Consider the following 72089-nt stretch of genomic DNA (forward strand, 5'->3'; position numbering starts at 1 on the left):
ACTGGGAGTCAAGAGCGCACATCTTCCCCTAAAGGGGGGGAGGCGCTATGCGCAAGTGGTACACCTGGCCAGTTGTCCCGGAACTTACCTGCTCGTGCCTGCCACTACTCGGGACGAGACCAGCTCAGCCCGGAGATTGTAGAACCTCGGAAAAGTGTTGGGTGCTGCCTAGCCCGCTGCTCTGCAGATGTCTGCAAAAGAGGCACTACTGGCCAGGGCCCAGGAGGCCGCCACACTCCTGGTAGAGTGACCCCACAGGGGGTGGCACGTCCTGAGCCTGATATGCCATCGTGATGGCGTCAATGACCCAGTGGGCGATCCTCTGTTTGGAGACAGCACTTCCTTTCCGCTGTACACCAAAGCAAACAAAGAGCTGCTTGGTGCTTCTAAAGCTCTGCGTGTGATCCAAATAGATGCGTAAAGCTCGCACCGGACACAGCAATGCCAAGGCTGGGTCTGCCTCCTCCTGGGGCAGTGCTTGCAGGTTCACCACCTGATCCCTAAAAGGGGTCGTGGGAACCTTGGACACATCGCCCGGTCAGGGTCTAAGGATCACGTGAGAGTAACCCGGACCAAAGTCCAGGCACGATTCGCTGACAGAGAACACCTGCAGGTCCCCTACCTTCTTGATGGAAGTGAGCGCAGTCAAGAGGGCAGTCTTCAAAGAGAGTGCCTTAAGCTCAGCTGACTCCAAGGGCTCAAAGGGAGCTCCCCATAGACCCTGAAGGACTACAGAGAGGTCCCATGGGGGGACGAGGCGCGGTCTAGAGGAGTTCAACTTCCTAGCGCCTCTCAGGAACCTGATGATCAAGTCGTACTTCCCCAAGTACTTACCATCTACCGCATCGTGATGAGCTGAAATATTGGCTACATACAACTTCAAGGTGGAGGGGGACAGCCGCCCCTCCAACCTCTCCTGCAGGAAGGAAAGCACCGATCTGACTGCGCATCACTGGGGGTCTTCACGTCAGGAAGAACACCACTTAGCGAACAGATGCCACTTCAAGGCATACAGGCACCTCGTAAAGGGAGCCCTAGCCTGAGTGATCATGTCTACTACCGCGGGCAGTAGGCCACTTAAGTCCTCCGCATCCCGTCCAAGGGCCAGACGTGGAGATTCCAGAGGTCTGGTCACAGGTGCCAGATGGTGCCCCATCCCTGAGAAAGAAGGTCCTTCCTCAGGGGAATTCTCCGGGGGGGGGGCTCTTGCGAGGAGCGTGAGATCTGAGAACCATGTCTGGGTGGGCCAGTACGGTGCTACTAGGATGACCTGCTCCCTGTCCTCCCTGACCTTGCACAGGGTCTGTGCAAGTAGGCTCACTGGGGGAAATGCATACTTGCGTAGTCCCGGGGGCCAGCTGTTTGCCAACGTGTCTATACCGAGAGGTGCTTCGGTCAGGGCGTACCAAAGCAGGCAGTGGGAGGATTCCCGGGAAGCAAACAGGTCTACCTGTGCTCGACCGAATCGACTCCAAATCAGCTGGACCACCTGAGGGTGGAGTCTCAACTCTCCCCTGAGGGTAACTTGACATGACAGCGCGTCCGCTGCAATGTTGAGGTCGCAAGGGATGTGAGTGGCTCATAGCAACTTGAGGCGCTGCTGACTCCAGAGGAGGAGACAGCAGGCAAGTTGTGACATGCAATGGGAGTATAGACCGCCTTGGCGGTTGATGTATGCTACCGTCACTGTGTTGTCTGTCCGGACCAACACATGCTTGCCCTGGATCAATGGCCGAAACCTCTGCAGGGCGAGCAATACTGCCAACAACTCTAGGCAGTTGATGTGCCAACGCAGCCGCGGGCCAGTCCAAGAGCCGGCGGCTGTGTGCCCATTGCATACAGCACCCAGCCCATCTTGGAGGCATCTGTTGTAACTACAATGTGCCTGGAGACCTGCTCTAGGGGAATTCCTGCCTGTAGAAATGCCAGGTCGATCCAAAGGCTGAAGAGGTGGTGACAGACCAGCGTGATGATCATGCGATGTGTCCCACAGCGCCATGCCCATCTCAGGACTCAAGTCCAAAGCCAGTGCTGAAGCGGTCTCATATGCATCAACACTAGAGGAGTGGCCACCGCTGAGGATGCCATATACCCCAGGAGCCTCTGAATGTGTTTCAGTGGAACCGCTGTTCTCCATCTGAATGCCTTCAGACAGTTCAGCACCAACTGTGCATGCTTGTTCGTGAGGAGCGCTGTCATCGATACTGAGTCCAACTCCAAACCGAGAAAAGAGATGCTCTGAACCGAGGAGAGCTTGCTCTTTTCCCAGTTGACCCAAAGCCCCAGTCGGCTGAGGTGCGGAAGCATGCGGTCCCTGAGTGACTCTCGAGAGTGAGCTAGGATTAGCCAGTCATCGAGATATTTGAGGATGCGGATACCTACTTCCTTTAGCGGGGCAAGGGCTGTCTCTGCGACCTTCGTGAAGATGCGAGGGGACAGGGACAGGCCATAAGGGGAGGACCTTGTACTGGTACACCTGGTCTTTGAAAGCAAACCGCAGGAAGGGTGTGTGTCGAGGTAAGACCGAGACGTGGACGTACGTGTCCTTCAGGTCTACCGCTGCGAACCAATCTTGATGCTGGACACTTGCTAGAATGCGCTTTTGCGTCAGCATCTTGAACAGGAGTCAAAGGCAAAGCCCAGTTCAGTACTCGCAGATCCAGGATTGGTCACAACCCACTGTTTTTCTTTGGTATGATGAAGGGCTGTAGAACCCTTTCTTCATCTCGGCTGGAGGGACAGGCTCTATTTTGCCCTTGTGCAGAAGGGTAGTGATCTCCACACGCAAGGTAGCGGTGTTCTCGCCCTTCACCGAGGTGAAGCGGACACCGCTGAACCTGGGCGGGCACTGGCGAACTGAATCACATAGCCGAAGCGAACGGTCCGGGACAGCCATCGTGACGGGTTGGAAAGCGTGAGCCACGTGCCCAAACTCCGGGCGAGGGGGACCAAGGGAATGATCATGTCGGACGTACTGGCAGGTGGGGCCTCACGGCGGGGCAGAGCTCGAGATGCCACATTGAGGGTATTCGATCCCCGTGGCCATGCTGAGTCCAGGGACATCGAAGCACTTACCTGGCTCCTGCTGCCCACCATAAGATTGGCCGATGGGGGGAGGAGGAACCTCGTCCCCATAGTCCGCCGGAACAACCCTGTGTGGGTGTGTTTGTGCCACAGCTGGGCATACAGGGGTGGGGGGTCCACCGCTGCTGCGCCATACTTGCAAAAGCAGGATGGTGGTCGTGAGGATGGGCGTGTGCACTGGACCTGTGACCCAGGAAACAAAAAAACACTCTTTTGTCAAACTTCTGGGTACCGCAGCCTCTGGGGCGTGCAGCGACAAAAGATTCTCCTCCCGGCCCTCCAACGGAGGATGGAGTGGTCTGTTTGTCAACTCTAGAGAAGTGGGTCTCCTCGCCTCTGGGTCGCCCGTTTCAGGGCACTTCGAAGCCTTTCTCAGGTTCTTAGCAGCCGGTCGCGAGACGGGTGGCATCTGTTTCCTGCAGAGGGCTCAATGCCAGAGCCAGGCCACAGGAGCAGGCTGCGGCAGAGCCGGTGTTATTGCTGCTGCAGGATGATGCCCTTGGCGACAAGCAGACGGGGTTCAGAGTCTTAAAGCGCGCTGGGGCAGGATATGTTGTAAGGCCTCTGTCTACTTTTTCACCACCGAGAACTGCTGGGAAAAGTCCTCAATGGTGTCGCCAAACAGGCCCACCTGGGAAATGGGGGCATCAAGGAACCACGCCTTGTCCGCCTCTCCCATCTCGACCAAGTTGAACCAAAGGTGGTGCTCCTGGACCACCAGGGTAGACATCGCCTGCCCGAGAGACCGCACCATGACCTTCGTCGCCCGGAGAGCGAGATCGGTCACCAAGCACGGTTCCTGCATCAATCCCGGGACAGAACTATTCTCGTGCAGTTCTTTTAGCACCTTGGCTTGGTGTACTTACAGGAGAGCCATGGCGTGCAGGGCGGAGGCGGCTAGTCCAGCGGCACCGTAGGCCTTAGCCGTCAGGGATGACATAAACCTACAGGCCCTGGACGGGAGTTTCGGGCTCCCGTGCCAGGTGGCGGCGCTCTGCAGACATATGTGCACCGCGAGAGACTTATCCACCTGGGGGATCACCGAATACTCCCTGGCCGCTACGCCATCGAGGGTAGCGAGAGCGGGGGAGCTGAAAGATCGAGACCAGGCAGTAAAAGTTGCCTCCCACGATCTTGTCAGCTCCTCATGCACTTCCGGGAAGAAAGGAAGGGGCGGGGCATGGCCATGGGCAGCGCCCTGAGCCCAGGAACCAATCGTTGAGCTGCGAGGCTTTGGGGGGAGTGGAGGGTCCCACACTAGCCCGATGCTCGCGGCCGCCCGGGAAAGCATGTCCATCATTTCCGCGTCGGCCTGGGACTGGGCAACCATCCCCGAAGGGGGAAGCCCAGTCAAAGTCTCTGCGTCCGACAGGATGAGCTCGCTCTCCGATGCTGCGTTCAATAACTCATCTACTTCCCGGGCTCTGAACGAGAGGTCGAACTCGCCCTGAGACGAGCCGGCGATCTCGTCCGAGTGCGCGATCGGGGCGAGCGTGCTGGGGAATGGGAGGTCCGTGGGGGATATCCGGCGGAAGTGGTCCCATTGAGGTCCCCAAATCGCCCCTAGTGCTAACCGATGCAGCCTCAATCCCGTAGGTAGAAGGACCGGTGCGGGGAGACGCTGGGGTGGCTTACTTTCTTACGAATGCAAGCCGCGACCACAATGTTGCCATGGTCATGTTCTCGCAATGAGGACATGATCCATCCACGAATGATGTCTCCGCATGGGCAGTGCCCAGACACGAAAGACAGCGATTGTGGCCATCGGAAGCGGAGAGATAACGACCGCAACCAGGAATAACACACAAGCGGAAAGGCATCTTTAAAAAAATGTTCCGTGTGTGCCGCTCTTTTAGAAAGAAAATATACTCTATTAGAATATACTCTTTTAATATGTTCTGCTGAAGCACCCAGGGGCGTTCTCTGCAAACCACAGATACAGAGGGGGAGAAGCCACTGAAATGAGCCGTAAAATCCAGCAGAGAGAGGTGAATGAACTCACCGGATGAATTCAGCTCAATGAATAGAACCGCTCGGCTCCGAAGAGAAAATCTGAATGAGTGGTTGCATACCAGCTCCTTTTATACCTGTATGTCCGGGGGAGTGGCATGCAAATTCCACTCAAAAATTCTCATTGGCCTTTTAAAAAAAAAAAAAAAGATCAGAGGTGTTTGGGGCTCCCAAGAGTGACCCCTAGTGTCACTACATCGACACAACGTCGAGTGAGTGACAGATAGGGAACAATGCATCTTTTTTTTTTTTTTTTACCAGTTGTCATTTTCTGCAAATAACTAAATTACAATATTTTTATTTGGAATTTGGGAGAAATGTCAGTACTTTATAGAATAAAATAAAAAATTTCATTTTACTCAAATACGTACCTATAAATAGTAAATCCAGGGAAACTGATAATTTTGCAGTGGTCTCTTTTTTTTTTTTTTTTTTTAGAGCTGTGTGTGTATATATATATATATATATATATATATATATATATATATATATATATATATATATGTTCCCAGAGGAACAATTATATACACAAAATGAGTTATAAATTTTAACTAGAGGTACAAAAAAGTTCCCCTTGAGGGTACCATAGCAGTGACAGAATTAAACACTGCCTTTTTTCTGAGAGTGCAGGGGTTAATAACAGCATGAGGGTGAGTAAATTATGACAACATTTTTATTATGGTTGAACTATTCCTTTAAAGGCCACAAATACAAATAATTCAGTTTATCTAAAAAAAAAAACATTTGAACAAGAGCTACTTTATGTACTACTATTTAATAAAGTCAGAGAAGAATGAGAACAGTGAGTCTTGAATTTCTTCATGCAAATTAAACCATCTTCCAAGATTTTCCTTTACTCCATATTTAAATATTGTACTGCAACTTCATTATTTTCCCCAGTTAGTATTACCACAGACATTGCAAAATTTGAGGCAAATTATTTTGTTTGAAATTAACTTGCATAGACAGTATGCTTGATATATTTAGATCTACTAAATATTCATGAGTCACGCATCTTATTTTGCATGTCATTAATTAGAGTTCTTCTCTTACAGCAGTTTGCTCAGGGTGATGGCCAAGGGGCTTTACATCAGTGAGGGAAATTGCAGTTGGCCCAGTTGCTCTTAGCTGTCTCAGCTGGTGTTAGTGTCTATAGTTTACTTACTCCTTAAGTCCTAAATTAAGCAGTACAGGTAGAGTATTCTTTCTGGAGTGGGAGCCTAATCTGTAGTCAGACTGTCATTCTTGATCCTACTTTAGATTTGTCAGTATGATTTTACCCACATGTAATCCACCTTTACTATATCAGACTCTAGACCTCAAAGTGATTCCCATTAGCTGATATGGCAGCTTAGCCTCCAGCTCTCAGCTTTTGCTGTGTCACAAGGGCACTTTCACAGACAACTGTGCTTTAAATTAATCAGACTGGACATTGTGAACAACATTAGACTAAAAGACTGACAAAAGACATAGCATTGTTTTTTTTCAGTGCACCCAGAAATGAAAAATCTGTCATAATTTACTCAACCACAGGTCATTCCATTTATGATTTTGTTTTTATGTGGAACACAAAAGTAGATGGTTTAATTAAGTGCTGTGAATTGATTACAAGAAAGAAAGAAAAAAAAATGCAACAGCATTTTTTTTATTGTTATTATTTCTTAGGTACGTTTTTATTTCAGTGGTTATTAAAATTTTTCAGTATCATTTATCAGTTGTAAATTATTGTTCAGAGGTCCGGAACGCTACCGAAATGATGCTTTCATGTGGTACCTGTTACTTTTATCAGCGCTGGCCAGGATGGGTCAATTACAGTTATTTATTATTACTGGATTAGGATTTTAAAAAGGCTTTTATCGATACTGCCAAGGCAGATTTACATTTACAGGTATGAATCCTTGTAATTATCAAAATGTCTCTAATGAGATATAAAACTGTAACAAAACTTCACAGCAGAAGGGAAGGAGAACACAGGGAAGTGGGTTTTCCAGGCTCAGGTATGACTTTTAATTGGCCACTTCAGTGGCCACTTCCACCTGAGGGGGAGAATGGTGGGGCACTGTTGATGCTGTGGGCGTCGGGAAACCCAGTGCACAGGGAACTGGCTTCGGTGGCGGGACTCCTCACCTCCGCGGGGCAGAAACAGGCTCTGGGGAGAGAGCAGAGTGAGAGAGAAGAGGGGAGGGGGAAGAGATTGGGGAAATCATAGGGGAGGGGGAGAGAGAGTGGGAGGGCTCTTCCGCCCTCTGCTACGCCGCCAAATGGTCCTCCACCAGTCGGACAGGTTCCTCCAGCGACGCCGGGCGGTGGCACTGGACCCACTCCGCCATTCCTCTTGGCAGTCGATGGATTAGCTGCTCCAGCACCACTTGGTCGACAACTCCCGTGACGTCACGATCCCCCGCCAGCAGCCATTTCCGGCAGGCATCTCGGAGCCGTTGGGTGAAAGCAAATGGGCGGCCGGTCTTCTCCAGCTTCATGGACCGGAAGAGCTGCCTGTACTGCTCTGGACTACGGCCAACCTGCTGCAGGATGGACTTCTTCAGGTCTTCGTAGGCCAGAAGCTTAGCCGCCGGCAGATGCTGTGCAGCATGCTGGGCTTCCCCGGACAGCAGTGGGAGGAGCCGGGCCACCCACTGATCTCGCAGCCAGCTCCAGATCTCGGCGGTTCTCTCAAACAAGTCGAGGAAGGCTTCCGGGTCATCTTCCACCCCCATCTTCAGAAGTGTGGGTGGGATGTGGTTGTCTAGTGTCATGGCCGGGGCTCTCTCCTGGCTGAGGAGTCTCCGAATCACATGCCAGTCCTCTGCTTGAGCTTGTAGTATCTCAAAGAACCGGCGGTATTGGTCTTGACGAAGTTCAAGCAGGAATTGTTGGTGCGTCTGGTGTAGGCCGACGAGGGACTTGAGGATCTTGGCCAACTGCAAGGACTCCATGGAGCGTACTTCAGGATCCCGTGTTTCGGCACCAGTGTAACAAACTTCACAGCAGAAAGGAAAGAGAACACAGGGAAGTGGGTTTTCCAGGCTCAGGTAAGACTTTTAATCTGCCACTTCAGTGCTTTACAACTTCACAAACTCATCAGCTTCACAGGCACGTAGTCACTTAAACACATTAGCTTTTACAGGCACGTAGTTACTTAAACACATCAGCTTCACAAATACAACAGAATGAACGCAACAGCTTCAGGAGCACCGTGACCTTCCTTATGCCAGACTCTCTCTCTCTCTCTGCTGGTCACGAGGCTGCTTATATGCCGCCCTCCCCATGCTCACTGGAATTAGAAACAGGTGTTAAACATAATCTAGCTCAGGTGCAAGTGCCCTTACCGCTTTCTCTCTCTCTGGACAGACCACACCCCCGCTGCCACAAAAACGTTCTTAGGTTTTCTGAGCAGTCAAGAGCCCCATGCAGAAAGAAAACTTTGGGGGAAATTCACTAAACATTTGCGCCACTTTTGCACTTATTCTTAACCACCCGCAATATATATTAGCAGGTGCAATCAGTGCTTAAATTGCACTGCCTCTTGAGTATTTAAAGGGATAGTTTGAACAAAAATTATTGGTCAAATAATTATTGAGTTATTTACTCACCCTTATGCCATCCCAGATGTGTATGACTTTATTTCTTCTTCAGAACACAAACAACGATTTCTGAAGTATATCTCAGCTCTGTAGGTCCATACGATGCAAGTGAAAGGTGATCAGACCTTTGTAGCTCCAAATATCACATAAAGGAAACATAAAAGTAATCCATATGACCCCAGTGGTTAAATCCATATCTTCAGAAGATATATGATAGGTGTGGGTGAGAAACAGATCAAAATGTAAGTCCTATTTTACTCCAAATCTCCACTTTCACTTTCAGATGTGAAAGCCGCTGGTAAACCTTCTTCACAACGGCCTAGTGTGGACAGACCATGTGAGTTCCTCAGTGGTGTGGACACCGAGGAACTTGAAGCTGCTGACTCTCTCCACCGGTGCTCCATTTATGGTGATCTCCATCTTTTCTCCTGAAGTCCACCACAAGCTCCTTGGTCTTGCTGACGCTGAGGGAGAGGTTGTGCTCCTGACACCTGCGTGTCAGAGAGTGCACATCCTCTCTGTAGGCTGTTTCATCATTGTCAGTGATCAGACCCACCACCGTCGTATCATAAGCAAACTTAATGATGGCAATGGAGCTATGTGTTGACACACAGTCATGTGTGTATAGGGAATATAGGAGTGGGCTGAGAACATACCCCTGTGGGGCTTCAGTGTTGAGGGTCAGTGATGAGATGTTGCTGCCCATTCTAACCACCTAGCGTCTGCTTGACAGGAAGTCCAGGATCCAGCAAGCTGTTTAAGCCCAAAGCCCGGAGTTTCTCATCAAGCTTAGAGGGCACTATGGTGTTGAGTGCTGAGCTGTAGTCTACAAACAGCATTCTCACATATGTGTTCCTTTTTTCCAGGTGGGAGAGAGCAGTGTGTAGTGTTGATGCAATGGCATCATCAGTGGAGAGGTTGTTGCGGTATGCAAACTGCAGTTAGTCCAGTGAGGCGAGCAGAACAGAGCAGATGTAATCTCTGATTAGTCTCTCAAAGCATTTGCTGATGATGGGGGTCAGAGCAACAAGATGCCAGTCATTTATTCAAATGATTTTGCATTGCTTTGGCACAGGCACAATGGTGGACGTTTTAAAGCATGTGGGGACTACAGACAATGAGAGGGAATGGTTAAAATGTCCGTAAAAACACCAGCCAGTTGGTTCGCACATGCTCTGATGATGAGGCCCGGAATGCCGTCTGGACCTGCGGCTTTACGGATATTCACCCTTCAGAGAGTGAACTAACCTCTTTAGCTTCGGCCGCGAGAGCTCTCTCCACGAAGTTGGTGTTATTTCCCTCTAAATGAGCATCAAAATATTTAGCTCATCTGGAAGAGAGGCAGCGGTGTTCACGGCGGAGTTTTTATTCCCTTTGAAGTCTGTGATGATATTAATTCCCTGCCATATGCTTTTAGAGCCAGTGGTGTTGAACTGTCCTTCAATATTGTCCCTGTACTGGCATTTGGCTGCTCTGATAGTTTTGCGGAGGGCATAATTGGATTGTTTATGCTCCTATGCATTCCCGGAATTAAAAGCGGAGGTCAGTGCATTAAGTGCCGCATGAACATCACTATTAATCCATGGTTTCTTGTTTGGGTAGATCCATATAGTTTTGGTTGGCACTATGTCATCTGTGCACTTCCTGATGAAACACGTTATGGTATCAGCGTAGACCTTGATGTTGTCATTAGAGGCGGACCGGAACATCTCCCAGTCCGCGTGATCAAAACAGTCTTATATCATAGAATCTGACTGATCTGACCAGCACTGGATCGTTCTGAGGGCGGGTGCTTCCTATTTCAGTTTCTGTCTGCACCCTGAAGCAGAGCGGAAGAGTGGTCCAATTTGCCAAATGGTGGGTAGGGGAGGGATTTGTAGCCATCCCGGAAGGGAGAGTAGCAATGGTCCAAAAACGTCGTGGTTACTGGTGTAACCTCCGTTCCCTGATGGAGGGAACGAGACGTTGGTGTCGATGTAGTGACACTAGGGGTCACTCTTGGGAGCCCGAGACACCTCTGGTCTTTGATAAAAGGCCAATGAAAATTGGCGAGTGGTATTTGCATGCCACTCCCCTGAACATACGGGTATAAAAGGAGCTGGTATGCAACCACTCATTCAGGTTTTACGCTAAGGAGCCGATATAAGGTCCGGCCATTTCAGCGGGTAGTTCAGCGTTGTGGCAGGAGGGACCAACGTCTCGTTCCCTCCATCAGGGAACGGAGGTTACACCAGTAACCACGACGTTCCCTATCTGTCACTCACTCGACGTTGGTGTCGATGTAGTGACACTAGGGGTCCCTATACAAAACGCCACAAGGCTGAACTGTGTTACGTGAACTGGCGGTGTGTGGTGGGCAGACTTGCTGTGTGCCTCATAGCCAGCACACCAGGTCGACACGTAACCTCCCCCAACACAGTTATGAGTGTCGAACGGCCCTTTTTGGGGACAAGTCGACTACCCAGAGATAGAGACAGGCTTAACCCAGTCATGGCCTCTTTCCCCTTCTCTTTTTCCACTCCCTAAAAAGAAGGGGGATTATCCGACTGGGCCGCCAGGTCTAGTCGGGGGTGTCCCTCCCAAGGGGAGGACACCGCGGAGACCACACCTCGCCCCAAGAGAGGGGGGGATATTTAAGTGGAAGAATACATCACATGGTCTTTCCAACCATGTGGAGAGCCTTCAAGGTAGATCCTACCCAATGGGGGAGGAGTTACTACAACATGGAGACTGAGGGGCTCTGCCCAAGGAAGACGCAGTTTGCCAGTAGGGAAACGAACTAGGGGAAGATATAGATCGCATGGGGTTAGCCTTACAGGGAACCGCCACATGCGGAGCACCTACCCCAGAACTGGGCTCTTAGTTAGCGCGTGTACTGGGCCGGCAGCGAGTCTCTCCAAAAACTCGACTGCCACAGGGCTTGGAGGAAGTCAACCAGGGAACAACTTTTGTGAACACTACTGGGAATTAACAGCGCACGTCTTCAGCTCAAAAGGAGGTGGAAGGCGCTATGTGCAAGCGATACACCCAGCCGGCTATCCCGGGCTTATCCGCTTGTGTTGCGTGCCACTACCTGGGACCAAACCGGTTCCACCCGGAGGTTGTAGAACCTTGCAAAGGTGTTGGGTGTTGCCCAGCCCGCTGCTCTGCAATGTCTGTTAGAGAGGCACCTCTGGCCAGGGCCCAAGAAGCCGCTACACCACGGGTAGAATGGGCTCGTAGCCCTACCGGGGGCGGCATGTTTTTGGGCGAGACATGCCATAGTTATGGCGTCAATGAGCCAGTGGGCGATCCTCTGCTTGGAGACAGCGCTTCCTTTCCGCTGTGCACCAAAGCAGACAAAGAGCTGCTCAGAGATTCTAAAGCTCTGCGTGCGATCCAAATAGATGTGTAAAGCGCGCACCGGACACAGCAATGACAGGGCTAGGTCTGCCTCCTCCTGGGGCAGCGCTTGCAGGTTCACCACCTGGTCTCTAAAAGGAGTGGTGGGAACCTTGGGCACATAGCCCGGTCGGGGGTCTCAGGATCACGTGAGAATAGCCCGGACCGAACTCCAGGCACGTTTCGCTGACAGAAAACGCTTGCAGGTCACCTACCCTCTTGCAGGAAGGAAAGCACTGATCTGACTGCGCACCTCTGGGGGTCTTTCTGATGGGAAGAACACCACTTAGTGAACAGACACCACTTAAAGGCATACAGGCGCCTCGTAGATGGAGCCCTAGCCTGAGTGAACATGTCTACCACCGCAGGTGGGAGACAGCTTAGGTCTTCCGCGTCCCGTCCAGGGGCCAGACATGGAGATTCCAGAGGTCTGGGCGCGGGTGCCGGATTTCTCCCCTGAGAAAGGCCCTTCTTTCTCAGGGGAATTTGCCCGGGGGGAGCTGTCACGAGGAGCGTGAGGTCTGAGCACCACGTCTGGGCGGGCCAGTAGGGTGCTTACCAGGACGACCTTCTCCTCGTCCTCCCTGACCTTGCACAGGGTCTGTGCAAGCAGGCTCACTGGGGAAAACGCATATTTGCGAATGCCAGGGGACCAGCTGTGTGCCAGCGCGTCTATGCCGAGGAAGGCCTCGGTGAGGGCGTACCAGAGTGGGCAGTGGGAGGATTCTTGGGAGGCGAACAGGTGCACCTGTGCCTGACTGAATCGACTCCAAATCAGCTGGACCACCTGAAGGTGGAGTCTCCACTCTCCCTTGAGGGTAACTTGTTGTTACGGCGCGTCCGCCAAAGTGTTGAGGTTGCCCGGGATGTGAGTGGCTTGCAGCAACTTGGTGCTGCTAACTCCGTTGGAGGAGATGGCGGGCGAGTTATGACATACAGCGGGAGCCTTGGCGGTTGACATATGCTACCGCTGCCGTGCTGTCTGTCCGAACTAGCACGTGCTTGCCCTGGATCAACGGCCGGAACCTCCGCAGGGCGAGCAGAATTGCCAGTAACTCGAGGCAGTTGATGTGCCAACGCAGCTGCGGACCCGTCTAGAGGCCGGCGGCTGTGTGCCCATTACCAACAGCGCCCCAGCCCATTTTGGAGGCATCTGTCGTGACCACGACGCACCTGGAGACCAGTTCTAGCGGAACACCTGCTCGTGGAAACGAGAGGTCGGTCCAAGGGCTGAAAAGACGGTGAAAGACCGACGTAATGGCCACGCGGTGTGTCCCGTGGCGCCATGCCCGTCTCGGGACTCGAGTCTGGAGCCAGTGCTGAAGCGGCCTCATATGCATCAACCCGAGCGGGGTGGCCACCGCCGAGGACGCCATATGCCCCAGGAGCCTCTGAAAATGTTTCAGTGGAACCGCTGTTTTCTGTTTGAACGCCTTCAAACAGGCCAGCACCGACTGGGCGCACTCGTTCATAAGGTGCGCCGTCAAGGAGACTGAGTCCAACTCCAAACCGAGAAAAGAGATGCTCTGAACCGGGAGGAGCTTGCTCTTTTCCCAGCTGACCCGAAGCCCTAGTCGGCTGAGGTGTGAGAGCACCAGGTCCCTGTGTGCGCATAACCCGTCTCGAGAGTGAGCTAGGATTAGCCAGTCGTCGAGATAGTTGAGAATGCGAATGCCCACCTCCCTTAACGGGGCAAGGGCAGCCTCTGCGATCTTCGTAAAGATGCGAGGAGACAGGGACAGGCCGAAAGGGAGGACTTGTACCGATACGCCTGACCCTCGAACGCAAACCGCAGGAAGGGTCTGTGTCGAGGAAGGATCGAGACGTGAAAGTACGCATCCTTCGGGTCTACCGCCACGAACCAATCATGATGCCGGACGCTCGCTAGAATGCGTCTTTGCGTCAGCATCTTGAACGGGAGTCTGTGTAAGGCCCGGTTCAGTACTCGCAGGTCCAAGATTGGCCGCAACCCACCGCCTTTTTTCGGTACAATGAAGTAGGGGCTGTAAAACCCCTTCATCTCGGCTGGAAGGACAGGTTCTATCGCGTCCTTCCGTAGGAGGGTAGCGATCTCCGCGCAAGGTAGCAGCGTTTCCATCTTTCACCAAGGTGAAGTGGACACTGCTGGACCTGGGCGGATGCCCAGCGAAGTGAATCGTGCAGCCGAGTCAGACGGTCCGGACCAGCCCTCGCGACGGACTGGAAAGCGCAAGCCATGCATCCGAGTTCCGTGCAAGGGGGACCAAAGGGACAACGTCATCGGATGTACCGGCGGGTGGGGCCTCGCGGCGGGGCGGAGCTTGAGGTGCCACACCACATCGTGGCCGTGCTGAGTCCGAGGACATCGAAGCACTTACCTGGCTCCTTGTGACCACCCCCGGAACAGACTGGGACGGGGGAGGAAGAGGCCTGTCCTCATGACCCATGGAGACTGTCACATCGGGGGCGGATTTGTGCCACATCTGGGCGCTCAGGGCGGGAGACCGCCGCTGGAGCGCCAACCTGCCAAATGGAGTGGTGGACGGTGGTCGTGATGCCAGCCGTACACACCGAATATGTGACCCAGGGAACAAGGAAACCACTCTTGCGGAGCTCTTGAGTACTGCAGCCACTTGGGCATGCAGCGCAATTAAATGCAAATGGTAACAAAAAGAAGATCTGCTTACCAGCTCCAGAGCAGCGGGTTTCGTTGTCCCTGGGTCGCCCGTCTCAGGGGCGCTTCGAAGACCTCCGTGGGTTCTTCGGTTCCGGCTGTGAGACGGGTGGCGTCGGCTTCCTGCGGTGGGCTCCACGCCGGGGCCGGGCCGGAGGGGCGGGCTGCGGCGGTGCCGGTGCAGTCACAGCAGGGGGACGCCCTCGGCGATGAGTAGATGGGGGGGATCTTGAGCCACGCCGGGGCAGGACAAGCCGGCTAGCATCCATCTACTGCTCTACCATCGAGAACTGCTGGGCAAAGTCCTCGACAGTGTCGCCGAATAGGCCCGCCTGGAAAATGGGGGCAGCAAGGAATCGTGTCCTGTCGGCCTCACCCATCTCGACCAGGTTGAGCCAAAGGTGGCGCTCCTGGACCACTAGTTTGGCCATCGTCCGCCCGGGAGACCGCACCGTGACCTCCGTCGCTCGGAGAGCGAGGTCGGTCGCCGAGCGCAGTTCCTGCATCAATCCCGGGGCGGAACTACCCTCGAACAGTTCCTTAGCGCCTTGGCGGACTTGCAGGAGAGCCATGGCGTGCAGGGCGGAGGCGGCTTGTCCAGCAGCACCGTAGGCTTTGACCGTCAGAGACGTAAACCTACAGGCCTTGGACGGGGGCTTTGGGCACCCACGCCAGGTGGCGGCGCTCTGCGGGCATAGGTGCACCGCGAGCGCCTTTATCCACCGGGGGATTGCCGAATAACCCTTGGCCGCCCCACCATCGAGGGTAGTGAGAGCGGGGAAGCTGAAAAGATCGGGACCGGGCAGTAAAAGGTGCCTCCCGCGACCTTGTCAGCTCTTCATGCACTTCCGGGAAGAAAGGAACGGGACGGGGCGTGGCTTTGAGCGGCGCCGCGAGCCCAGGAACCAATCACAGAGCCGCGAGGGTTCAGGGAAGAGCGGTGAAATCCACTCTAACCGACGCTCGCGGCTGTCCGGGAAAGCATGTCGTCATCTCCGCGTCAGCCTGTGACTGGGCGATCGACCCAGAAGGGAGGAGCCCAGCCGAGGCTTCCGACTGGACGAGCCCGCTCTCCGATGCTGCGCTCGAGAGCTCATCACTTTCGTGGGCTCCGAATAAGAGGTCGAACTCGCCGTGAGACGAGCCGGCGGACTCACCCGGAAGCCCGATCGGGGCAGACGAGCGTGCTGGGGAATGGGAGGTCCACGGGGGGATACCCGGCGGAGGCGGTCCCATTGGGGTCCCCAAATCGCCCCCAGTGCTAGCCGCGCTGGCCTCAAACCCGTGGGTAAAAGGACCGAGGCGGGAGCCTCTGGGGTGGCTCGCATCCTTACGAAGGCGAGCCGCGACCGCAACGTTGCCATGGACACATTCTCGCAATGAGAATGTGACCATCCACGAACGCTGTCTCCGCGTGAGCAGCGCCCAGACACGAAAGACAGTGATCGTGACCGTTAGAAGGCGAGAGATAACGAGCACAACCAGGAATAACACACAATCGGAAAAGCATCTTTAAAAAGACGCGTCTTTAAAAGACGTTCCGTGTGTGCGCTCTTTTAGAGAAATATATACTCTTTTAGAGGGGAAAAATGCTCTTTCAGAAAATATACTCTCTAGTTTTTCTGCCGAAGCGCCCAGGGGCGTTCTCTGCAGTGCACCAGTGCAGAGGAGGGAGAAGCCGCTGAAATGCGCCGTCAGATCCAGCAGGTGAATGAACAGTAGTATTCAGCTCAATGAGCATGACCGTTCGGCTCCGAAGAGAAAATCTGAATGAGTGGTTGCATACCAGCTCCTTTTATACCCGTATGTTCGGGGGAGTGGCATGCAAATACCACTCGCCAATTTTCATTGGCCTTTTATCAAAGACCAGAGGTGTCTCGGGCTCCCAAGAGCGACCCCTAGTGTCACTACATCGACACCAACGTCGAGTGAGTGACAGATAGGGAACCGGCCCCTCATGTGTTGAAACTGATATGTTGGTAGTATTCCGGTGCTATTGACTTGATGTTGGCTTTGTTAAAGTCCCCGGTCACAATGAATGCGCCTCAGGGTGCGCGGTTTCTCGCTCACTTATACTCCCATACAGTTCCTTGAGTGCCCGGTCCGTGTCGGCTTGTGGCAGGATGTACAATGATGAGATAATGACCGCTGTGAATTCCCTCGGTAGCCAGAATGGTTGACACAGAAGCATGATAAATTCCAGATCAGGAGAGCTGAAAGACTTGATAGAATGTACATTCCTCTGATCACACCAGGATTTGTTGATCATAAAACATATACCACCACCTCTGCTTTTACCTGAGAGGTCTTTCACTCTGTCCGCTCGGTGCACAGAGTCAAGTCATTTTTATTTGTATAGCGCCTTTCACAACACACATCGTTTCAAAGCAGCTTTACAGAAGATCATGCATTAACAGAAAATGAAACTGTAATATCTATAATGTCTTAGAGTCATCACTGTGTAATTTGATAAAATATGATTGTGAATTGTGTTAAAAAATTATTAAATAATAATTGTATTTATAACCCCAGTGAGCAAGGCGACTGTGGCAAGGAACACAAAACTCCATAAGATGTTGGTTAATGGAGAAAAATAACCTTGGGAGAAACCAGGCTCACTGTGGGGGCCAGTTCCCCTCTAGCTAACATCATGAATTTAATGCCAATATTACTTATGTATAGTGCAAGTTATGGTTTAAAATTATTAAACAAAGTAAGTGTTAAGGGTCAGTGTTTAAACAAAGATTTTGTATGAACTGTAAGATTAATGACTAATGTCTTTGAAGTCCATCCTGGATTAACTGCAGAAGTTCACATAGATGCAACTGTCCTTGTTAGTTGGCTGATGAAGGGTTTTGTTGGCAATTAATTGATAGTCTATGTATTCCATTTCAAGAGTGTAGCCCACCATTAGACCGAGGTGATGCAGGCAGAGATCAGTTAGGTGCATCGCAGTTCAACCTGGCTGGTAATTTTGGTGAGGTCTATCCTAAGTCCAAGGTTCAGGCGATGGCATATGAAGTATCCCATGTCTTATGGTTGGAGCTGTCATCAGTTCATCACTTCAATCTATTAGTCTATCCGACTTCAGAGGATGTTTATCTGGCACCGGCTGCTATTAGTCATCATCACTCAGCGACACGTAGCAGTGGAGTCCAACACAAAGCAGGAATGGAGCTGGATGCAGACGGTTCTGGTGACCTCAGGACAGAAGTCCCGAGGTTGAGACAGGGAAACAAATATAATAATATTAGCATAGATGCCATCAATTTATTGCAGAGTTATAGATCACGATCAGTGTTTTTGGTGCCTGGTTCTGGCAGACCTAACTAAAGCAGCCTAATTGTGAGTTGAAGGATAAATTAGGTGTATGCCTGGCTAAATAGATGAGTCTTTAGTCTAGACTTAAACTGAGTGAGTGTGTCTGCATCTCAGACAGTGTTAGGGGACTATTCCATAGTTTAGGAGCCAAATATGAAAAGGATCTACTTCCTTTCGTGGATTTTGATATTCTATGAACTATTAACAGGCCAGAATTTTGTGATTGTAATGAACGTGATGGAATATAGTGTGGTAGAAGGTCACTTAAGTACTGCGGAGCTAGACCATTCAAAGCTTTGTACGTAGTTAACAGAATTTTAAAATGAATATGAAATTTAACAGGTAGCCAATGTAACGATGATAAAATGGGGCTAATATGATCATATTTCTTGGTTATAGTCAGCACTCTGGCTGCTGCATTTTGAACCAATTGAAGTTTATTTATTGATCTTGCTGGACATCCTCCCAGTAATGCATTACAATAATCTAGTCTTGAGGTCATGAACACATGAATTAGTTTTTCAGCATCACCAACAGAGAGCATGTGTCGTAATTTAGCAATATTTCTTAGGTGGAAGAATGCTGTTCTACAAACATTGGTCATTAGATTTTCAAAGGACAGACTGATATCAGATATAACACCTAAGTTCTTCACTGCTGAATATGATGTAACAGTACATTCATCGAGAGTCAAATTATATTTTAGTGGCTTGTTTTTAGAGGTTTTTCGTCCAATAATTAGTACCCCTGTTTTGTTGGAATTGAGTAGAAGGAAATTTCTGGCCATCCAATCGTTTATTTAATTGATACACTCTGCTAATTTGGAGAATTGTGAAATCTCATGAGGTTTTGAAGAAATATAAAGTTGGGTATCATCAGCATTACAGTGGAAACTTATTCCATGATTCCTGATAATATCTCCCAGGGGAAGCATATACAAGGAGAAAAGCAGAGGCCCTAAAACTGATCCCTGTGGCACTCCATACTTTTATTTGGTTTGACAATTCCTCATTTACATAGACAAAGTGGTAGTGGTCTGCTAAATAGGACCTAAACCATGCTAATGCAACTCCACAAATGCCAACATAATTCTCTAGCCTATTCAAGATAATGTCGCTATCTATCATGTCGAATGCAGCACTAAGATCTAAAAGCACTAGAAGTGAAATGCAGCCATGATCAGATGATAAGAGCAAGTCAATTATAACTCTGATAAGTGCAGTCTCTGTACTGTGATGAGGCCTAAATCCTGATTGAAATTGTTCATATATACTATTTCTCTATAGAAATGGATATATTTGGGAGGATACTACATTTTCTAGTATTTTCGACATAAACAGGAAATTTGAAATCGGTCTATAATTAGCCAGTTATCCAGGATCAAGTTGAAGCTTCTTAATAACAGTTTGATAACTGCCATTTTAAAGTTTCTTGGGACATGTCCTAAGGATAGCAAGGAGTTATAATATTAAGAATAGGTTCTGAGATTACAGGGAATACCTATTTTAAGAGCTTGGTTGGTATTGGATCTAACATACATGTTGTGGCTTTTGATGTTTCGATAAGTTTTGTTAGCTCTTCATGACCTATGACAGCGAAGGATTGAAGTTGCACGTGAGGAAAATTATGAGACACTGTTTTCTGAGGTACTGTGACAGATGATTGCATAATTCCAATTTTATTTCTGATTATTTCAATTTTATCAGTAAAGAAATTCAAGTCATTCAAGTCATTACTCTTGTGCTGCGATGGAATATCTGGTTCTGTTGAGGCTTTATTCCTAACCAATTTAGCCACAGTACTGAATAAACACCTAGGATTGTCGTGGTTATTTTCTATGAGTTTGCTAAAATATGCTGACCTTGCATCTTTTAGTGCCTGTCTGTATCTACAGACACTATCCTTCCATGCACCGCGAAATACCTCTAATTTTGTATTCTTCCACTTGTGCTCCATTTTCCGAGCTGCTCTCTTGAGAGCATGAGTGTGATCATTGTACCATGGTGCGGGGCTTATTTCTTTAATTTTCTGTAATCGAAGGGTGGCGACACTATCAAGAGTGCTAGAGATGACTGTATTTATATTTTCTGTTATTTCATCAAGTTCTTTTAGGCTTTGGGGTTTACTGAGTGTATGAGATAGATATGGAAGATTATTAGTTAAGCTATCATTAGTGGGCGAAAGAATAGTTCTACCTGAACGATAGCATGGTGTAGATTGAATAACATTAGCTGATCGCAGCATACAAGAGACAAGGTAATGATCCGAGATGTCATCGCTCTGCGGCAGAATTTCTATAGTATCAACATCAAATCCATATGACAGAATTAAATCTAGCGTATGATTATGGCGATGAGTTGGTCCTGTTACATTTTGTCTGACTCCAAGAGAGTTGAGAATATTGATAAATGCTAATCCCAATGTGTCATTTTCATTATCTATGTGAATGTTGAAGTCACCAACAATTACAAGATCTGATAAAAAATTTGCAAATTCACCAAGGACATCAGAATAAGGCCCGGGTGATCTATATACTGTAGCAAGGGTAAAAGACGACAGAGTTTTTTATTTCTATCTGAAGGTGTCACATTAAGTATTATTAGTTCAAAAGACTTACATTTATATCCTGTCCTCTGGGTAACACCAAAATCTTCACTGTAAATTGTAGCAACACCTCCTCCTCGACCCTTCAGACGAGGCTCATGTTTATAACAGTAACCTGGGGGAGTAGATTCATTTAAACTAATATATTCATCTGATTTAAGCCAGGTTTCAGTCAAACAGAGCACATCCAAACTATGATCTGTAATAATTTAATTTACAATTATTGCTTTGGTAGAAAGAAATCTAATGTTTAGTTGCCCTACCTTCATATGATGTTTATCTTTAATTTTTTTGTTTTGTTCAAGTTTGACCGTAATAATTTTTTTTTTGTAAATGACTTAGTGTGAGTTTTGTGTTTGGTAGTTCGGGGAACAGACACAGTCTCTATGTGATATCTAGGTGATACAGTCTCTATGTGTTGTAGTTTATGTGACCTGTGTGATGTCTAAAAGCAGCTAGCAGACGTTCAGATTAACCAGTTTGTCTGCCTCCTGACCTGGGCCCCAGTTATTCAAATACTAGCATTATTAAGACTATGAGCCAAATTACCAGAGCGGAGAGCGGCACCTTCCCTGGATGGATGGAGTCCGTCTCTCTTTAGCAGGTCAGGTCTACCCCAAAAACTCTTCCAATTGTCTATAAACCCTATTCTATTCTCCACATACCACTCAGACATCCAGCCATTCAGTGACACTAATCTACTATAAACCTCATCACCACGACAAGCAGGGAGGGGGCCAGAGCATGTTACACTGTCTGACATAGTTTTTGCAAATTCACACACCTCTTTAACATTATCTCTAGTGATTCCCGACTGGCGAAGCCGGACATCATTAGTGCTGACATGAATAACAATTTTAGAATATCTACGTTTAGCATTAGACAGCACTTGTAAATTTGATCTGATGTCAGATGCTCTGGCACCCGAAATGCATTTAACAATAGTGACTGGAGTCTCTATTACCACGTTCCTTACAATAGAATCACCAGTAACAAGGTCTCTTTCAACATGATTCTCAGTGGGTACATCACTGGGGAGAATCGATTGGAAACCCTAACAGGAACAGGAGAGTGGTGTCGCTTTGCTGAGGGAGTATGCCGCCGAGACATCAACCAAACGCCCTGCTGAGGGGGCTCTACAGCTGGAACCAAAGTGTGTGTGTTGCTCTCTGTACTGCCCGCATCCGAAACGGTATCTACCGGCTTCTCTTTCTCACTGACCTCCACTAGCATTCGGATGCGTGTCTCTAACTCATTAACCTTCTCTGTCAGCCTGACTAATTCCTTACATTTATCACATGTGAATCCCTCACTGCTGATGGAAGAAGCTATTGTAAACATGTGACATGCAATGCAGGAAGAAACAACATGAGCGGATGCCATGACTTACCACAATTTGTTGTTGTTGTTTGTTTTTGCTGAGCAGTGAGGGTTTGAGATCGATGTGAATCCTTCATGGAATTGTTTGTTGTTATGGTTGTAACACGGAGGAGAAAAACAAGTGCGAGCTGTAAAATGCACGCAGTTTAATCGCGATAAGAGAATAATGCGGGGGAAAACCCGATGTACGCTGAAAAATGGCAGATGTTAAGGATTAAAAGCTGAAAAAAGATAGGTAAGCGATGTTTAAAAATCTAGCAGGCTAGAAACACAGACTCAAGCTAGGCGCCAGCAGCAACAGATAAAATACACACAGATGAAACATTAGAAAAGTGGAAAAAACCCAAAACACGTGGTAAAATGACAAAGGATAAAATGACAAATGTATGAGAATAAGAATAAGCAATACTAAGCAGGCTAGCAGGCTACAAACACTTGTGCAACGTGCTGTCAGCAACAGGAACAGCTAGTCCATTGGCATTCTCAGAGAACCCCACGTGTTCGATGGCTGAGTCTGGAATCTCCGCAGACATCCAAGTTTCTGTAAGGCAGATAATACAGCATTCCCTCGTCTCTTTATTTAATATTTGCCAGTAGAATACTGGGTAGCGGGGGTCGATTAGCGTGATGTCTTAGTCTGACAAGAACGCCGGCTCTCCTTCTCCTTTTGGCTGCCCAGACAAAGGGCTCCGCTGTTGTGTTTGTAAACAGCGGGTCAGCATTGAGATATTTAAAGTCCGGTTTTCGGTGTGCTGTTGCAGAACCAATATCCAAAAGTGTTTGTCTATCGTAGGCAATAAGGCACACAACATCCAAGACTTAAAAAAAAAAAAAAAAAAAAAAAAAACATAAGAATTGTAGACAAAACAAACAAAAAAACTGCAACATTGGGTCGGAGCTCGCAACATTGCAGCCATACTCCGCGCCATCTTGAGCATTGTATTTGCGACCGAGCTTTAACTTCCTGGCTGATGTCTTGAGATGTTGCTTCAATGTATCCACATAATTTTCCTTCCTCATGATGCCATCTATTTTGTGAAGTGCACCAGTCCCTCCTGCAGCAAAGCACCCCCACAACATGATGCTGCCACCCCCATGCTTCACGGTTGGTATGGTGTTCTTCGGTTTGCAAGCCTCACCCTTTTTCCTCCATACATAACAATGGTCATTATGGCTGTCATGGTTTTATGTGTTTTTGTTCATGTTTTGTGTTAATGTCTTTTATTTTGGAAGTTTATTTCCTGTTTTATAGTCATGTGTTCCATGTCATGTTATTTCCTGTTTCCCTGCCATGTAATGCCAGCGTCCCACGTCATGGCCGACGAGCCTGCGTTCCACGTCATGGTCGCAGAGCTTGCGCTACCTTCTGCCCCGGATCCTGAGTCTGCTCCATGCCATGTCACAGCCACGCCTGAATCTGCTCCATGCCATGTCACAGCCATGCTGGAGTCTGCTCCATGCCATGTCACAGCCACGCTGGAGTCTGCTCCATGCCATGTCACAGCCACGTCTGAGTCTTCTCCATGCCATGTCACAGCCATGTCTGAGTCTGCTCCATGCCATGTCACGCCTTGGCCTGCTCCATGCCATGTCACAGCCACACCTGAGTCTGCTCCATGCCATGTCACAGCAATACCTGAGTCTGCTCCATGCCATGTCACAGCCACGCCTGAGTCTGCTCCATGTGTGAAGGACTGTGCAATGTTCTTGGGGTGTTGAGGGAGGCTACGTGCAGACCGGATGCACCTGCTATTAGGCATGCAGGGGCTTGCCTGCACCTGCACCGTCAGTCTACGTAACACAGTTCAGCTGGTTGTGGCATTTCGTATAGGGGCCCCTAGTATCACTACATCGATACAACGTCGAGTGAGTGACAGATAGGGAACGTCTTGTTTACTGTTGTAACCTCTGTTCCCTGATGGAGGGAATGAGACGTTGTGTCCCTCTTGCCACAATGCTGTACTACCCGCTGAAATGGCTGGGACCCTGTCTCGGCTCTTCAGCGCAAAACCTGAATGAGTGGTTGCGAGCCAGCTCCTTTTATACCTGTATGTCCGGGGGAGTGGCATGCAAATTCCTCTCGCCAATTCCCATTGGCCTTTTCGCAAAGATCAGATCAGACACAGCGCCGGTCCACACTGCTGAAGAAAACTCACCCTGTATCTCAATCAGCTCCCTAGCTCCATATGTCGTGAATCAGTATATCGTGAACACGAATTTGGGCACTGTTAAGGGTACTGATCCACTGAACATTGGGACACTTATGACTCAATCACCTGCGACAAATTAATGAGCTTGCGCATTGTAGCGCATCTGTTATTAATCAGCACCATTGCTGTATAAATGACACTATCATTCATTTTCGTTGAAGACATTCAAACGTAGTGTTATAGCTATTACATTTGAATGACTTTCCAGTAGAGGAAAAAAATAGAGAGCGGTGGATTAAGAGTAAAATGGGAGAAGATGCCAAATTTGATGTCACTCTCTCAGCAGCTGTAATCGACAACCCCTTGCAGCTGTGGTAATTCGTTTTTTAAAACTAATTCCAGGGTAATATAACACAAAGCATAAAGTTTTACATTTACACTCAATAATTAAAAAATGTATAATATAAAAATAAAATACAAAATAAGGCAGAAACGCGTCATCACAGTCTTTGAAAAAGGTCTATTATAACAGATAAATTGCATAAAGAAATAAAAATATAAAGGAGTGTATTTTAAACCTTCTTTTATCAATTTCAATATTTAAAAAATTGTTTCACTTTCATGGTAATTATGAATGAAAGACATTACAGACAACAGGCTTGTACTTCATAGTTTTACACTGGTGCTCATCATCTAACGACTTTAGAGACTTCAGTAGACACAAGAACGTTTCCAGTAAGGGAACATAGTGAGCAACGAGTTTTTACAGTGCAATGTGGAATTTTTTAGGGAGCAAACATAAACTGTAGTACGAAGTGTGTGTTAAACTTCGTGCTGCTGCTGCAACCCTGGCTGCGAAGCCTTCTCATCCCGAAAAGTCTTCTGCCCCGAAACGAAGCATGTTGCAAGCTTCATTTACCATCTCACATGTGACTTTGACTTATAACTGAACATTCCAATTCGTAGAAAATACAGAGATATCATGTATCACCATTCAGCCTAAAAATACAGAAATATGATTTTTGGTCCATATCACTCAGCCCTAGTATCTTAGTTAATGTCACACAATCTCACAAATAATCATAGTACATTTTACATGAAAATAAACAATAAATATAATAATAAATATATTTACTTTATACTTTGTCTCAAAGAAGTTGCAATAAATTGGTTAGCCATCATTTGTTTTAATTATTTAAATATAAACATGTTAAAATATTCAGTTTATTTGCTATATATACACATAGGTATACATATTTGATACAAGAATATGTATACATGCCATAAAATCAATGGACATGCTGTAATTTAAAGTTTTATCTTTAAGCAAAATCTTTTGTTATTTTCCAGTGGACTTTTTCAATAATAGGATCAAATGGGAAGAATAATTAAATATCAAGCTTTATTGGCAAGATAAACTTAAATTTACATTGGCATGGCATTATTAGACTCTACACATACAGATATAAAAAAAAATTGAATGTTGAAGTTTAATTTGCTGAAGTTTAAAATCTCAAAACTATTATTTTGTCTGGCTACCATACAGTCTATATCGTGTACACGCTGGGTCTATTTTGCACAGTTTTGCTTTTGACACTGGTTCAGATGACAGAAACCGAGCGCTTTCGGGCGATGCGAAGAGAAATTGCACCTTTCACATATTTCTCCCAAATCTGGCTCACTACTTGCGGGTGAAGTCTCTATTTTCCACACAGTAAATCTGTTCCTGTGTTTATTAAGACATGTGTTGCACATAATGATTATTCATCATTCATCATTGCACGTAATGATTATTCATTCGTGCACTGCTCCACACAATCAGTTTCTTTACTAAGCTGTGTAGATGAGTAAATAGTGTACCTCCTGTAAATTCATATATGCCGATTTTATAACAGAATCTGGGGAAAAAAATAGTGAAGTTTCAAAAGTGAAAAAACAAACAAACAAACAGATACTGCAGAGGATAATGTTTTACTTTAAAACGTACAAAGGGACACAAAAGTAGTTCAGGCATATAGTGAGATACAACCCAAAACGTACGTTAGTTTGTAGTGAAAATCTTGGCATCCTTTGCCCATTCACAGTGCCTTTAACTTGTTTAGCACTAAAAACAACACACATTCTGTTAACAAGCTTCTTATTATGTGTAAGTTTTAATCTGAAAAATTTGGGTTGTTTTGCACCAAAACATATTGTATGCTTTCAAAAGACTTGGAATATGATGCACAAATAGCGTACTTTTCAAATCACTACTTTTATGATAATGGAGCCTTTTTTTAAGCTTTAAAAGTTTGTCTATTCACTGCCATTGTGTTGAGGAGATGGACAATATAGTGATATTCATTAAAACATCTCCTTTTGTGTGCCACCATAGCTCACTTTGGAATGTATTCAAACCAGACAGAAGTAACTTTACTTCTGATTACTTTTATCTGTACAGCAAGATTAAAGGTGACAACCAAAAGGTCGGATGCTATCAACAGAAAGATCATGTCCCTCTGAATGTCATTTAGAATTTGTCTCTCAAGAGTAAATGTGACTTGTGGCTGTGGCACTGACTACTAGGGAATTTTAATGGCCTTCCATCCAAGCACTGTCTTCACTTGGTCATTCTGTGTCAACTTTACCTCTGTTGTAAACAAAGCTCAATGTTAAATCTAGACAAAACAGCTGACATGGCATAGCCACAGGTTGTTATGAACGTGAAAATAAAATTAATTCAAAGCAATGAGATGTCCTTTGGCTCTCCCATCCAGGCAATGCTATCCTTAAGCATTCCAACGCATGTCTCATTTGTCATGTTCTTTCTTCCAGCCAAATTAAAAAATCAAGTTTGCATATCATTAATAGATCGCTCTAACAAAACAAGTTCATGTACATGCAGTTCTCTGAAGTCACCTCTAGATACCTCTCGAAGTTATTACTGTGGGGTCGCGTGTCATAATCAACTGTCTGCCGGTAGGAGGGCAAATTATTCAATTTATGTAGAGGCATTTGCTATACGACTTCAGAAACATGGCTTTGCTTTTAGTGTAATGTTTAGGGCAGGATCTTTGCTGAGATCGAATCTTTGGAAATAGCTTTGAGCAGTACAGCAGCTACATACAGATATCATAGAAAGTTACGTGGTACAATCTATAGATTGGTGAATCCATGCAGAGTTTTTCCCAATGATGTTGCACATACATTCAAATTTCCTCTGGCAATTTTACTGTTATTGAACTTCAGGATTTTACACAAAGCAAGGTTGTTCAAAAAACCCTGAACTGCAAAAAGAAGAAAAATAATCATTCTTAATCAGTATTTTGTGTTGTTTTCCAGTACACTATTTAAATACCCTTAAAACAAGATAAAAGTACTTGAGACACACAATTCTGCAAGATATAAGACTTGTTTTCAGATCATTTATTTTAAATTAAGTTTATTGTTCTGACACCATTCACACTTAAAACAAGATAAAACTATTTAATGGTGTCAGAACAATAAACTTAATTTAAGTTGTATTCTCTGAAAAGAAGTCCTATTATCATCACACAAATTTGCTGTTCAAGTACAGTATCCTGTTTTAAAGATATTTAGATATTTTAACTAAAGAACAAGACAAATATATTGATTACCCAGTAAGCACACATTCATCTACAAGATGTCTTTTAAAGATTGTTTCACCTTGATACCGTCACATTCTTTTGTTTTGTTTTTTTTATTTTTGTGTGTGTGTGTGTGTGTGTGTGTGTGTGTGTGTGTGTGTGTGTGCAAACATCTGATAAACATTTTAAAGAGAGCAGATTTACATACATCACAAATACCACAAAGACATCTGCTGAATGTTCTTTTGGCATCCAAGAGGAAACATCTTATTGCAGATGAGCAAGCACTCTAAAAACACTTATAAAAACAAACATCAAATAGATGTCTGGGCAGGGGCCAATCTAGAATTTTTTTATAGGGTGGCAAGGGTGTGGTATGCAGACTACGAGGGGTGGACACACTAAAGCAAGCGCCCATGCGTAGGTTTTATGGATTAAGGTACCAAGCTTCATTGCAACAAGTACTACTTCATTAATTGGAGTCACTATCAAATTAGAAATGTCCATGAAATTGCATTGAACAACTGCATTTCCACAGGAACCACATAGTAACCATTTTGCTACTGATTTGCCAACATTATAAAAATATATATTTTTGCATAATAAAAAATAATTAACAAAATTTCTATCTCCAGAGCACCAAGACATTGTCTATTAAACACATCCACAAATTCTAAATGTTCCTATGCTTCACATATAGAACCGGCAATCTGGACTAAACATCACCACCTTTGCTAAGTGTACCCATGGACGGAAATCCATGTTATTCTGCAAATAAAGTCCTGTAGGCCCATCACCTTCGTAACAGCTGGAATAATCCATTTGAAAGCAAAGATTAACACAAAATTAGGTCTAAATAAAAGAAATTGTATAGAAAATTGTACTGTTGGGGGCAGTGCTGCAAAACTCATGAATATTAATTGTACAGTAAAATATTCTTTTAAATTACCTGTTTTGATCAATAGTCATACTTAATGACCGATTCAAGTACCCAAATAAATATTTCACATAATATGGTAATTTCATCTCTACATCTGCTCAATCAGTCTTGGGATTTTGTTAGTCAGTAGATGAATACATAGATCAGCACTTTGATTAAGAACATGACTGACTGATAGGCAGGCTGAAGCGGGCAGCACAACCCCCTTCCTCCCTCCTACCTCAACAACTTTTGGGTCAGTTTCTATTTCAAGTCCCAGACTGATTTCTCTTCCTAATCTTTCCATTTCCTTCAGCTCCTGTCCCAGCTAAGGTCTGTGCACGTCACTGGTTCTGTATATGAAAGAACAGCGAACTCTGAAATTCAGACAGCAACAGCCACAAACTCTCCGCACCAGGGTATGGTGGCACCAGCTGTGCGTGAGGTCTCACTTATGTTGAGAGGTAAAGTTCACACTAAGGGCTTAGTAACTATTAGTTATTTTGTAACTAAGTCAGTGCTTAATTTGGTTGCACCACCTCTTCTTAAGGCAAGAATTAACTGGTAGGTCATAAGCTCTCCATAAAGTAATGCGTAGTCACATAATATGACGTTTACCTTAATTGATCCAATAAGCTGCCTTTAAATTTGTACACAGAAGTGTTAAACAGCCATAAATTTCAGTTTGATCTTGTTCAAACCTTGTTTGCTCATAACTGTCAGCTTTAATAAATGATATCCCCATTTAAATATGATACATAATAAAACAAGATTTAATTAATGATATATTTAGCTTATGTCAATAACAATATTCAATAACTGTATCTAAAATTAATAAGGGACAATAAACAAATAAATACTAATACAACAGGCTGGAAAAATAGACATTTATTCATTTTAATATCTATTTCATATATGTAGAAATGTGACACCGGGCGGAGTACACAGGAAAGTGCACTGTTAGATCAGTTTCATGCTGAAGAGGTACGTTTTTTACATATTGTTTTCTCCAGTAAATGTAAACAAGTGTAAATGCCAACACCATCATATATGTCGAAAGGACTGAAGCCTGTCAACCAAAACATGAGCATATTGATGTCATTAAGTGAGTCTGTTTTTTTTTTTTTTTATTCCGTCCATTTTTCCTGGTCAGAGGCTTCCGTAAATATTTAGTTTATACGTAGGGTTACGTCCTACCTAAATTTAATGGTGCAATGCTCAAATATTTAGTATAGCGTAAATTGTGACTTAGTGCCCATTTACGCCACAACCAGGCTAAGTTGTAACATATGTATAGCTGGTGCAACCGGCCCCAGCATCTGGAACCCGGAATGCGCCTGAGCACCTGTGAATGAGATGACACAGTTCACAAACATCCGTCTCCCATCACACCCAGCCATGAAACACTCATGTTTATATAGGGTGAAAAACACCCTATATAAAAACCGGTGCGCTCCATCAACAATCAGATCACTTGGTTACCCCACACCTGAGAGCGATTAGGAGAGCGGGAGAGAAAGAGAAAAAGACAACACACACACACACACACTACATACACACAAACAATCTGGCCAAGAAGGCCATCACAATGGGGGACACAGAAAAGAGTGTGAGCTGCGGCAAAACTGTTGACACTAAACGACACAGCCGCAACAAACACTTATCATAACATTCAAAGTAACAAATTCCAGTGCCGGATCATCAGTCAAAACACAAACAGATGAAATAGAAACTCCAACTCAAGAACTGGAGTTGTTTCATCTGGATTACACATTTACCTGATGGAAGCTATTCCAAAAAGTGGTGAGGACACGTCCCACCCATCTCAACCCATAACTGTCAGCGGTGTATCTAATAATCATTCAGTGAATACGTGGAAACATCTGAGAAATTCATCTTTTACCTCTTTTTTTCCACATATTTGTCCATGTGGTCATTGTGGCTGAGGCAATAAGCTCATCAACCCGCGAGAGCCCAAACACTGTACACGTACTGCAATAGTAGGTAGGCAATTGGTCGATGCTGTGATTGGTTGTTGCTGTAATCAGGCAACGGGTATGTAGTCATTTGTGTGGTCGGTGAGAGTTTAGGCCAGGGGTCGGCAACCTTTCTGACATGGAGTGCTATTTTTTATTTTCCTGGTTAATGGCTGTTCGGACACATTTCATTAAAGAAATTAAACCTTTTTAGTAAGTGTTACCAAAATTACATTAAAATTACATTAATTGTGAATTGCTAACATTTATTTGTATTGAAAACATTTATTAATAGTTCTGTTGTCAATATCAAAAGACCATGAGAGCACCACACACAGCAGAGATATGTTCAAAAATACAGAAAATATATCCATTACAAGCTCTAAAACTGCTTCAGTGAGAAATCATTAATATCTACAATTTGTTTACTGTCTTTGGCATCTTGTTGTTACACAAATAACTAATTATTAAGCAAATGCGTGAAGACGCGGTGCCATTATTGAAGGTTAAACAGTTATATCTGTTATTAGTAGTATTGTGACTAACATAAATCTGATTTAAATTGAGATCCTCACAGAATAGCGCTGGGATGAGTGACTGATGAGATATTGAGAGCACCTGGGGCCGGATTCACAAAAATGTTCTTAAGAAAAAAGTTCAGTTCATAGGATAAATTATAAGAAGTTTGTAAGAACGTTTCTAAGTGCAATTCTTGAAAGATTCTTAAGTTCTCAAATATTTTCTTAAGAACATCTTAATTTTTTTCTTAAGAATAAAAAAACAGGCTTTGACATTGTCTGATCAGCCTGCTAATGGAGTTGCCTTGTCTAATAGCCTACAACAAATTCAGTACTTCAACATTGGTAAATTGTAATGATAAGTTTATCTATTAACCCTTTTTTTTTTTTTTTTTTTTTTTTTTTTTAAGTAGCAAGCACCTTGTGATAATTTTTTTTAAATTTAATTTTTTTATGTAAAGTGCGTGAGATGTGTTAGTTTAATGACATTAACTGTCATAGGAGAATTTACTTGCTGTTAACAATTTGATAACTTTTAATTTGACACTGCAAGGGAATAATTCTCCTCGGGAAGCTTGTTAATAATATCGCGTCGGAAATTACGAGGCGGGTAAATGGGAAAAGGTGGCAGAGGCTGTTTCCACTGTGCCCAACTGCTAGGGATGTGTATGGGGAGTGAAAAAGAAAGTCTCAGATTTCTAATGTTATAATTATTATGTTTCTATGAACTCTAAAGATCATGGAGAGAGAGCGCTATATGCAGCGCATCCATTAGCATGATTGGTCACCACATTTAGAAGCTTCAAAACAACATTTATTGTTTGAATTTGGTGATAACTTTTACATGGTTTACAAGCTGAAAATAAAAATAGAATTAAACACAACAGTCTAAAATGTTTTTCGGTCTAAAATAACATTTCTATGTAAGTATCCCACTGCGACTTCAGACTCAACATGAAAAACCCAGTAAATTCATTAAACATCTTACCTTTTAGAATTTAAGACAGCTGTGAGGTTATCCTAATTTTAAGATGTTATTTATGACGATATTAAAAAAATAATAATAATTAAAGAATTTTAATGCTTCTTAATTTTTTTCTTAAGAACAATCTTAAGTAAAAAGATAAGAAATTTCTTAAGAAGTTTATTCGGGAATACAAAATATTCATAACCTTTTTTTTTTTTTTTTTTTTTTTTTAAGTTACAAATTAAGAAGAAAATGGTAGTTAAGAAGAAATTTCTTCCTAAGAACATTTTTAGTGAATCCGGCCCCTGGAGAGCGCGCACGTTTGATTGACACCGAGAGCGCTCATGTTAAAGAGAGTAAAGCTAAAAGCACTCATGAAGGCTCAAACAGTCTCTATCGCTCCACACAACGTCTGATTGTCACAACTCATGTTACATCACATTTACTCAGATTTGTATTTGCATGTTTATTTGTTGTTTAATTAGATTTTATACCCATTAGCAGCCTCTTTATCCTCTTCCTGCTCACTGTGCATTGAGTCAGAATAACTACTGTAATGACTCTAGAAAATAGGCAACTTAATATTAATACATGTGTAATTCTTACACATTTTTAAAAACAAAATGGCATGTTCATGTGAATTACATCATGTCTGAAAGTTTATGAATACTTAGATTTGCCAACAACTCATCCTCCAAAGGCCGCTCTGTCATGCTTCAAAGGAGCAAGCACCCATTCAGTAGAGGAGCAATGTGTATGTGTGATACCCTGCTAGCTGCAAAAAAGATCGGCTCTGATTCTAGGCACAATCGGCCAATCGCCAATCATGGATTTAAGATGAATATCGTCCGATTTCGATCGGAGGCCAGTCGATCGATGTACCCCTAGAATAAACCCCTACACAATGTCAAAATCAACCATAATATACTTACATTTATATTTAATACATTTGGATACTATGCTGGGGTGGCAGATGGTGTGGCAATGCCACCCCGGTAGATCCGCCCCTGCGTCTGGGAGTGTACATGTGCTATCTGGGTAACAATATGATTTTTTGCTCTGTAGATTTTTAAGGAAAAACCTATTCAAAATCTTCTACTGTTTTTAGGACAGTCAGGTGCTTTAAACAAATCTGTATTGTTGTTTAATTGTCTGTTCCACCTCCCCTAGGACCACATCACAGAGCAAACGAAGGCTTAAATAGACAGTATTCAAACCTCCATAGACTTTAATGATCCCTGTCACATCAGTCATTATCTTCAGAGCCATATGGCTGGAGGGATTCCTATGTTTCATTGAAAGCTTGGGAATGTTCTCTTTAGCCCCATAAATGTTTTATATATACACAGTTAAACCTACAAGTTCAGTATTGCCTAGGCTTTGAAGTTAATACAGATTGATAGTTTGATCCTCTGGCATGCTTGTGGTTCACTTGAATTGCTGTCAACTTTAGCCACAATGATTTATTTATTTATTTAAAAACAGCAGTCAATATTCGGAATTAATCTGTGCACTAATGTGGGCAGATGAAAGGGTGGTATTAGCAGTTACATTTAAAATGGAAGCACTGGCCAAAAGGATGTGATATACAAGACAATTTCTTGGAACATGTTAAAAAGGAAATTGCTTTAATTGTGAAGATAAGGTATTTTCAATAAGCAAAGTACATTTCATGTGGTCAGAATTAAGGCTGGTTGCTATATTCGTTTTGCAGTCCTCTGCAGATTAATTCCAGTTTAGCTCAATTTCTGTGCAACTTCATCTTCATTATGTTCTCACTGTTCACAACATGTTTACCAGTGATTAGAATATTTAGAATTAGGCATGTTTATCATACCGACACAGGCTGTGTGAAGTAAAGCTCACACTATGCAGTATTAATTCACAAATTTACAAGGAAATATGAGAGAGAAGTTATGCTAATTGAAAACGTATGGCCTCATTTTGTATTCTACATATTATTCATGAATCCTCATTAGAATAGTCATAATTCTAATTAATGTAGCTGTATAACAAATGGTAAATGAAGATGGTGCCAAGTGCCAACTCTTCGTTATAGTAAAGACATTTGGACTCTTTTATATGCTATGTTTTGTTGGAAAGCATTCACTCAGTCCAGAATCTGAGAATTAAAATTAAAAAATAAATTTAGGTCATCATTGTTCAGAATTTAACATTTGAGTCATTCTTTAGAAATAAAAATGATAGACCTTATTCACAGTAGAGCCATATCTGATTTTTGACATGAATGAAAACGAGGCTGTGAGGGATAGACTTAACAGTCTCTTCAATGGCATGTATTGTATCAAACTCATGAGTTTTATTTGATTTTATTTTTTGTCTACTGAAATTTATTGGCAAAATGTGTTTTGCAACGTTTCGTCGTTACACATTAAAACACATTAAAGGGGTCATGTCATGAGGAATAAAAATTTTCTTGATATTTTGGCATATAAGAGGTCAGTTTATTATAAAAACTCTAAACTTAATCCCCAAAGCAATAAAAGCATTTATTGAAACCAAGCTGCAAAAACGCCTCGTTCTCTACGTCTCAAAAAAACATCGACGCCTACTTTACGTCATTGCACCCTTAGCCCCACCCAGTGGTACTTAGTTCATGCACAGAAGGAGAGCAGGACAAACAGGCCTAGTATGGCCTAACTATTCATGAACACCAAAGGGCATCTGGACTATTTTGAATTATTTTTGCATACAAATATGCACTAGACAGACATCTTTGACCATTGTCATATATCTCGCGCCGCTTTTAAAAGACGCAGTGTTGAGTTACAACTCTGAAGAAGAGAAGCCATTTTATTTAATTCAGCTATTCTGTCTCTTGCTGTTTTGAGTACAAACTGCTCAACAAACTTTTCTTTCATCCATCTGCACTATGTTTAATTGTTGGTGTATGTAAATATGCACTAGATAGACGTCTTTGACCATTTTGATATATTCCTGGCTTCAGTGCACGATGATACTATATGTGTGTCCGTCTTCATTGTGCTTTGGACTATGTACGTGAGGTTTTTTGGCTCATATCAGAGTAGATTGTGGGCCCTATTTTAAGAGTGAAAGTGCAGTGCAATGCCTTAAGTCATAAACACAAAGTCAATGGGCATGGCCATGAAGTTTTGGTATTTTCGTGCAAGCATGCACTAAGTCTAGGTGCAAGTGGGTTTGGCAAAATTACATGTGCAATGTGCAAAAAGGCTGGACCAAGTGCAATTTAATTGTGAGGTTCTTCTCCTGTTATTCCAGCATCTGTGTCTTATTATATTGTCCACTCCCTCAAGTACTAATGATTTAAAAAAAAGACAGCACATTAATAAGAAGTTTATAATGTAAATGGACTGTATGCAGTGAATTAGAAGAATTGAAAATTACATTCTTTTGTGCTTTAACTATGTCACGGAAATGCAGAGGCAGGACCCAAATGCAGAGTAAAATAAATATTAGGGATTTCTTAAATACAAAATAAAGGGAAAAAAACTCCCAAAACTCCCACAAGGGGGAAAACAAACATAAACAAAAAGGTAATCCAGGGTTGGGGGCAGAATGCAGCAGGGAACAGGACCGACCAGACAGGGTAGGGATGAACAGGGACGAATATATAAAGTGACTGGGGAACGGCCTCCGTGGCCGGGAGCACTGGCAGTGACTGGGGTACGGCCTCCGTGGCCAGGAACACTGGCAGCGACTGGGCTACAGGATCCCTTCTCCTCCTCCTCCTCTTTGGGACGGCCGAGGCTTCAGGCGCTGGTTCTGGCTCTGGGACGGACGAGGCTTCCGGCGCTGGCTCTGGGACGGACGAGGCTTCCGGCGCTGGCTCAGGGACGGACAAGGCTTCAGGCGCTGGCTCTGGGACATAGAAGGCTTCAGGTGCTGGCTCTGGGATGGACGAGGCTTCAGGAACTGGCTTGTTGACCGGGGCAGGCATGGGTGTTGGCTTGTTGACCGGGGCAAGAGTGGGCGCTGGCAGCTGCAGGGGAATGGCCTCTGTGGCTGTGGGTGCTGGCAGCAGCAGGGGAATGGCCTCTGTGGCTGTGGGCTCTGGCAGCAGCAGGGGAACAGCTTATGTGGCTGTGGATGCTGGCAGCGACTGAGGAGTAGGTGCCCTCCTCCTCCTCCTCCTCTGGGCGGAGAGCCACTGTCAGCGACTGAGTAGTAGGTGCCCTCCTCCTCCTCTTCTGGGCGGAGAGCCACTGTCAGCAACTGAGGAGTAGGTGCCCTCCTCCTCCTCCTCCTCCCCTTCTTCCAGGCGGAGAGGGGGGCACTGCTGCTGTAGCAGCCTCTGCCTCCTGGCGGTCAACAGCAATGGGCTCGTCCGAGGCGTCCACTTACGTGTGGGGGGTGCCCTCATCCTCGGGTTGGGATGAGGAATGGAAGTCTTCTGAGGCACAGGCTGAAATAAACTCCTCCCATTTCATAGCCTGCCTGACTTCCTCAAGAAAACCTCCATGCTCATCTCGATCTAGGACCCAAGATCTAAATGGTTTGTTCAGACCTGCCCAAAAGAGATTGATTAGGCAGGTGTGATCGTATCCCAGACCCGAGGACAAATGATAAAAACTCAAGGGCATACCCCCACACTGACTTGTCCTCCTGCCATACCCTGTGCAGTCTCCTTATGCCCTCTGCGTGCTGGCAGGCAGGAGAACCAGTTTGAGAAAACCATTGTGGCCAGTTCGTTCTGTCATGGGAATGCACAAGGTTTGCAGTGACTTAAAAAAAAATCACTCAACAACAACAGGTGGAAAATTACTAGTCAAAATTCAATCATAAATACAATTTTAAATATACAAGAATAATAATACATATAAACTGTAAAGAAGCAGATGTGGAATGAGGATCTAAATGCAGCTTTTAATGGAAACCAAAAATAAACAAAGTAACTCAGAATAGAATTAAAGAAAAACATGGGAAACCAAGCACAGAACAAGACAACACGTGAAGACTGTCAAAGAAACCAGAGGAAAACAAGGGCTTAAATACATGGGGGCAAACAAGGGAACGAGGAACACCTGTGGAAACAATCAGGGGAAAATCAATCATAAAATGAAACTACAAAAGGACTACAAACTAACAGGAAACAGGAACTAAACAAGAATTTCAACATAAGTCAACACAAAAACAGGGAATGTGACAGAGGAGCGGGTTCCAGATGCTCCAAAAAACAAAAACAAATTGTCCATGGAGTGTGGGGGGCACAAGGGGCAAGGAGAGCAGAGAAACAAGGCAAAGTCAGGGAGGTTTGGAACCAAGACAGAGCTGGAGGGATGGAGAGCCAGAGCGACGCTGCGGCTTGGAGGACCAAGTAGACCAGAGCAGATCAGGTGGGTGGCCAGTAGACCAAGGAGATGACCTCAAGGTGGGGACTGGGTCAGGAGTCCTGGGAGGCAGCTGCAGGGCTGAGACAGGGTCAGGAGGCCTGGGAGGTGGCCGCAGGACCGAGACAGGGTCAGGCGGCGGAGCCGCTATAGGAGGAGTCTCTGGGGGAGTGGGAGAGCCACTGGGGAAATAGTCTCTGGGGGAGCGGGCAGAGCCGCTGGGGAAATAGTCGCTGGGGGAGTGGGCGGAGCCACTGGGGAAATAGTTGCTGGGGGCGGAGCCATGGAAGGCGGAGCCATGGCAGGCTCGAGGGGCGAAGCCGTGGAAGGTGGAACCGTGGCAGGTTCAAGGGAAGAAGCCGTGGAAGGTGGAGCTGTGGCAGACTCGAGGGGTGAAGCCATGGAGGGAGGAGCCGTGGCAGGCTCGAGACAAAGAGTCCTGGATGAATGGGAAACGACCTCCATGGTCACAAACATGGGAAGAGTCTCGGGAATGACCTCTGTGGTCTTGGGCATGGGCGGAGACTCGGAAAGGACCTCTGTTGTCATGTTCATGGGATGAGACTTGGAAATGACCTCTGTAGTCGTGGGCATGGGCGGAGACTGGGAAACAACCTCTGTGGTCGTGGGCATGAGCAGAGACTCAGGAACAACCTCGGTGGTCGTGTACACGGGAAGAGACTTGGGAACAGTAACTTTTCTTCTCCTTCTCAGGATGGCCGAAGTTGACAACGCTGGCTCTGGGACGGACGAGGCTGGCGAGGCTGGCGACGCTGGCTCTGGGATGGACGAGGCTGGCGACGCTGCCTCTGGGAGGGACGAGGCTTCTAGCTCATTGGCCGTGGCAGGCATGGGCGTAGGCTCATTGGCCGTGACAGGCATGGCCGTTGGCTCATTGGCCGTGGCAGGCATGGCCGTTGGCTCGTTGGCCGTGGCAGGCGTGGCCATTGGCTCGTTGGCCGTGGCAGACGTGGCCATTGGCTCGTTGGCCGTGGCAGGCGTGGCCGTTGGCTCGTTGGCCGTGGCAGGCGTGGCCGTTGGCTCATTGGCCGTGGCAGGCATGAGTACTGACAAGCTGTGAGAAAGGGTCTTCGTGACCCTACGCACCGACATAAGTGGTGGATAATTTAACTTGGAAACAAGGGCCGTGGGAGGGTGGGTTGTGGTATGGCGTGGAGTAGACTTAAACTTGGTGGTGACATGGTGTGGATCAGACTCAGGCATAGCTGTGGCATGGCGTGGAGCAGGCTGAGGTTTGGCTGAGACATGGTATGGAGCAGGCTGAAGCGTTGCTGTGACATGACATGGAACAGGCAGAGGTGTGGAAGACTCGGAAACCGGAACCGGGGTTGAGAGAGGAGGATCCTCTGAAGCGAATGTCTCTAAAATTAACTCCACATATTCCTCCCACGTGTAATCACCAGTCTCCGGCAATTCCCTCCACTTGTGAGCTAGGAGACTGATCTGATATAAGGACTTCAAGTGGGAATCCGTAAATCCCGTGTATCTGGCAACAGTGCTAAACAGACGAGAATATTCTCTAATTGGTAAGTTTGTGCGGCTCAACTGGACAAAGCACGCTGATAGATCCATTTCGGATGGTCAGTCTTTCTGTAACGAGGTGGATGTGGAATGAGGATCTAAATGCAGCTTTTAATGGAAACCAAAAATAAACAAAGTAACTCAGAACAGAATGAAACAAAAACACGGGAAACCAAGCACAGAACAAAACAACACATGTGAAGACTGACAAAGAAACCAGGGGAAAACAAGGGCTTAAATACATGGGGGCAAACAAGGGAATGAGTAACACCTGTGGAAACAATTAGGGGAAAACCAATCATAAAATGAAACTACAAAAGGACTACAAACTAAAAGGAAACAGGAACTAAACAAGAATTTCAACATAAAAGTCAACACAAAAACAGGGAATGTGACATAAACATAACAATAAAAATAATAATTGAAAAAAATATACCATGACCTCTAGAAAGTTTAACACAAATCTCATATTTTTTTGTTTCAACAAACGGCTTCAACAATGATTGAAGGGACATTATTTTATGTTCTGTACTTTCAGCATTGGGACATTAACTTTGTTAGCTTTTATTACCTGTTGGTGAAATCTCCAAACTGCAAATGCAGGAACTGAATTTGGACTTTGCGCTGAGATAAGAGTGGTATTGAAACATTTTTGCGCAATAGCGTATTTCCCATGAAAATAGCAAATTGCGCTTTGCACCACTTCATTTACATACAATACACCCTCAGTTTGCGCACCTACACCCACTGTAGGGCAGACACTCCCACCCACGTCCACTTGTGCTTTGCACTGGCACAAAAATTGCACTTTGGATAAGACATTGCGTACTCAGAAAAATAGAGCCCTGTTTGTTTTTTCGGCTCATACAGTATCAGTGTGGATTGCTTGTGAACCAGTCATAATATGATTCAAGCTTTGCAATGGAACTGTTATTGAAGGATGGCGCAGTTAAAAACACATGGACCTGATGAGTAAACAGTTTCATTCATGGATATTTCAAATGTCATGACTGTTTAATAGTTTATAGTGCTGTTGGGCTTACAGTAAGTGAATGGTTTAATATATTTGGATGCAATGTGTTTGATGTGCATTATATGTAAACCCTGAAATTTAGTTTTATACTGCTGTGGAGCTGGTTTCTTCTCTTCCGACTGGGTTTCAAATATGGCTGTATTCGAGGGGCTGATCGATGTTAGCCAATCAGAACAGTGGGTGTTTACATTGAAGTTTTAAGGATGCACTTAGGCCAAAGCCAAGTATTTCAGACAAAGGGTCAGAGACAGGGTGGAAAATTATCATATATTAGTAAATTATGACTGTTATGGTGAAAAAAAAAAAAAAAAAAAAAAAATGACTAACATCAGTAGACCTTAGGGAAGATAATAAAATTATATATAAAAAAGATTATGTCATGACCCCATTAAACAACAGAATTAAAAACAGAATTGTCTGTAAGTCTATCCCTCACAGTCTCATTGTCATTCCATTCAAAAATTAAAAATGGTGCTACTGAAGGTCCACAGGCCTATATATTAGACATTGCTAAATTCAGTCTGTTATTAAGAAATTTCACTGGACCCTTTTTGATCTATGTCAGTAAACTGCAGTGGATGGTGTTGACATCATGCATAGAGTCTTACTACAGGTATGAATACTACACACAATATACAGTACTAGCCTACACACTAAATGTGTGATTTCAACAGGCAGGGTCCTGTGAGAGTAATAAAGGCCTAATGATATATTAGGCCATAATTTATACAGTAAGTGTGTTACTTTGAGTAGGATTTAAAGCTCTAATTGAAGCGAACAATGTGTAATTTGCAATCTGAATATAATACTGAATTACTCAAATCCCTTCTGAGCTGCATGCATTCGAAACAAGGACCAGGCTCATCATTGCCTGTTATTCCGCATTTCAGGGCAACATTTTGTATGATTTCCTCATAAATTTTCACAATTCATAGTTGTAATGTGCTAAATGTGTAATCTAAATTAGGATCACTTAATCACTTTCTATTCATACATGGCATATTGGACAGCACATTTTGACACAGTGGACAAAAATAAAGACTGGAATCTTTTGAGGGTTGCACATTTTAACCCATAGATGGGGATAATCTGTGTGGATGGGGTTGGTTGTGAGGACAGCCTGCATATGTACTGTAGATAAGAGAGGGAGCAGCAGGACTGGTTGCTGCTTTCTAGTTAAAGGTGCACTCAGTAATTTTTACCTCATTTTAAAAGTTTTATTTATAAAGAAATCAGTTGTAATTTTGAAACATGTATAAAATCATAAGCACTTGCATAGGATGAAGACTCAAGTGATATCAGTAACCTTATAAAAGCTGTTTTATTCTACATGGAGATGGTCCCCTCATGGGTACTTCCATTTTAGAATCACATGACCAGCCGAATACTACTTGCTGAATCTCAGTTATTTTCACTCATGGATTAAATTAATCGTGGCTGACTGTGAATTGTGAATTTCTATAATGACATCAAAACTACTGCAACTGAATGATGCTGCATCCATGCCGCTAGGTGTCAGTGTCTAAGATGACAAATTAAAAACATTACTGAGTGTACATTTAAAGCTGAACATAGGTACACCTTATGGATCAGAGTGACAAGGCCTTGCCAAAATCAGATCTTACAACTAGAAACAGCAGTGTATTGATCAAGCTGAATTGTTAGGTGCTTGAAACCCCACTTCAATTAATAATTTTGATTCTGTTACAGTAAGTTTTGTTCTTCATCTGTAACAGGGAGCAAGCACTTTCAGTATTACTGCACATTTGGCTTTTCAAGTCGTCATTCAGTGGAGGAGTTCTTGCTCTGTTGTTATCAGAAAATTAGAAATAGAGGCCTGTGTGGGAGTCACAGATAAAGCAGTGGAGAGCCTCAACAAGCATTATACCAAGTCTTGATAAATAGAAATACTTGCAGCATAAATAGTGTGCACTGTTAGCTGTGACATGTGGCTTTTTACTGTTATAATTCATGTATATCCTAAGAAATTAATTTTTGAGTGGTGAATTCAGGGACTAAGGGGGATATATATATATATATATATATATATATATATATATATATATATATATATATATATATATATATATATATACAGTGCATCCGGAAAGTATTCACAGCGCTTCACTTTTTCCACATTTTGTTATGCTACAGCCTTATTCCAAAATGGATTAAGTTCATTATTTTCCTCAAAATTCTACAAACAATACCCCATAATGACAACGTGAAAGAAGTTTGTTTGAAATCTTTGCAAATTTATTAAAAATAAAAAATGAAAAAAAAATCACATGCACATAAGTATTCACAGCCTTTGCCATGACACTCAAAATTGAGCTCAGGTGCATCCTGTTTCCACTGATCATCCTTGAGATGTTTCTACAACCTGATTGGAGTCCACCTGTGGTAAATTTAGTTGATTGGACATGATTTGGAAAGGCACACACCTGTCTATATAAGGTCCCACAGTTACCAAGCCATGAAGTCCAAGGAATTGTCTGTAGTCCTCCGAGACAGGATTGTATCGAGGCACAGATTTGGGGAAGGGTACAGAAAAATGTCTGCAGCATTGAAGGTCCCAATGAGCACAGTGGCCTCCATCGTCCGTAAATGGAAGAAGTTTGGAACCACCAGGACTCTTCCTAGAGCTGGCCGCCTGGCCAAACTGAGCGATCGGGGGAGAAGGGCCTTAGTCAGGGAGGTGACCAAGAACCCGATGGTCACTCTGACAGAGCTCCAGCATTTCTCTGTGGAGAGAGGAGAACCTTCCAGAAGAACAACCATCTCTTCAGCACTCCACCAATCAGGCCTGTATGGTAGATTGGCCAGACGGAAACCACTCCTCAGTAAAAGGCACATGACAGCCCGCTTGGAGTTTGCCAAAAGGCACCTGAAGGACTCTCAGACCATGAGAAACAAAGATTGAACTCTTTGGCCTGAATGGCAAGCGTCATGTCTGGAGGAAACCAGGCACCGCTCATCACCTGGCCAATACCATCACTACAGTGAAGCATGGTGGTGGCAGCATCATGCTGTGGGGATGTTTTTCAGCAGCAGGAACCGGGAGACTAGTCAGGATCGAGGGAAAGATGAATGCAGCAATGTACAGAGACATCCTTGATGAAAACGTGCTCCAGAGTGCTCTGGACCTCAGACTGGGGTGAAGGTTTATCTTCCAACAGGACAACGACCCTAAGCACACAGCCAAGATAACAAAGGAGTGGCTCCGGGACAACTCTGTAAATGTCCTTGAGTGGCCCAGCCAGAGCCCAGACTTGAACCCGATTGAACATCTCTGGAGAGATCTGAAAATGGCTGTGCACCGACGCTCCCCATCCAACCTGATGGAGCTTGAGAGGTCCTTCAAAGAAGAATGGGAGAAACTGCCCAAAAATAGGTGTGCCAAGCTTGTAGGCTGTAATTGGTGCCAAAGTTGCTTCAACAATGTATTGAGCAAAGGCTGTGAATACTTATGTACATGTGATTTTTTTTTCGTTTTTTTTTTTTTTTTTTTTTTTTTAATACATTTGCAAAGATTTCAAACAAACTTCTTTCATGTTGTGATTATGGGGTATTGTTTGTAGAATTTTGAGGAAAATAATGAATTTAATCCATATTGGAATAAGGCTGTAACATAACAAAATGTGGAAAGCACTGTGAAGCGCTGTGAATACTTTCCGGATGCACTGTATATGTAAGGGGCATTTGATTGTGCTAAATCATAATGAAAGTGTTCAAGAGGATAATGAGGAATCTTATTTCATGGGAGTTGGGGAGGCTATGGTGGTGGTGTATTTTTTTTTTTTAATTTTTTTTATTTATTTTTTTTTATACCAATTACCTTGTTAATCTACTTTGCAAAATTGTGCCTAGACAGTCAGTTTCAATTTTATGTTTAAGATCAAATTAATTAAGAAAAGTGCATAAGGCGTATTTGTTAAGGAAGTAAACATGATTGTAATCAGAGCTGTTTGCAAACATGATTTTAAAATAAATTACAAGTAATTCCTTAATAATTTGACAGTTCCCCAGAGAGAATATGATGGAATTGAATTTATTAAAGGTTTGTTCAACCAAAAAGGGAAATTATGTCATAATTTACTCACTCTCATGCCGTTCTAAACCTGTTCTATGACTAACTTTCTTCTGTGGAACACAATAGGAGATATTTATCAAAATATCCGAGCTATTCTTTTTATACACTAAAAGTTATTAAATATTTGGTTAGTAAATATTATCATTAAGGTTACGCTTTATTTTAAGGCGTCCTTGTTACAGTGTAATTACACAAGTACTGAGTAATAGTAATTAACAACATGTACTTACTATAGGTTTATGGTTAGGGTTAGGGTTTGGTTTAGGGTTAGTTCCTTCCATTTATGCATAATTTACTGTTATTATTACAGTCATTATTACTATTAGCATGTATAACAAGACACTGTTAAATAAAGTGTTACCCAAATTAATTGTTTGGTTTGATTTGAGACTAAATAACACCTTAAATTTTATTATTCAAACCAAGTAATCGTTTGGCTTCAGAAGACATACAGTAGAATATATGGCATGGTATTATAGTGTATTAATTCATTAATTAATTTATGTATGTATTATTTTAAATTATTTAATTTACACTGAATTTATTAAAGGGTTTTTTCAACCAAAAATTTAAATTCTGTCATAAATTACTCACTCTCATACCGTTATAAACCTGTACTGTGAATTACATTATTCTATGGAACACAAAAGGAGATATTTAGCAACATATCCGAGCTACTCTTTTTCATACACTGAAAGTTATTAATTATTTGGTTAGTAAATATTACAAACGAATTATTTGGTTTGATTTGAGACTAAATAACAACTTTCATTCTTCACAACAAGTGAGCATTTGCCTTAAGAAGTCTTGGAATATATGTCATAGTTTTAAAGTGTTTTTTTTTTTTTTGTTTTGTTTTGTTTTGCTTTGTTTTGTTTTTAGCTTGAGAGCCCGGAGTCACAATTCACTTTCATTATATGGCAAATAATCACTGTGAAGACTTTTTATTTACCTATTGCATTCTACAACAGAAAGTCATACGGGTTTGAAACAGCATTAGAATGATTAAATAATGACAGAATTTCTATAGTTAGGGGAACTATTCTTTTACGATTTATATATATATATGTGTATATATATATATATATATATATATATATATATATATATAACACCAGTATACTTCAGCACAGTAAAGGTTTGGAGCAATGAAATCAGCAGCAGATACATTTGATGATTTACATGTGCATAGCGGTGGAGGATAGCTGAGGATTCAATAACAATTACAGTATGACAGGCATTATGAATTTTATATGTATCTCATAGTGAGGTATAACATTGTCAGTTATAAGATTCTTGCTCTTTCTGCATTTGAAAATTATGAAACTTACAACCACTACCAAAAATATGCATATATTTATAATGCACATCCATTTTGGGCACTGCCTCTAGGCTGTTTAGTGCTATGACTTTATACAGAAGCATTAGTCAGCCTCTTTGTTCACATGTAAAGGACTCATCCAGAGCTGATTTGAGTGCTTCTGGCACCCACTTTCAGAATTGCCATCTTAGCTAAGTTTCTTTAGGGTTAGAAACTTCTGAAAATTCAGCAGGAACGACTCTTAGTTCTGAACTGGCCGTGATTTCATTCTGAGAACAGTCATATTTAAAGTAGACCAAGAAGTCTGTTAATGAGGATAGCTCGCAAATACACATGGCTCAGTGTGACACCTGTCTGATTGCACACATATAAGGATCTGTCACTTACCCCCTTATTTATGCATTCATTCATTTAGTTTGTCACATTATTGCTATCAGCATGCACTCAGTGTTGCCATGTCTGAGAGGGAAGTAAGCCCTTATTGAGCCCCTATGGCTTTGGGGAGCTTCTTCACTAAGAACACTTCAATCAACTTCACCCTCAATGCTAGACATAGAATCCACTATTTTTAAGTTTTACTGGTGTTAAACTTTTTAAGTTGTTTAAATGTGTCTTAGATGTATTTTCTATACATATATACAGTAAAACGGTTATTATGAATTTTATATTTGAAGATATTATACACAGTATAGGGGAGTCCCACAGACACCCTACACCAACCCCTTCCCCTAAACCTAACTGTAACCTTCCCTTACAAAAATTAACCATGGTTTTATTACTGTAACCACAGTATCACCAGACCCAAAACTAAAATTTTAGTTAATCTATGTTACCACTCTAATGTATTATTGGTTTAGTGTTGTATTTTTTGTTCCCTATTTAGACTTTAAAGTAGGTTAATGCTGTTGTTTTTTGTTTTGTTTTTTTTAAACACAAAGGTAAATTCAAACAGCTCAAAAATCACAATTGTAAATCACAATTTACATTCAATAATTTAACTTTCCAACTTTTCCAATCAGAATAACTCTTCAACACTCAACGAAAGTTCCAACAAAACAAAGACATTGTACACAATTCACATATCAATGGCTTTTTGTTTCTTGTTTTGTTTCTTTGTTTTATAGTTGTCTATAAATGGCATCCATTGTGATGTTTTTATGGTAGCGGATTTTAAGATACCTCATGACAGGCAACTTCAGCAGGTTATGGTTGATATAGTCTCACATTGCCAGACCAGAATAATTCACCTAAAAATGAAAATTCTGTCATTATTTACTCGCCCTAATGTTGCTCCAAACCGTTTGACTTTCTTTCTTCTGTGGAACTTCACATGTCTTTTTGTCATAGAATGAAACTGAATAGTGACTCTGGCCTGTCAAGCTCCATAAGAGACAAAAAAAACAAAAAAAAAAACATAAAGAAGCAAGAACCGCATATTAGACAGGAAGAAAACATCTGACTGACATGTAAAGTGACCAACCACAATTCGTTTAGTTTTAATTTGTCATTTGGGGGCAGGTTTATCTGAAATAGATTATAATAGACAGACGTAAAGAAAATGTCAATTTAAATAATGACGAGACCGTCTTTGCGATATTTTCTGTTCTACAGAAAATATGTGAAATGTGTATGTATGCTGTAATCAGAATTACCATGTTCAAAATTAATAAGTACAGACCATTTCACAGACATAACTCAGAAAACAAAGCAGAATATTCAATTCTGCTCATGGATAGACAGAGTTCCTCTAGATAATTTCATACTAATCTCCTTTAACGAACCAAAAGCACTTATTTAATCAGCCTGGTACCTTATAAACACAACTTTGTTTCTAGACGGACTGCTAAAAAAACCTTGTGTGCCCTCAGCCAATTGGATTAGAGCTTGTGAGATCAAGAAAGTAGCCTGATTTCATAGTAGCCTGATATCAGTAGCCTAATATGCATCAAATGGTCAGAAATTGTGGGCAGGCTTTGGTGTGCTGTCTGTCTGAGACAAAGATAAATTCTTGATTAAAAAGACCTCCAGATAAAAGAATATGAACAGAATCCAGCAGCTCTCACACAATTTCTCTGTCTCAGACTGGTATTTCCCACCATACAATCTTATTTTCTGGACAAACTGAACCATTGTGCATGAGATAATGAGTTAGCCATAGTGACAAACAAGTTTCAACTGACATCATCTCTTTTTCTTCCTCTCTCACTCTCTCACACACACACACACACGCACGCACACGCTCATGCACACACGCACACTGCTGGGTGTAAAGTTTTCGCCCTTTCTTTGAAGAGACTCTGATGTGATGCCTACTTCCTGGAATATTAAGAGAGAGCTCATCAGAGGAAAAGTTCCACCTCTCCCTTTCAATTCCAGTGTAATGAAAAAATTTACAGCTGAAAATTGAGGCTTTATGTGTGAGGGAGACAGATGGAGTTGAGAGGAGAGAGGAGCACCCTCTCCTTTTGCATCTCCTCATTTAAACACCTAGGCAAAGTTAACATGCAAATCTAGAGGAACTTCAGCAAAGGAAATCCTAGAGGGACTCTTATCTATGAGGCAAATGGACAGGACATTGTTATTAAAAATGCATTGTATTACTGTAGCAAATATATATTTATCAGGGACCTAAAATAAGAGTTTTTTTTGCCATCAATCCATGTATATTAGCTTTGAATCCATTAATACGCTAGTGTACTCCTAAACGTTGACAAAATACATTTTAGCTGAAGTACCCATTTAAAATTTACAGTGTTTCAGGAAATTTAACCAAAAATACTGATGAATCATGTTGCACTACAGAGCTTTTAGTCCAATCAATTGCCTCCTAGAAAACTGCTCCTACTCTCCTCTTCTCATTTCACAATGCTCAGTTCAAGATTTCCCCCTCTAAAAGGTCATTGCACATAATGTTAAAAAAAAAAAAAAAGAGACACCATTAGCCCGAAAGACATAAACAGCAGATATATACACTACTGTTCAAAAGTTTAGGGTCACTTACTATTTTTGTTTTTGTTTGTTTTTTTGTTTTTTTTACATTTTAGAATAATAGAAAAGTCATCACAACTATGGAATAATAGAAATGGAAATATGGGAATTATGTTGTGACTAAAAAAATCCAAAATAAATCAAAATTATGTTATATTTTAGCATCTTCAAAGTGGCCACCCTTTGCCTAGATTTTGCAGAAATGTACTCTTGACATTTTCTCAACCAACTTCTTGAGGTATCACCCTGGGATGCTTTTTAAACAGTATTGAAGGAGTTCCCATCTATATGCTGGGCACTTAGTGGCTGCTTTGCTTAATTATTCGGTCCAAGTCATCCATTTCAAAAACTTTCTTTTTTTTTTTTTTTTTAAATAACATTTTAATTTTGTAATTAAATAAATTAATATGTTGGCACAATTATATTTTTGTCTACAAAACTAATTTCAAACATTTAAGCATACGCCTTCAGATCGAAAGGTTTTTAAGATCATGAGAAAGTGACCCCAAACTATTGAACGGTAGTGTATGTGTGTGTGTGTGTGTGTGTGTGTGTGTATATATATATATATATATATATATATATATATATATATATATATATATATATATATATATATATATATATCATTCCATTTGTCTCAATCTAGCCCATTTCAGTCAGCACTTCCATACTGCTGCTGTCGCTATCTAACTACACCTGTTTGGCATTGATAAAAATCATATCCCTCGACAGCTGCTCTTTAATCAAACTTTCTAATGCCAGACGATGCAGGAAGCCACACATTTCATGGATACTGAACGTGCCTGAAAGATACAGTAGTGAGGTAAAAATGCAAGCTGGCAGTGATAGCTTCATCAAAGAGTCTTGAGCAGAATGGCATTTCCTGCAGAGCTGTGTGTTCAGAGAGTTACAGCTCCCAATCAAACATGGATTGGCCTGTATTTTTAACAATGTCAAACAAAGCACTGGATATAAGTCCGACAGAATGGAATAATACCTACAAAGATAAAGATTGCTTAATATAAAGCGAATCTTACTGAGGGGTAAATAATTATAGACTGACATGTCAAAGCAGCTATATGTAGAAGTAGATCTGGCACTACTTTACCCACTCACAAGGTGCATGGATAGAAACAACAGGAATGGCACAGAGGAATCCAGCAACACTTGCATTGAAAACCTTTATTAGATTTATGGTGCGTTCCATTTGTACTCGGAAGTCGGAAATTCCAAGTCCCCAGTAGGAACTTTGAACTGGAACTCCCCCTCAAGTCGGAGGTCCGACTTGGAAACTCGGAGGAACCGCAACAACCCCGACTTCCAAAATCCAAAATGGCTGCTCAGCGCATCAACAGTAAGTGAAACAGTAGTAATATATTGTTTATTAGCACTTCTGTTTGTCTGTGTCTCAATAAACTCAGTGGTGCACACGGTACTATCCAACCTCTATCTGTGGACATGATACTTCTTCCATTATTTTTTAGGTGGACTTCATATTTGTTCTGTAGTTGTTTGTATTACGAAAGAGCAAGCACAACAAAGGTTTGCCTGGACGCATCCATCTTGGTTTTCTGACTTGTGTACTGGAACGCGGTCAACTCGGGTGTGATGTCATTCCCAGCTCCTACATCTGACTTCCGAGGTAAATGGAACACACCATTAATATTAATAACATTAACCAATGCATTTCAGCACATAGGCGTTCATCAGTGTTGAAGGCCTACGTGCCGAAATGCATCTGTTAATGTTATTCATTTTAAGTCTAAAAAAGGTTTTCACTGCAAGTGTTGCTGGATTCCTCTGTGCCAAAGCATCTATTTAAGCATTTCTCTTTGAGAAACCTTGCAGTCTTTAACCTGTCAAAATGGAACATAATGTTTCTTCTATATAGTTTCTGATTAGACAGACATACTGACAAAGTTTTCATTGTCAACTTTGTCAGAGAAAATATTGAAAATTCCAATTGTTCCAAAAAGGAAAGGAAAGGCTCCCAAAAACAAAACAAACAAAAAGAATAAAAAGAATAAAAAGAAAATCATCATTTACTCACCCTCATGTTGTTTAAAACCTGTATGACTTTCTTTCTTCTGTGAAACACAAAAGGCAATACTTTAATGAATGTTCCATTAGATGAAAGTGTCATAGAAGTAGTCCATGCAACTTGTGCATAAGTCCTCTGAAGGCATAAGATAATTTGCTCTTGTACAGTATGATGAACAGAGTGTAATTTAAGTCGTTATGCACTCTCAAATCAAATGAAGTCATTAATAAAGTACATAAAACATACTGAAAACCTCATCAAACCTTATTAGTTCTTACTACATGACGTAGTAACATTTGGTCATGATATGCGCAAGAACGAATTATGTTTGATGTTATCGACAAGGCCGCCATATTGGATTTCAGCACTGTTTGGAGTCAAATTGATTTGGAACATGAGGGAGAGTAAAAGATAAATGAATCATATTTTTTTTTTTTTTTTTGGTTGCACTATTCCTTTAAAGTTAGTTCTTCCTTGAGAAAAAAAGTGAATTGCAAATTTCAGTCAACATTTGTAATCTGTGCTTATTAAACCAAACACATTCTGTATATATCAGTATTTTAACTTGCTCAACACCAGGGCCTTAGCTAATGGGGTGAAAGTTGGTAATGATTCTAGGGGCCCACAGGTCCAGGTGTCATGTGTATTTTGTTGATTCATGTCTTTTATTTTGAAAAGTTTAGTTCCTGTTCCCTTGTCATGTTATTTCATGTTTTCCCTCCATGTTCATGTGTCATGTTTTCATTGGTTTATTGTTTAATTATCTTGTTATCATTTCTGTTTTTTCATTGGTTTATGTTCCCCCATGTCCATGTATTTAAGCCTCATGTTTTCCATTGTGTCTTTGTCAAGTACTGAATGTAACTTTGTAGTCAAGTCAAGTCAAGTCAAGTCAAGTCAAGTCAAGCCAAGCCATGTCCATGTCCATGTCCATGTCCATGACCATGACCATGTCCATGTTTTGTTTTGTAGTCAGGGTTATTGGTTCTCACTTTGTAAATAAACTGCACTTGGGTTCTCATCTTCATCATCGTCTTTGTCTTCGTCATTGCCAGCAGCCAGCACTCGTTACAGAATACTTGACCGAATAATGAACCCAGCAGTTCCGCTCATATGGCTACGTCAGGGGAATCGTCCCCTGGAGGATTATGTAGAGGACTTTTGCGCTCTGGCTAGCCAGGTGGATTTTAATGAGGTCGCCCTCAAGGACATTTTTCGGGTGGGATTAAGTGAGACGATCTCCTCCTTGATGCCTGGCCGTCGCAGTTCCCTCAGCCTGGCACAATATATCGACCTTGCCCTACAGATCATTGGTTCCACGTTCACTGTGGGGGAGGCGGACACCGAGCCAGAGTTCCACGACATGGCCGCCGCCGAACCAGAGTTCCACGTCATGGCCGCCAAGCCAGAGTTTCACGTCATGGCCGCCAAACCAGAGTTCCTAGTCATGGTCACTGAGCTAGCACCATCTTTTGCTCCATGCCACGTCACAGCCACACCTGAGCAGTTGGACCTGGAGATGGTTCCCACCCTTAGTTCTCCTGAGCAGGCAAGGGGAACTTTCGGCCCTCCGACCCTGCCTGGACCCTCCGAGCCCTGGATTTCGCCTTGGCCTGTCGGTCCCTCAACATTGCCTCAGCTCTGCGTTCCCTCGGCTCCACTGCGGACCCCCAGGGTCCCTCGTCCCTCCGACTCCTCCTTGGTCTGTTGGTCACCTGGCTCCGCCTTGGTTGTCCGATCCTCTGGCTGTGCCTCATCCCTCTGATCTGTCAGCTACACCGGGGGCCTCCTTCCCTACGGCTCCACCTTGGTCCTCAGTCCCACGGCTCCACCTCAGTCTTCCAATCCCCCAGCTCCACCTTGCTCCTCTGAGCCTCCAGCACCGCCTTGGTCCTCCCTGCCATCGGCTCCACCCTGGCCCTTTGAGTCTTCGGCTACTCTCCGGGCACCAAGTTCCATGGCTCCGCCCCTCGAGCCTCTCACGGCTCCACCTTCCACGGCTCCACCACTCGAGCCTCTCATGGCTCCACCCCCCATGAACTCTGCCCTGGTCACACACCCCACGGCTCAAGACAACCCCCCCCCAGCTCCCTACAGAACTTTGAATGTATGTCATGTTTTACATGTTTTGTTTATGTTTTGGGGCGTCGGGAGCCACCCCTTAGTGGGGGGGATATGTCGTGTATTTTGTTGATTCATGTCTTTTATTTTGAAAAGTTTAGTTCCTGTTCCCTTTTCATGTGATTTCATGTTTTCCCTCCATGTTCATATGTCCTGTTTTCATTGGTTTATTGTTTAATTATCTTGTTATCAGTTCTGTTTGTTCATTGGTTTATGTTCCCCCATGTCCATGTATTTAAGCATCATGTTTTCCATTGTGTCTTTGTCAAGTATTGAATGTATGTGGATGTGTTTCTTTCTAGCCAAGTCAAGCCATGTTATATTTATGTCAAGTCAAGTTTTAAGTCTAGTTAAGTTCATGTTTCACATTTATAGTTAGGGTTTTGGATTCACTTTTGTAAATAAACTGCACTTGGGTTCTCATCTTCATCATCGTCTTCGTCATTGCCAGCAGCCAGCACTCGTTACACCAGGGGGGCCCAGAACAAATTTTAAACTGTATTTTTTTCAAATGAAAGGGGCCCAGACCAGTATACTGTCGGCGGGCCAAGAATTACTTGCTACGGCACTGCTCAGCACACAAGTTATCATGCCTATATGTAGAATGCCTATCATTTAATTTATCTTTAGCATCGTAAAATATTCCAGTGCAAAGCAATAATTACATACCATTCTCAATTCTCCATACAAACATGTGAAATGGCCTTATTCCGACTGGATTTGATAAGAGAGCCTGAAGACACAGAAGTCATGAATTAATTCCCGTCACCGCCCTTTCAAGTTGGTGCAAAATGAAAACTGTCTCTCACATCATCCACCCCATGTTCTTTCATTTTCTATCATTGTGGGGTTATTTCAATATGTTTGCTAAAAGGAAGCTAGATTGCTGCTTGTATTTTATTAATTTACTGATATGATTGAAATGATTATAGGCGAATTTCAAATAGGCCTTCCCTCAAGGACGTGATGGTAGAGTCTGAAAAGAAAGAGACAGAAAGAGAGAAGTAATCATACAGGTATGTGTCTGATGCAAAGGAAAATGGATATTGATTTGTTTTGTTCATATTAAGTGTAATCCATTATATATTTCATGCTGAGTGTTTTTCTGTTGGTCTTGCTTGTTGCTGGTATGAAACAAAAGTTCCAGCTTTGATAAAATGTTTTGTGTGTGTGTGTGTGTCTCTCTCTCTCTGTCTTATACAATAGGACACTCAAAAAGGGTGAACAAATAGTATCATGATCCTCTACAGTTTTACATACATTCCTTTGAAAGTTTGGTTTATTTCATGTAGCGATACATTATGTGGACACACCTTTCTAATTAACAGGTTTAGCTATTCCAGTAATTTTTTATGAAGACCAGTGTTAAATTACTCAAAGTAATCTACTATAAATTACTAATTACTTGTCTAATTGTAATTGCATTACTTACTGTTTACACCATTGCAAAAGTAATCACATTACTAATTACTTTTAAGTTACTTTCTAAGACTTTTTTGTTTTTTCACTCAACAAATTCAAAATGTCTATATTTCCCCCTTGTTCATTGTCACTGTGAAATAATTTTCAGACTGTCTCTTTCCAAAAGTTTGATTAAATGTCCGAGGGAGTTCACAATAGAAGTCTCCACAAGACGCGAGGGTACATCACATTACAGTATGTACATTTCTTACATCAGTAAAATTCTTGTGGCAGAATATAATTGGTCAGAACAAACTCAGTCCCTTATTGGGTGGATAGGTGTTTAGAAGAGAGTGTTCCATATTTGTGAAACTTCAAGGCTAAATGATAACTTTCATGCTTCACCCCCTCCCATCCCTCTTTCTTTCCTATGCTTAGTCCACCTTATCTGAGTTTTTTCCTCAGCTTTTCTCAGTATCATTCTCAACATGGTACAGAAGTACATTTTGTCTTGTACACATACACAAATTCTTCCATTGTTCACAAATTCTTCCACATCACACTTCCTTTAGCAGTCACAGAAATGCAAACATTTCGTATGTATATGAACATACAGTACATGAAATCACATTTTAAATATATTATAAATTACATTATTATTTTAGAAATATGTGTAAATCAAGTAATGCACTATAAATAATTACCTTAATTGAAAGTCATTAACTGTAATCTGATTACAAGAATTTAAAATTTATAATGCATTACATGTTTATTTTTTACTTAAAAATTCATTTGATTACAGTAGTTAATTTGTAATCAGATTACTCCCAACACTGGTGAGGACATATCTTAATGATATGATATGCTATGTTATGCTATACAATGTTATTCTAGAGAATTGTGTACGTTTAACTTTGTTTCAACCCAGTGACTACCTTTGAAATGAATTAGAATTGGAATATGTTCAGTAGAGATTCAAGTCTGGGCTCTTTATTGCAATAACTTTATCACAGCTAAATCGCTTAATACTACTAGAATGTTACAAAAACTTTCTAAGATCATCAAGGTTATGGTGTGTATTAAGTTTTAAAAGGAACTTTCAAGGAGCAGACAGCTGTTCTTTGTTTTGGTTCTTTTCCTCCCAAGGGTTAGCATTCAGGCCTGTCAATTTAGCCTTTGAATCCTGAAAAGAGATACTTATCATACACCATAAATCAACTGAGACATATCAAATAGGTTTGATGGCTATCCTTACGACATCTAAGCCTAATCTCAGCTTTACACAGCAGCCTTGTATACTCAAATAAATAACACAGAGGGAATAAGCAATGATTTTTAAACAACAGAAAATACATTTTTTTACATTTCAACCAAGCTCCTTTTGAAAGTGGTTTTGAGTGGCATACATACGGTAATGCACCATCATAAGAGCACTGTTTGAAATAAGGTTTCCTTGAATGACTATCACAGCAAACTGCCTTGAGAACCAAGAGCCTAAGGATCATCCCTCACTACAGCCTCAGATGGACAATGACAATATGGCAGTAGTTTGAAATGCCCTCAAAAGACAGATAATGACTCAGAGAAACTGAGGTAAGAGCACCTATTCAAGCACCACAGAGTGTTGGACCACATCAATATTGATTTTGTCAGCAGCTAGTGGACATGACACAGCTGAGAGGTTATGAAGATACACTTCATTAGTTGTAAACATATACCATATGTAACTATGGGATTTCTAATTCTTTCCCACTAACCTTCTTTTTTATTGCACTCTTGTTTGAATTCTTATTACACAACAGTTTGTGTTATCTAATCTAATTGGACAAACAATATTCAAATAATGCAGATATTAAGTATAGCATCACTGCCAGTTCATATAACTCTGATTATCTGTGTTTGCTGTGCTCCAGACAGACTGTCAGTCTGTATGTTGCTCAGCTACATGCAACAACTGATCCTGCTTTGGCTTTGTTGGATCTATTATTTGTTAGGCAAACAAAAATATTAAAAATAACTGGTCATATTGTGTCATAAATGTATGTTACATTATATTAACTTTGTGTTTATAAAACAGATATATAAAAGCAATATCACACTCACACGTGTGCTGTTGTAGTGAATATCAACCTTGTCCATACGGCCATGCCAAGATTCAGTAAATGTAACTCATGTGATATTGCTTAAATGTCACTGGTTTAAAAAAAAAAAAAAAAAAAAAACTTTTGTTTGTTTTTATAAATAAATGGAAATGGTGATATGATGCAAGCATAGCACAAGGAGCTGCCTCTTTACAGTACATACAGGTTCAATAAATAATTTCTAAATATAGCGTTTCAAATTAAGTATTTGAGCTTATTAAAAGCACAAATGTGCAGGAAAAACAGTGCAAGAACTAAAAATTACACAATTCAACACACACACACAGAAAATCTAATAATGATTACCAATGTGTAATGACAGCAAAAAATAAAAATAAATAAATAATAATAATTTTATGAGTGCCCACAGTCAGTGCAACACAACTTAATATTTAAAGTTAACTTAATAAAAAAGTTCTAAATATTTTCTATACAAACAATATCATTTTGGTTACTTTGCTATCATATTTTCTTTACTTTCATTTGGAGGACACAATATGTTAAATAACATCATGTCACAATGCTGCTTTCGGTTGCCAATAAAGAGCATAGCTTACAAAAGGTTTGATGAAAAGGGGGGCCAATCAGTCATACAAAAAATATTAAGAACTGTATTTATGTCCTCCTTTCTCTATAATATAAAATTACGAGGACATTGTTTTTAGGTTACAAACTGGTAATTACAAAGGTATTATGCTATAAATGTGGTTTATGAGGACATTTCTAGTGTCCCCATAAATTCAAATCGCTTAAAAAAACATACTAAACATTTTGTTTTCACAAAAGTTTTTTTTACAGTATAAAAATCATTATGTCTATGGAGAGTCCTCATGAGGATAGCCGCACCAACATGTGTGTGTGTGTGTGTGTGTGTGACAAGCGCTAGTAAACAGACTTGGCTGCATGCATGGATAATCGCGCTCGATCAGCATGTTTTCACTGTGAGTATGCGAGTTTTAAACTGTGTTCATGGTGCTTTTGTGATAGTTTGGCTGTTTCTTTCAGAAAACAACATATTATATGCCTGAAAAGACTGTTTGAGTTGCTGTTTGTGTGAATGAAAACGCAACCGCACCTTATCAGCAGATGTGGCTGCGTGCATGGGAAGATCACATTTTGATATGATGGCTGTGCATATACAAGCTGTAAACTGTTATCGTGGTAATTTGGTGACAATTTGGCTGTTTGTTACATTAAAGAAACATATTACGTGCTTTAAAAGACTCTTTGAGTAGCTGTTTGTTTGCCGAATGACAACCGCTACTAATGTAATCAAATATAGCAGCATGCATCAGAGGAAGATCGCGTTTGATGTATTGACTGTGCGTATAAGAGTTGTAAACTTTTTATCATGGTACTTTGGTGACGAGTTGGATGTACATATGTATATAAAATAAACATATCTGTCGTTTAAAAGACTGTATGAGTAACTGTTTGAGCGAATATAAATTGCAAATGCTTGACCGACGCAGCCTCTTTCAGTGCGAAAGCTGATTTGAATCTGGCAGCTTGTAATGTAACTGGCTATTGCAGAAATACATGTGTGTGACACTACTCTGCGGGGCCCAGTTAGTAACCGTCACATATGTGTAATGGTACGTATGAAAGGGTTAAAGGCATCTGAGAAGAACAAAGCTGTTTGTTTTCCTTTGCTTAATAATGTAACTCATGTGTGATGGCTTGGGCTTCAGTAAAATGTGAACGGCTGACAGAAATGTTTTTGAGTAGCTTATTGACTGTGACTGATTTCTAATTCCTTTTTTGGTCAATTTTATGAATGAATTAGGCTTAGGCACATAAAATGCTAATTACACAAATTTTCACACAAAGTTACACTTTCGTTATTGGATATTTGTCAAAAGAAGCATGTTCATTTTATTAGAATGAACACCTACGCAGTACAGGAGTGGAAGTACAGTATTGGCTTTTCATAGCCAATTGACAGAGATAAAGATGAGGAGACACTTTTTAGAATTAATTTGTTCTCAAGAAAACTTGTGATGAATGAAAAACCTGAAGTCACATCATCCAAATATGTATAATATGATCCACAACATTTAATGGAAGATCCACTGTATATCCCATTACACATGTCTCAGCTCTCATCTTTTTGTTGCTATGTAGAATCTATGCAAATAGCTTTCACAGACTGCTGTGTTTTTGTATTTAAAAGGATTTATTAAGATAAATGATTTGTTTTAGCACCTACTGAGGTACTCAGAAGAACAGAAGATATGGTTTAAAATGACACTGCCTTTCAGAAAGATTAAGACAATCTTCTTCAAAAGCCATCATGTTCCATTACAAAGCTTTGTGTGTGCTTGCCACGTCCATGTCTGAGTGCATGTCTGACAAATATCCTGAAATGCCCTATAATGCAGCTTACCCAACAACTGACTGTAAACTCAAATTTATGCTGTTGACCTTTTCTCTCTTGTTCATGGAAAGATAAAATTATTTTGGAAAGGTGGAAAATGGTACTTTGTGATAAATAGTTGGTTGCAAACTAGTGGTAATCCATCTTATCAAAGCAAGAATTTGGGGTTTACTGTTAATCAAAGGCCTATTTATTTTCAAAATGAAACCTGTGAAAATAATAGAAGTAAATGTCAAATAGTGTATCTACTGTATTTGCCCTTCAGGAATCATATCCTCATTTTGATATAACTTTTCCCCTCCCCTGACCGTCACAACAACTTTAAACTGCTTAAATTTCAGGGCTTCCCTGTCACTGTAACGAGAATAGATAAGAACTAACTAGATAGGAAATGATATTTCAAGTGTAGTTTGTGACATAAACTACCATTAATGCCAGAAATAGCATCACCATAATGACCTTTCAAGGAAACAAATATACAAAAGTGTGATGGCTCATTGCTGTGACTTCTGGCTCTACAATGAATGCTCTTTGTTTAAATGGTAACGTGCAATATGTCTCTTTCTGAGAGGTGCAGAGAGGTGAATCTTTCTTGGCAATTAGGTGACATGAAGTTTAACTGTGCTGTGGCAAATTCTCAAGTTTCTGTGTGAGCTTTGTTAAGACTTTGGCCCTGCAAAAGTATGTGCTTGTTTAAATGTTTAGGAAGACTGTAAGTCTATCCCTCACAGCCGTTGTTGTCATTCCTATTAAAAATCAAAGATGGCGCTAGCATGAATAAGGTCTATTGTCCATTGTTACAAAGGTTTGCCAGAGGTTAACCACTACTGGGGAAGACCAACAAACTTCTGGCAAACATTTGCGGCGAATCACAAGCTCATTTGCATGTGAAAATAACGAGCGGCAAATATGCTGCAAATTTGCGCCAAGTTTGCAGCTAGTTTAGATTTTTTGTAAGGGTTGTCACACAAAGTCCACGTACACACTACAAAGTTTCGGGAGTGACAACCTCATTTAAATGCAGGAGTGAATCCCCTACATTTTACATATTATCATCCAACAATGTTTTGTTAGCTGCCGTCGACAGAATCGCAGTGTTTTGTGCATCTTAATGGCTGTTGTTAAACAGCGCAAGCACTCTGGACTGTAATGTACGGTTACCCCGAGACTGCAGGGCTGATGAGAGAAATTACAGATGAGAGAGACAGACTGGAATATATGAATGAATGAAGACACATACCTCTGTGTGATTTACACCAGGAGAAGATGGACACATCTCAAATGCGGCATAAATTACGTAATTAACAACTAGTTGTTCAGTTTGGTTCTGTACACACTATGTGAAATTTCTGAAAATGTGGTTGTCACTACCTGAATTTTTTCTGGATTTATTTTGGTTGTAGAATGCAGTTGTCACTCCCATATTTTGTTGAACTGTGTGTGTATAGAACAGGATTAAGCACTAAAAGGGGAACTGACAACCAAATTTTGCTACATTGTTTACATGGCCAAGCTGAAACACGTCATCCCTGTGGTCTCAGGGTAACTGGTACAATACAGTCCAGTGAGTGCACTGTTTAACAACAGCCGTTTCACCACGCATAAACAAAACAAGCCGATTCTGTCGATGGCAGCTAACGGAAATGTCGGATGATAATATATCTGTGATGGATAATCTCTTTGCTCAAAAAGGTTAAACTGGTGGCACTCGTGTTTCACAGGCACCAGAGGCTGAAATGTTGCTTTGGTTATCGTTTGTCAATCATCTCAATTGTGGGAGTCAGTCCAGTACTGTACACACATGGAATGAAAATTTAGGGGATTTACTCCTGCATTTATGCAGTTGTCACTCCCAAAACTTTGTAGTATGTACGTGGCCTAAAGGTCTATTAGTTCACCACAAAACATTCTGCCAATATTTACTCACCCTCATTTTCCAACCTGTATGTAAATTTTTGTCAGTGGAACAAAAAAAAAAAAAAAATCTATTTTTTTAAGCTTTTGCGCATGAGTGTTCATACCAACCTCCGAAAAAGGACAAAGAACATCTGCCAGTACTATTTTGTGATGCACTCTTTTAGCTCAACTACCAAGTGCATGGGGTATCGTCAAGGTTGAACTGTCATTAAGCCAGTAAACGTCATTGCAGGACTGTTTCAAGTGGGGCTGTATCATTGACTTTTGGATTCCATGATGGGTAGGTGTAGCATTCATTACACTTAATCCTTAATCTGGCACTCAAGAGGGCCATTGCCTGACAGTAACTCCAGTGGGTTTGGGAATGATATGCAGTACAAGACAAGGACAAGGATTTAAATTCACATGCCTGAGTGTCCTCTGGCTGAAGCACTAAGGGATACACCTCCAGGGAATTGCCCAGACTATCTTGCTTGGGAAGCTTCAGCAAGCTCTGTGACTTCATTCACCATCAGATCATAAAATCTATCCTATCACTTTACGATGGATCCAAAGTAAGGTTAATCTCACTAATTTATCCAGCATCCCCAGGGGCGCATTAACATACGGGCTTACATAGGCTCCCATGATGCTCGTGGCATCCTCCACCCTATGTTTGCTGGAGGAGCGTGTCTAAACGCTTTCGGTGGGAGATGGTGTTGTAGACACGGAGATGGTGCGCAACAATGAAAGTCATCCATGTAGTGCATGTTCAACACACAACAGTTCCACCAACTGCAAGCATCATTCAACAAGTGAACCATTCCCTTATCATAAGAGTATCACAGTCATATCATAGTAGAGGTCTGCACAGGCAAGTTGAAGAACAAACCTAACATAACCCAACACATACAATAAACAAAACCCTGTGACCCACTGAATGAGCCAAACCCAAAATCGTTCCGACTCTTTTTTTTTTTCTTTTTTTTTTCTATTCAAGCAAATAGATCCAGATGTAATGTAGTTTAGTCTTAGCATTTTTTACTAAGGGACTTCATTCATTGCTAAGATGAGTCTCAAAGTTAAAGTAGAAAAAAAATATTTATATATGAACACAAATTCGAAGTTATAGCCGAAAAAATTTAATAGAATGGTGAGTTTCGTGAGTTGGGTTGTGAAGCATCCTTCTATATTTAAGACTGATGGACAGCAGGCAAATTATGTTAGATACATGGCTTAATTGTTCACCATATGTTCTGCTTTGTGATTTTTTTATGGTTAAATTAATGCATTACTGTTCATAAATAATACATTCAGTAGTTGGTATTATAGTTATTTATTTATTTTTAATATCTGACTAAATAATTGCAACACAACAGATGCTCTCTCAAGCCCTGTCAGTTTTTTGACATCCTACTGCAGATTTGCTTCTGTTGATAAACAGCTGCTGGTCCATGCCAATTAGGCATTACAATCATACATATATACCTGCAGTGCTTTTCAGTATAGTCACATGGTCTGCTCCATAATAAATACTCTAAATAATGTGATAAATAGTATTGTATTGTATTTTTATATATATATATATATATATATATATATATATATATATATCATGTAAAATATAGGTGTTTTAGTTGAGAGACAACAACTAAAAATACTGAATACTGACTGTTTATGATCAAAATTCTGTTTGTATTGCAAAGTTAAACAAACACATAAATAATAATAAAAAAAAATTACAAATCAAATGCTCATTAAAATGTCCAATTTTAGTGAAAAAAAAAACTGATATTATAAATTCATAAATTTATATAAATTAACAGTTGCAATAAATTCAGTTTAAATGTAAATCACTGGCATGAGTGAAACCTCAGCAAATGGATACACATTTGCTTTAAATATAAGTGTGTGTGTGTATATATATATATATATATATATATATATATATATATATATATATATATATATATATATATATATATATATATATATATATATATATATATATATATATATATATATATATATATATATATATATATATATATATATATATATATATATATATTAGATCTTACAGCATCAATCTCTAAGTAATATTGTCAAAGTGGCATTACCCAGTGCTAACTGCAACACAATCAATAATTTTCAGATTGTGAAAAGTAAAATGCTCCACCAGGAGTTGTATTATTTCTTTCTGCTATGCACTCAGAAAAGCTACTGCACTCAGAGAGCAGAGAAACTGTCTCTGGATGTTTATATCTATGGTCTTCCATCTTTCAGAACACAGCACTGGGATCACACAGTGTCCTGGTTGTACTGTGCCTCTGATGCTGCAAAAGTTACTTCTTTAGGACATTTTAAGGAACCTTAATGCCTTATCAGAGGAAGGTGAATAGCATTAAGAAAGTTCAGCCTGAAATAAATTATTTGATGCAATATAGCAGGTACACTTTGCTTCTGGAAGCTGAAAGAAGACATGAAGTCAGCTGGAATAAATGTGTAGCAGAGAAAGATAAAGCCTTTGGCCCTTCTTGCTCCTTTGTATTTCAGATCGGCTTGGTGGATCTGCTTAGCAGACCTATAGTTGATCTTACTGGATGTAGATCAGATCTGCTTAGTTTGGCAAAAAAATCTGTTCATGGCAAATAATTCTGAAAGTAGGAAAAAGGACTTGCTATTCATTTTGGCAACAGTAATGAGAAATGCTTTTATGCCATTGCCAAATTCATCTCATAATTTAAAGCCATCTGTGGTAGTTTTTATTTTATTTTTTTAAGAAAGTGAGTGATGAACATTTTTTAAATGTAACTTGTGTATTGAATCCAAAACTTTTAAATAATCAATATGAAAAGCCTTAGCAAAGTTAAATATTACCCTCCCCCAATTATTCAATGGTTTCATATACAGGACATTCAAATGTATGATAAGTAAAAATTAACAAAATGATTTCAACAAGTAAGAAATGTTTCCATAAAGGATTGGGATTTATTAATAAATATTCATCCCTTCCAATTCTCTCTATTTGGTCAGAGGAACATTTTAAAATAATTTAATATGGGAAAAAAGAGGTTAATTTTGAAATTTGTGTTATTATTTTTACACGTACATCATTGGGGTCTCTGGGACCCCAAACATCAAAAAGTAAAGTGATTCTCAATCAGACATGTGTGTAAAAAACAACCATTTTTCATTATAAAAAAAAAAAAAAAAAAAAGAAAAAAAATTATCAAGGTTTTATTTGAGACTTGCTGTTAGAAATCTTCTTTACACACAGCCAGGTGCTTTTATAGTTATCTCGGAAACATCTGGCCAGAGAGTTGCTATAGTAACTCAATGCCAAAACTCACATGCTTGCAAACATTTAATACCTGTGAAGATAATCTCTAGCAATTTGTGTTAGCATGTGCAACCGTAATACTCCATTTGGCCAACATTTGTGAAAACAAACAAACAAACAAAAAAGGCTAAAGAAGCACCCATTTACTGTGCTTTACCTATGTGTTCTAAATTAGATTTCCTGAGCTTTTTTTTTTTAAATAAAATGGAAGCATACACGACATGTGAACTGGTATTAGAGCCACAGAGTCAAAAATGTCTTTCTCTCTCGCTTTTGTTTTGAAAGGTTTACTCGCTTGTTTAATGATGCCTTTTCCCAGCACACAAACAGCCTTTGACTTTATAATAGTTTCAGTGGATAAAGGTCTTAGAGAGACTTGTGGAGTCATTTATCAATATCAGTGTTTAAAATGCTTAAGAGGTCTGTGTTTCCATCTAACAATTGAAAAGTGATCTGAACCAAGGACAATAACATAAAAAAGGCCCTCAACACAAATGGATTAAGCAAACAAAGGGGAAAACACTGTCCAGTTACAATCCTTGAGTCGCAGTAGATTAGTTTTCAATGTGAGAAGGAAAGAGAGAAGAGAAAGATGAATAGAGCATGGAGAGCCTTCACATGATTGAGTTTATATCACTGAGCCATATGACTCCAGTGTTTCATTAACTGTTTCACAGAGGATCAATAACATCCTAAAGGACTAAAGCATACTTAGCAACTATGAGGAAAGCATCCATAAACAGACTGCATGTGTCCATAGCAACCTTAAAATGACCAGTAAATCAGTGCAACTTATCAGTTATAGTGATTGATTTAATGATTTATGATGTAATTTATTATTAACATTTTTAACATTATTACAGTAAACATCCTTAAGAAAAGAATAGAAAAGAATAGACTAGAAGAGAGTAGACTCTTTATTGCCACATTACTGATGGTGCAGTGGAAATTGCTGTAGTATGCAGGACTATAGAGTTCAACCTTAGATGCATTGATGCCGCCTTATCTAATCTATATGTTTACCATAGAATCAGTGTGTTATACCTTTATGTTATCTAATAGGAACACATTTCTTTGTTTTTAAGGTGCCAGCCTTATTCACTGTAATGGAAAAACTTAAACACAGAGACAGAGACACTTTCCGGTAAATTAGCATTTACTGTAAAGTCTTTTGATTAGGTGATTTTCTGCATGGTTTGAAGGGGAAACTATCTTTGAGAGTTCTGGACTACATGCAGTGAATAAAACTATTTCATTAATGGGGTATTGTAAAAAAATAATAAAAAAAAAATTAAAAAAAACACAATAGGTATTAACTGTGATCTGAAACTTTATAGACATAAAAGGGATACATTTTACTTTATCAAAATTTCCATTGAGAACGTTTATTCTTTCACTGAAGTTTGTTTTAAGTTACACAAAAAAAGTAATACTCTATCAATTACTAATTACTTCTTTAAAAGTGTTATCAGAATCAGATTACTTTACTCATTACTTCATGGAAAATGTAATCATATTACTAATTACCTTACTTTAATTTTAAACCTACACAAACTTCTGGAAGCTGAAATTAGACATGAAGTCAGCCGGAATAAATGTGAAGCAGAGAAAGATAAAGCATTTGGCCTTTCGTGCTCCTTTGTAACAAAAACAAAAACACAAATCTGAGACCCAATAGTTTTTTCAGTGCTTTAATTCTGATTGAACACCATAACAAAATTACAACAATATGACAAAAAGATAGCACACTGATTGTAGCAATGTCCAGTCGGGGTGATCTCCAAGTCAAGTCATTTTTATTTGTATAGCGCTTTTCACAATTCACATAATTTCAAAGCAGCTTTACAGATAATGATGCTGTAATGTCATGCCTTAGGAAAATCATGCCTTAAAAATTAGGCCTCCTGTGAGCAAGCCAAAGTTGACTGTGGCAAGGAACCCAAATATCCATAAGATGTTATTGAGAAAAAAAAAAACTAAACAAAAAAACTTTTGGAGAAACCAGGCTCAGCTGGGGGAGACTGTTTCCTTCTGGCATTAGTATTCACAGATATTAGAGGTTTACATATACTGTACATTTTTGTACATTTGGATAGACAACAAAATGTACAATATAAACATATTCACAGAATCTAAAACATAAGTGCTTTTACGTCTGCACAGTTTTAGAGATATACAAATTTAAAAGAATGGGTAACATTTTAATTCCTGAAACATTGTAGGTGAAAAAGTTAAATACTCAGACACAATCCTGTAGCAGGACCTTTATTAACCAGTGAATGAAAATGAAACTTTGTCATAGAAAGACCTTTTTAATGGCATATTTATGTAATAAATGAAATCCAGGTGGGACTAATAAAAGTATAGTCTTCTAAACTCTTTGTATGGCTGAATTTTTAATTGTTCTGAAACATCTGATTCTTTGAACCTAAAGGATTCATACATACAGGGGCACATTAACTCCCATGTGGCCCAGCGGGAAGAGCACATTTAGCAGAAGACGCGGTTGTTGACATGGTGACAGTGTGCAACATAAATTGTTCCTAATATTAAGGCCCATTGGGACCAACAATCCACAAATCAGCTATACTGTAGTTAGCACCTGGTGTGATTCTTCTCACACTCATCACTTTTCCTGTTGGCATATGTGTGCAGACAAACTTGATCACACGGAAAGTCTTACGTGTTGTTTCCGAGAGTTCCAGTACCCTAGGATCGGCTAAATTATGCCGACTCACTGACAAGCGCCATCTCATATCAGACATTTTTGCATCAGCTCCAGCATGTTTGCCTTCTCTTGTTGTGGTGCGACCTGAAGTGTGTTGCATCAGAAGTGTGGGAGACCTGGATTCAGATTAGCCGTTGAAACCAGGAAGTAATTGTGTTCACATAATCAGTGATGAGTGCAATTCGGAGGTTGCATTATTCCCTCTAACATTACATTTTACTCCATTGATGGTTAGGTTTAGATTTGAGGTTTGGATTGGGGGTTACTGTTTATAAAATATGCACTCCACTTTACTCTATTACAGCCTATACAGCTGAAAACAACTCACTTTAGGCACCCCTCCATGGACATAACACCCGGAAAATGGAGCTCACAAGTGCCCATACACCCATTAACACTTACCACTTTGGCCACTGGGGGCAGTGTTTTCACATTTCGGTAAGCCCAGACTGATTTTAGCTAAAGAAAATTAAACCTACCATTTCATATTTCACTTGAGAACAGTCTGGTGCAGACTGAGGAGTAAGAGACATCAACCCATTGTCATTGCTGGCTTTCTGGATCCTCACTCATGCTGCATTTACTGGCATGTGGCGGAGGACTCTTACGAGATTTATACTCCTCCAAAGTCCATTAAACCCCCTTTTTTAACATTTCTGGTCCATTTGGTAGCAAAACTTGCCCCACAAAGATTGCATGTGAATCATCTTCTTTTTTATTTTCTTCTTCTTTTTTTGCAGAAGTCATATGGTGCTTCCTGGGATGAGGGCTTTTTTCTATGAAAAACATTTTTCAGTCAAGCTGCTGGCACACCAGGAGGTTTGCTCACTCCCCAAGTGATGCATATGATAATCAGTATGGAAACATATTTTTCTCCACCATACCCTCTCAGTATATCTTCTCCAACATTCCTCCACTAAAGTAAGGGTGGAAACTTAGAAGAAAATATAGAGACTTCCAAAAGTAATATTGTGTTAAGTGATTATACTAAGAAAAATAAATAAATAAATAAATAAATAATAATAATAATAATAATAATAATAATAATTTGAAGTTAAGGCATATTTAATGATAATAATGGCCTTATAATAATAATAAAAAATAAAAAAAACTGTCCATTTAAGATTAATATTATAAGCAATGTCAGCGATATTGTCCTTGATAGTACTTGGTAACCTGTTGAAAAAAAGTAGCATTGCACATCCTAGCACTATAGTCTCATTAGCGGAATAATTGACCCAAAAGTGAAAATTCTCTCATCATTTCCCACCCCCATGCCATCCCAGATGTGTATGACTTTCTTTCTTCTGAAGAACTCAAATGAAGTTTTTAGAAGAATATCTCAGCTTTGTACGTGAAGAGAGAATTTTTAATTTTGGGGGAAATATTCCTTTAAAAGTATTGCTTCAAATATAAGAGCAACACAATAATCCTTTACATATCAACACAATTTTATGTGCATAGAGCAAGATCATGTAATTTTCTTGCAGTTAATGCTGTCAGTCCTACAGGGAAAAATGAAGAAAGAGAGACATTGTGTGTGTGTGTGCATGGGTGTTTGAGAGAGAAATAACAGTGAAAGAACAGCGAAAGATATTATTAATTACTGTGATCATTTTTAATTATTAACAGCTTTACATATAGTGTTAATTATTTGCTGTGCTCAGAAGTGAAACAGATGTAAGCACTTCCATGACAGGTGTCAAGTTGCTAAGAGCACCAAGCTCCAAGAAAGGTTGCCACGTGTACAGCTTGTCTCGTTCATGGCTGAGACGGGCACCAGGACTTTATTTGCTTCATATGATCGACGTGACCAGGGCATATTACCTATCACACTGAGCAGCTGGCAATGCATTTGGAGGAGAAATAAAGATGAAATGAGCTGATGAAAAAGTAATAATCCTCCTCTAGAGCAGGAGCCAGACAGTACAAGATTTTCAGAACAACAGACAGAAATCAATAAGGCAGATTTGATGTCGAACAATTTACAGATGACACTTCACTCATCACACCATATTGGAAAACATATTGTAAGATCCCCCTCTGTGTAGAGACCTGCTCCTTTGACAAGAGTAATGTAACATAACGCTTTGCAGATGGAACAGTGGGCCTTAACTTCGAGGTGTAATCAAGGCACATCAATAACCAGCTTTTAATGTAAGCCACATGGATTCATTCTTTCTCATAAGGGTTGGCAAAAACACCTTTATTACCTCAAATAGTGGTGATAATCATTTGCCAGTTTCTTTCATCCAGCATCCATTCTCTCATTCCATTAATTTTTTGGCCCCTCCGTTTGACATGTGTTTATTTAATCATCAAAAAAAATCATCTTTCATTCTCATTAACCTGAAAGGCATTAAAAATCAAACAGCCGAGGACTGATTCAAGAAATCTTATTTTATGAGCGCTCAAATTTGAAAAGCATCTGCTAAATGGTTTTTTGGCTGTGCTGTTGTGAAAAAAAAAAAAAAAAAAACGTTTCAGTGAATAAATCTTCCAAGTGATTGGAGGACTGTGAAAACTGCATTGAATACAGAAATAGTTCTACAGCCATGTTGTAATTTTTTACCCTACAAAGCTCTCACTGGTCCATCACAAATGAAAAACTGTCAGAAAAACGTACACACGCTAGATTAATGACTAACAAAAAGAGACCACTGTTAAGTACAGAAACAGTGTCAGTGCAATATTTTAAGTTCATCATTGAAAATGTTTAACCCTTTAATCTCTGAGGGTGTTTTTAAAGATTTCCTGTTTCAGTGGCATAGCCACAATTAAAGGCTTTTAACTTGAAAAAAAATAAAAAAAATTAAAAAAAATAAAAAATAAAACAGAAGGGTCAAGTGTTTGATATCATTGTCAATAAGACATTAACATTTTTTTAATGATATGGCTTTTGATAATTCTGAGACTCTCAGCCTAAGAAACTGCTCACAAAAGAACTTGAGCCAATAGTTTACTTGTTCTTCTTATTTTTCTGATTTGACATAGATCTCTGGGTGTAAATAAGGTGGCTCCAAAAAACTGCTTTTGTTTTGTTCCCATGTCAAAACAAATTATGACAACTGTAACTGAGTAAAATTTGGTGTTGATACGACAAAGCAATCAAAAGTTATAGCATTACAAAAATAATTTATCCTATTGCACAAAAATGCCTTCAAGTGTCCAAAATCTACTCCAAACAAACAAAACATAATAATTGTACATAAGAACTAATTACACATGCAAACACAACATGCCATTTGACTCAACAACCTCTGTGTCATGTACTTGGCGCCATCTCCTGGTGGCTATATGTCACAGTCACTATACACATGTCTCTCTGCCCAAATATGGATGATTTTTTTCACTGAACCCAATACAATTGATTTAGAGTTCCATGATGCAACATAATTTCTGATGGCATCATCTGATCCAGGAAAGTGAAAGTGTTTTCAGCCAGACTGCAAGATGCCAGATAGCCAAATGCTGTGTGCTCATTGTGCACATTGAGCTTCGTGTCAATTATCTAATGATCTATGAATCCTATTACCTTGTGTGCTGGCTCGTTTGTAAGATAATCAACACCTGTTTACATGAAACATAAATTTCATAGACACATACTTAGCAAGTACTCACTATATTTTTGTCTGTGAGTAAAACAGACTTGTTGTATTCTACTCTTTGAGAGCTTTTTAACAACATATGACACATGGCTATTTGGTGAGTTTTTACTGATTACAATAATATGTAGAGTGCAAAAATGTTCATAAATGATCAAAACAGAACACTATTGATTTGTCTGCAAATTTAAAAGCACTTGTTCAGTTTTGGTCATAATGCATTGTAAAGTAGAGATTCTAAGCTAAAAGACTTTAGTTATTAATATTGTGATAAGATTTTTTTTTTTTTTTTTTTCTCACGGGGGCCCATCCGAGCTTAAAAGGTTAAAGGAATAGTTCGCCCAAAAAATGAAAATTCTCTCATCATTTACTCACCCTCATGCCATCCCAGATGCGTATGACTTACTTTCTTCTGCAGAACACAAATTAAGATTTTTTATAAGAATATCTCAGCTCTGTAGGTCCATACAATGGAGGTGAATGGGTGCCAAAATTGTGATGCTCCAACAATCAAATAAAGGCAGCAAAAAAGTAATCCATAAGACTCCATTGGTTAAATCCATATCTTCGGAAGTGATACGATAGGTGTGGGTGAGAAAAGGATCAATATTTAAGTCATTTTTTTGCTATAAATTATTCTCCCTGTCCAGTAGGGGATGTATGCATAAAGAATGTGAATCACCAAAAACACAAGAAGAAGAATGTGAAATTCAAAGTGGAGATTGACTGAGCTGGTAGGATAATTTATAGTAAAAACTGACTAAAATATGTGTTTCTCACCCAGACCTATCACATCGCTTCTGATGACATTGATTTAACCACTGGAGTCATATGGATTACTTTTATGCAGACATATGTGATTTTTGGAGCTTCATAATTTTGGCACTTGCATTGTATGGACCTACAGAGCTGAGATATTCTTCTAAAAATCTTCATTGGTGTTCTGCTGAAGAAAGAAAGTCATACACATCCGGGATGGCATAGGGGTGAGTAAATTATGATAGAATTTTCATTTTTGGGTGAACTATTCCTTTAAATGGATAGTTCACCCCAAAATGAACACTCTGTCATTATTTTCTCTCCCTCGTATTGTTCAAAACCCATATGACATTATTTCTTCAGTGGAACATTCTGCTTGAGTTCTTATTCTTAAAATGATAAAAGAACAAATTTAATGGTTTATTATTTTGGTCATCACCACCTTCTACACTGAAAAAAAAAAAAAAGTGGTAACCTGCAAATGTTACCTCAAGGATCTTTTTCGACTAGATCTAACCCATTACAATTACTTTTATGTAACCTATTTTTTATTTAAATTTAAATAGGTAAATTTAGTCTATGTATGCAATACATTTTTTTTTTTTTATTGAATAATAAGTTAACTTAGATGTCACCACATGAAGCGACCCGCTCTGAGAATGTTTCAAACCAGCTACTCTGGCATGAGTGGCGAGTGCTCTAACGGGGAGTCTAAAGGATACACCCTCTAGTGTTAGTCGCTAGTGTGCCTCTTGAGGCCAGGGGAGTGAGGTTTACACACTGCACAGCTACCTGCCAGCTGGCTACCGTTACACTCACCCCCCTAAACCTCACTCCCATCCAGGTCACGGCACCACTGTAACCAGTCCTATTCAACCCGCTCCAAGCGGGATTCAAAATGGGGTCTCTGGTATGGGAGGCGGGTGCGCCAACGAGGACTCTAAAGGCTAGAGGTTTACACACTGCACAGCTACCTACCAGCTGGCTACTTTTACAACAGCATGTGAATAGTTGTGACACAACAGTGACATAATCAAAGGAATAAGAAGAAATAAGAGGCAATTTCTGAAGTCTCTGTCAAGCTTCATTTGATTTTATGCACCTCTATGGGTTTCAGTGAAGCAATAAAAAAATAAAAAATAAAAAGATACATTAGCTAAATTCTTAAAGATCATTCATGCCAACATTAATGTGAAAGAACATTAATATCAATGCAGACTAATCCATTTATAT

The sequence above is a fragment of the Myxocyprinus asiaticus genome, chromosome 9 (assembly GCF_019703515.2).
Source record: "Myxocyprinus asiaticus isolate MX2 ecotype Aquarium Trade chromosome 9, UBuf_Myxa_2, whole genome shotgun sequence".
NCBI classification, from domain to species: Eukaryota; Metazoa; Chordata; class Actinopteri; order Cypriniformes; family Catostomidae; genus Myxocyprinus; species Myxocyprinus asiaticus.